The sequence below is a fragment of the Silene latifolia genome, chromosome 7 (genome assembly GCF_048544455.1).
Source record: "Silene latifolia isolate original U9 population chromosome 7, ASM4854445v1, whole genome shotgun sequence".
In the NCBI taxonomy this organism is placed as follows: domain Eukaryota; kingdom Viridiplantae; phylum Streptophyta; class Magnoliopsida; order Caryophyllales; family Caryophyllaceae; genus Silene; species Silene latifolia.
In genome coordinates, this window is record NC_133532.1 from 113,098,433 (window position 1) to 113,170,205 (window position 71,773).

General features: G+C 39.6%; 4 protein-coding genes across 4 annotated transcripts; 3 read left to right on the forward strand and 1 right to left on the reverse strand.

Annotated features, from left to right (window-relative positions):
- Nucleotides 1-3,522: 3,522 nt before the first annotated feature.
- Nucleotides 3,523-12,068, forward strand: LOC141592568 (WD-40 repeat-containing protein MSI4). Its single transcript, XM_074413300.1, has 15 exons — nt 3,523-3,843; nt 5,174-5,237; nt 6,130-6,216; nt 6,400-6,462; nt 7,354-7,419; nt 7,563-7,637; nt 7,739-7,814; nt 8,129-8,324; nt 8,444-8,525; nt 10,028-10,101; nt 10,243-10,354; nt 10,432-10,506; nt 10,697-10,773; nt 11,240-11,339; nt 11,618-12,068. The coding sequence occupies exons 1-15, from the start codon at nt 3,722-3,724 to the stop codon at nt 11,717-11,719; spliced, it is 1,371 nt and encodes a 456-aa protein (XP_074269401.1). The 5' UTR covers nt 3,523-3,721; the 3' UTR covers nt 11,720-12,068.
- Nucleotides 12,069-16,785: 4,717 nt separating this feature from the next.
- Nucleotides 16,786-21,910, forward strand: LOC141592569 (transmembrane 9 superfamily member 7-like). The gene is made up of 7 exons (XM_074413301.1): nt 16,786-17,311; nt 18,652-18,816; nt 18,927-19,036; nt 19,178-19,283; nt 19,367-19,479; nt 20,235-20,376; nt 20,454-21,910. The coding sequence occupies exons 1-7, from the start codon at nt 17,198-17,200 to the stop codon at nt 21,609-21,611; spliced, it is 1,908 nt and encodes a 635-aa protein (XP_074269402.1). The 5' UTR covers nt 16,786-17,197; the 3' UTR covers nt 21,612-21,910.
- Nucleotides 21,911-23,802: 1,892 nt separating this feature from the next.
- Nucleotides 23,803-29,889, forward strand: LOC141592570 (transmembrane 9 superfamily member 7-like). Its single transcript, XM_074413302.1, has 7 exons — nt 23,803-24,133; nt 25,739-25,903; nt 26,015-26,124; nt 26,245-26,350; nt 26,435-26,547; nt 28,258-28,399; nt 28,476-29,889. Exons 1-7 carry the CDS (start codon nt 24,020-24,022, stop codon nt 29,631-29,633), a joined length of 1,908 nt encoding a protein of 635 aa, XP_074269403.1. The 5' UTR covers nt 23,803-24,019; the 3' UTR covers nt 29,634-29,889.
- Nucleotides 29,890-31,163: 1,274 nt separating this feature from the next.
- On the reverse strand, nt 31,164-31,928 carry LOC141590544 (putative mitochondrial protein AtMg00310). The gene has a single exon (XM_074411125.1). It carries the CDS (start codon nt 31,926-31,928, stop codon nt 31,164-31,166), a length of 765 nt encoding a protein of 254 aa, XP_074267226.1.
- Between the last annotated feature and the right edge of the window lie 39,845 nt (nt 31,929-71,773).

The following is a 71,773-nucleotide window of genomic DNA, read 5'->3' on the forward strand; positions in this document are numbered from 1 at the left end:
GTACTCACTCCGACGCTCAAGTCAGTAAACTTAAAGAGATTAAGTTGTGTGTTACTTGGCAAAATATATTGTAGAGAGATAAGGGAGTTTATACCAGATTAATAATGAGTTTTAGGATGAATTGTGGATCGTTTTCTCAATGAGGATTGAGGAGTATTTATAGACTTTCACCTTTTGTCACGTAGTGGCCAAGTGGCTAGCAGGTGGAAAGACTGTTCTACCCTCGGCCGAGGGACCCATGGCAGCCGGTGGCCTGGTTGACTCCATGCCGAGGGGACCGGATGTGAGTACGCTGATATGCCTCCCTACGGCTAGTTGCCCACCGAGACCCAGTGACAAGCCGACAGTCGCGTGTGTCGGTTGCTTAGGGTCATCTAATACGTTGACTTGTCAGGATATCTTTGACCTTGCTCAATATGTTGACTCGGTCAATGGTGCGTGAATATGCCCCATCAATTATTATTATTATTATTATTATTATTATTATTATTATTATTATTATTATTATTATTATTATTATTATTATTATTATTATTATTATTACTATTATTATTATTATTATTATTATTATTATTATTATTATTATTATTATTATTATTATTATTATTATTATTATTAAGTTTTCTTAGTTAATTTAGGCCCTGTTCTTTTGGACTTAAAGTCACTCTCTATAAGTTAAGTTCAAAGAAAATTAAGTTAAGTTCGAAAAGTTCAAAGAAATTAAGTTAAGTTAAGTTCAAAAAATTAAGTTCGAAAAGTTCAAAAAATTAAGTTCGGAAAAATTAAGTTCGTAAAAGTTCAAAGAAAATTAAGTTCGAAAAGTTAAGCGAGAATAATAAGTTTCATAATATTGACGAGTTTTAAAAAATAGATACAATTTTCGTTCAAATCGGTTGTATAAACAATCCGAGATTAATTATTATTCTATATAATTTTTTCAAAAAAAAAACATTTATTTAAAGTCGAATTCTTACCTATCCCCCGAAGGTATGTTAGAGCATTTTAATTACCGACATTCGTCATTGAGAATGAAAGTTGAAATGGCATTTGGTCAATTAAAAAAAAGGGGGAAGGTGTTAAAAGTTATGCCTCAAATGTCACCTAAGTATCAAATGTCCATTATTGTTTCTAATTTCACACTTCATAATTTTATACGGATGCACACTCATGGGATACCTGTTATACAACATGAGAACGTTCTAGGGACAAAAGATTTAGGCATGTTTGATAAGAAGCGGAAAAAAGCTATGTACAAGGTGCGAAATAACATAGTCAAGAACATTTGGCGAGGCAATGGATTTGACGGGGTGAGCTCAAATGAAGATGAAGAAAGTGACGAGGAAGATGATAATATGGAACTAGATGATTAGAAAGAAAAAAAAAAGTAATGTGATTTACTTTTTATTTTTATGTATTAGGTAATGTGTACGAAAATATTAACTTATATAAATAAAGTATTTTATAATCTTTATTTGTGTTTTTAGTTATATTTCTTTATTATTATTATTATTATTAAATATTATTATTATTATTATTATTTTTGAAGGGAATTATTATTATTATTATTATTATTATTATTATTATTATTATTATTATTATTATTATTATTATTATTATTATTATTATTATTATTATTATTATTATTATTAGTAGTAGTAGTAGTAGTAGTAGTAGTAGTAGTAGTAGTAGTAGTGAAATTAAATTAAGTTAATTTAAGTAAGATTATTTTAAGAGTAAATTATCAATTACACCCACGTCAAATGCACATTTTTACATTAACTCCCACGTCAATTTTTTTTTTTAAATTACACCCAAATTAATAACTCAGGTTATAAATTGCACCCAACCCCATTTTCCGGCGAAAAAAATTATGAAATGACAATTTTGCCCCCGAGTCTATTAGTCTGATTTTTGTGACTTTTGAGGTACTTCCCTTATTTCATCTTCTCAACCTAATTTTCCCTCAATTTTCCTCAAATATTTGCCTCAAATATCCGCCATAATCAAGCAATTGAAGAAGATGAAGAACCAATTGAAAACCTAATTGAACAATTCACTAGAGTTCCCTGCTGTACCACTTCTGTTACCTCACATGTCATCCCATGAATGTACGATAGGCGGGTTCAATGTCCCATGTGGCACTATGTTGCTGACTAATGGTGTTGATTTGTGCTAATGTATGGGTCATTCGCCTTTGGTTCGAGAGAAGGAGTTGTCCGGAGCGCCTTAAGAAACAATAAATGATAACAATAAGCAATCAAGTTAGTAATTTTAAGGTTTAAGCAACCTACCTTGGTTAACAATGTCATTCATTAAAGCATTCAACCAACACTCATCCTTCCTGCTTTGCTTCTTTTCTTTTTAATTATGCTTCCTTCAAAGAACTCAGGATCATGTGAGTGAGTGAGTGGGAGTCACAATTCCTGCGTGAGAGAAGAGAAGGATGAAGAGACAATGAAGGAGGAGGAAACACTATCAACTTAATAAAGGAATGAAGGAGAGCAAAGTCGTCCAAATTTTAATATTTTACCCAGAAAATTTGAATATTGACGGAAATTTGGCCGGATTCCGATATTGGGTGCAATTTGTAAACTGAGCTATTAACTTGGGTGTAATTTAATAAAAAAATTTGACGTGGGAGTAAATATAAAAATGTGTATTTGACGTGGGTGTAATTGATAATTTACTCTTATTTTAATTTAGAAAAGTTAAGCTATTATAAGTTAAGTTCAGCAAAGTTCAGCAAAATTCAGCAAAATTAAGTTCAGAAAAGTTCAGCAAATTTAAGTTCAGAAAAATTAAGTTCAGAAAAGTTCAGCAAAAATAAGTTAAGTTCAACAAAATTAAGTTAAGTTCAGAAAAATTAAGTTAAGTTCAGCAACTTTAAGTCCAAAAAAATAGGGCCTTAGTCAAGTTCAACCATTTCAATTTACTTTGTTTTTTTATCTGGTTCATTTCAACTCACTTTAGCTCTATTTAACACCATCTTATTCCGCTAATAATGACCCTCATCGGTAGAGGTGACAATCGGGTTAGTCGGGTCGGGTCAAGTAGGGTCGGGTCATGTCGGGTCGGGTCGGGTTCGGGTCATTGTCCGTTATCGGGACGGTTTGTTTCGGGTCAAATGATCTATTGGGCGGGTTATTATCGGATTCAGTTAATTTATCACATTAATTCAATTTTTAACCATTAAACTTAGTTTTTAACCATTATTTGGTTTGATTACTTCATTATTAAGTCAAATGTATAAATCTAAACACAATATCACTTTTATTTTGATCAATATTAAGCTTAATAATTATCGGGTCATCAATTTAATCGGGTTAGTATTGATTTGGGTCAATATCGGGCCGGGTCTGATTCGGATCACTAACCATTGGGTCATTTCGGGTTGCAAGTCGATTTCGAGTTGCAATATTCTCGGATTTTGTCGGATCGGGTTTGGATCGAGTCACACACTCACACTTGTCAGCTCTACTCATCGGACCTTGTCAAAGGGAGGACCCACTTATCAATTGTGTTGTCAGTTCCTTACAATCACTCCACTTATTTATATAATCCCTCCAACCCAAAAATGCAGCCACAATCGTCGCCCTCACAACTAGTCACTCTCATCGACGACAACTCAGAAGAAACAACACAAGAGAAAGAAACATCAGCAGACAAAAACCAACGACAACCACAACGACAGCGTTTCGACGAAGTATAATATAAGAAGAAGATGAGAGGAAAACAGCAGAAATCAGTTGTAGACGAGAAGTACGCGCAGTGGAAATCACTTGTTCCTGTTCTTTATGATTGGTTGGCTAATCATAACCTTGTTTGGCCTTCTCTCTCTTGCCGGTATTTGTCTTACCTCTTTCTCTCTCCTAGGGTTTACGCTTTTTACTCTTTGTTGCTGTGCATTTTGGGGATTTTGGTTGCGGAGCTTGAGAATTTGTGATTGTAGTGATTTTTATGGAAATGTGTAGTTAATTGATTATGTTTTTGAGTTTTTTTGGTTCGAATTTCGCTAATGCGGTTTGATTTTTGTTGATGGATGTAGTATATGGTTATTTTGAGGAATTACTGCTTGCTGTTGAGCATTTTTCGGAGTTTTGATCGTGGAGTTTGATACAGGTTTCAGATTTTGTGTGAATGTAGTGCTTTTTGATGGAGATGTGTGGTTAATTGACTATGTTTATGAACTGTTTTGGTTCGAGTTTTGCTCATGTGGTTTAATTTTTGGTGATGGAAATGATTCGGTTATTTTGATGATTTTGAGGAATTGACTGCTTGTTGTTGAGCATTTTTTGGAATTTTGATTACGGAGTTTGATACAGGTTTCGGAATTTATGGGAATTTAGTGATTTGATGGGTCATGGAGATGTGTAGTTAATTGATTGAGGTTGTGAGTTGTTTTAGCTTGAATTCTTATAATGTGATTAGGTTCTTGTTGATGGATGTAGTTTGATTCTTTTTAGGGTGAGGTGGCGATGTATTTGTCAGCTTAAAATCCTAGGTTTTTTTTGTTTGTTTGTTTGTTTGTTTGTTTGGTACTCCTTTTAATGTTCATTTGGCTCTGTGTTTGTCCTAATTTCAATTGTGCAGCTAGTCTTTGCTGAAATGTTAATTGTTTGGACTTCTGTAATTTTAGCTCTTTTGATGGAGTTGTATACGTTGGTTGAACTGATTCAGTTAATTATATGTTTGTGAGTTCTTTTAGTTTGAAGTTTGATAACGTGGTTCATTTTTTGTTGATGGATGTAATTGATTCGTTTGAGGATGTATTTGTTAGCTTGAATGCTTGTCTCCTTTCTTTTGGTACTCTTTTTGGAAGTTCAGTTAGTTATTTGTCCAAAATTTGATTACTGTCTATGTAGTTAGTCTCTGCTGAATTAATAATGACGGGCTTCGAAAAAATTAGTCGAGATTCAGTGGTTGGATAGTAGTTAGGAGATCCCATGGTACATGTGTCTGTGACAATAATAATTTGGCACTTAGGAATTAGGATAGTGCGTGAAGTCGTCAACATATAGGAAGAACATGTTTGCTGAGGGACTATATTGCTAAACTACTGTAAAAGTAACACGGATTATATATCTTTGTTGTGTGTAATATACCTGGGATAGAAATATTTTGAAGAAGTTTCATGTTAGATTTTTGACTGTTGTTTGTTGATTGTGTATTGTAGGTGGGGCCCACAGATTGAGCAGGCAACATACAAGAGTCGGCAGCGTCTTTACCTCTCTGAGCAGGCATTCTTCGTTCTCTGTTACAGTTCTTATTTCTGATGTCCCTAGATGTTATGAATCTTATGATACTATGAATTTGTATCATGATAATGAGTATAGTCATTTGGCAGGATTATGTTGAGGAGGTATTTTTGGTGCCACACTTTGTGCTCAAGTACAAGATTGTTTAAAGGAGATATCGATTACTTTCGTCCAAATAACTTGGAAATGTTTTTGATTTGTTAGCTGAGAGAGTTACTTGTCCTATCAAGCTCCATGCTTCATTTTAACGGACTTAGTCTTCTATAAAAAACCGTATGCTATGTTTGCATTTGTTACGTGTTCTCCTTGATTTTTTATGTCTGCATTATATTTGTTAAATTTAACTTCACGTGCATTCGGTGAAGTGGTGATTGTAAAGGTGGTCATTAATTATTTGGTGTTCGCTGACATGAAATAAAATGTCTCAGTAAATTCTATGCACTTCTTATAATGTAAAGTAGTGGTCAACACAACGCACAATTTTCATGATAGATGATCATTCAGATAACCTCCTGTATTTTCAACACGAGGAAAAACTGCTTACGTTTCACATTGAAATCTTGAATGTGTACCTTGTAATGATGGTAGACTTTGCGTCACTTATTTGATGATGTTTCTGTCTACCACAATCCATCATGTGTGATCCTTGTGGTTTTCACATAATCTTTACCCACTTTGATTCCACTCATCTGTTTTATAATCGGCAATTTTGGCTGGCGTATGTTCTAATTTTATGCAATTTTCTCACTCATGTTGACAACGCCTTCTGCAATTTAATTTTTTTTTCATACTGATCTAAGCCCCAACCCAAGTGTTCATGTAGGTGCATGTTGTAGATGTGATAAAATAATTCACATATACATTCTCTATGCAGACTGATGGCAGTGTGCCAAATACACTGGTGATAGCGAACTGTGAAATTGTCAAGCCAAGAGTTGCTGCTGCAGAACATATCTCGCAGGTGATAGCATCACTTCATTTGTTGTTACTTCGAACATACAAAATTAGTAATTGTGTAATCAAGTGCACTTTGATATTTTGCGATGACACCCTCTGGCATTGATTTACTTTTTTTTCTAATTTTAAATTTGTGTTAGACAAAATGTCCTTTATTCATCATAAATTTTTATTTATTTTCCTATAGTTCAATGAAGAAGCACGTTCACCGTTTGTGAAGAAGTACAAGACCATCATACATCCTGGAGAGGTATGAAAGAGAAACCGTTACGAAATATAGAGCACTATAAGTCATACAAATTTATTACTTCGTAGTACTCTATTCCTTCCATAAGATGCTCTCAGTGTAGGTTGCGTATTCTAAACCCTATTCTGTTTACCTTTTGTTGTGTTTATTGTTTTGCTTCTGATTTACTGGTGGACTGGAGAGTTCTCAAACACCAGTGAGTTATCCAGAAATGTATGTTACTCTGATACTTCATTTAGTTGCCGTATTCCGTATCCGATACGTATTTCGCCGGATATGATATGACACTCTGATACTTCATTTTAGACAATATTGAAAATTTCGCACAAAATAGCCGTATCAGATAGTTCAATGCGTATTTTGTCAGATACGAGTAGACGAGTCTGAGTAACATAGCCAGAAATAGTGTGTCAATGTATGTTAACATAAAGTAATTGATCTCCTACCATAGCATATGTAATGTGACCGCCTTTGATGCAGTGAGATAATGCCATAATGCTGTTTGTAGAATTTAAAACACAAATTGAAGGGTCAACACCAGATTTACTACCATGATCACAAGTCATCCATGGTTGAGAGATAAAAAGAGCTTCCTTTAGATTTATTGATCCACAAGTTAATAATGCATATCATAGGATCCGCCAAATTCTGACCTCATTGAAAGAGATGAAATTTGAAAGTGCCAGAATGGTACTGCTGTTTTCAGCGATGAACTCGTTCCCTCTGATAAGGTGGGGAAAGTCGGGAAACAAGGGGATTTAGAGTATAGTAGACAAAAAGGTTATCTCATCGTTATGAGTTGTAACCAATCTCATGATTCTGGCATATTGAACTTTCTAGGAGTCTGCATGGCATTTGATTATATTATTCAGCATTACTGCTTTATGTTTGCAGGTAAACCGAATCAGAGAAATGCCTCAGCATAACCATATAGTTGCTACTCATACTGATAGTCCTGATGTAAGCACACACTACTTTCATTAATAAACTACTTTACTTCATTGTTGGATTTTTTCATCTCTCTCTTTTTTGTGGCTCTGCAGCTCTTATTGGTCCTTTGTTCTGTGAATTACTACAAACTGTAAATTTTCTTTTGTTTTAAGGTTTTGATTTGGGACGTCGAAGCTCAACCAAACCGTCATGCCGTGTTAGGTGCTACACTCTCTCGTCCAGATTTGGTATGTGTCGCTCTGTTATTTTTCCTTTTTCTATTGATTCGAGTATTGTTTTACTTATTCTTATGCTTTTTAGCAAGTTATAAGAGACTGGTATCCTGCAGGTGTTGACTGGACATAAAGAAAATGCCGAGTTTGCTCTTGCAATGTGTCCTAAGGAACCTTATGTCCTTTCTGGAGGTTTGAAATTAGTATTCTTAGTAGATTTAGTTGTGAGAAGCTTCGTTTTGTGTCAAGTATCTGTTTGCTATACTAGCGTCATAGTGATATTGTTGGCTCTGGTAGCAGCTTGCTGCCTATTGAGTATTTGTCATGTACCCTTGTTTGGCTGCTTCAATTGAATAGTGTTGGTCAGGAATCTGGCCTCTTCTGGCTCTCGCTGGCCACTTTCTGAGCAATTTGTTAATTTAACCAAGCATCTTTTCAATCTTTTTTTTTTTACCTTGGTGTCCTCTTTCAGGGCATTGCTTTAATGTTTTCTAGTTTTTCTTCAGGAAAGGACAGGTCTGTTGTATTGTGGAGTATTCAGGATCACATAACAACAACAGCCTCAGACCCATCTGCCAACAAGCCTGCAGGACCAGGAACCACTATAGTCAAACAAAATGGAGAGAGCCCTTCTGTGGCACCTCGAGGTATCTTTGAGGGTCATGATGATACTGTGGAAGATGTGCAATTTTGTCCAAAAAGGTAGTAAATTATTTGTGTTTCTGCTCATGGATATTCCATATAAATTATAATGTAGTCGCCAAAAAATATTCCATATAATGTGGCCATTAGATTTTGACTGTGGTACAATGATTTTGAAGTTCACAGGAGTTCTGCAGTGTTGGAGATGATTCTTGCCTCATATTGTGGGACGCTCGAAGTGGTTCTAAGCCTGTCATTAAGGTACATGTTTGCTACTTGTGACACAGGACAGGTCCTCCCAAGACAATTTTAATTTTATTATTGAATTATTTATAGGTGTTATTACTGGTTTATGTGGCACTTATGCATTGTTTGGAGCTTTGAATACCTACGTAGGGGTCTAGGGGAAGAGAGGATGGAGGGGAGGATGAGGGAGGGAGGGAGGGAGGGAGGGAGGGAGGGAGGGGGAATTGAGGATTGTTGTTTTCTCTCCATATCTTCTCCTATGTTGGAAGGATTACACTTTGGTATATATGACAGAAAATAAATCCCTCCATTTGTCTCTCCTTTATTTCCCTCCAACTCAATGTTATCTCAGCAAGGGAAATTGTTCTCTTCCCTTCCTCCATCCAAACAAAGTGTTAAAGTCATAATTAATCAAAGGGAATCACTTTGTATAATCTCATTTTATTACTAACCACTTTGTAGAATTCTCATTGTAGTGATTGATCGAGGAAGGTTATATTATAATATCAGAGGTGTATGGGAGGATAGGTGCGAGTCTGTGAGAGACCTCTGGATTTGTTGAATAGGTTTGTGTCCCCAAAATGAGGGAGACCAAGGTTTTGAGTTTAATGCTTAGGAACATGTCTAAGAAACTATTCTTGGTGGGTTGTGTTGGTCACTAACTCGTTGCTTCACACATGATTTAGGTATATTGATTTGCTCAGTGTTTTCTTTCAAATGCTTTTTTGCTTTAGACCAATCGCCACCAACTTGCAAATTCTCTTCTTTATTCTTTTGAAACCCATGCTCCTTGAAATTACAATTTCAGTATATGATGGAGATGGTGAGCAGGTGAGTCTTTATTATCAATGAATTCTGACCATAAGTATGAAAATTTAGTGTTACTGTATAGTGTATACAGCAATTTTAATAACCTGCTCTGAACATCAAACCTTGGCAGATTTATCTTTATTTAGTGTTACTGTTAGCCAGATAAAGAAAGCATTAGTTTGATGGTTGAATAGAAGATCTGGAAATTCTGTTATTTTCGTGAAATAGATTAAGGAACACTTGATCATGAATTTGCTGTAACTAATACCAACTTCAATTGTGAATACTATGAGATGAAGTGGATTAACATTGTAGTCATAGCGTGTACCTGGGAATTGAGATTTACATTCATTTGCTAACAGAAGGGTAGTATTCACAAAAGCTGAAAACATCTTGGAAAGAACAATATTTTCTCTTTCGGTCACTCTCTCCTTCGATGAATCACTTCCTGGTATTTTAAGGTAGGTGTGGTACTTCGTACAGAGAGTCCATAGGATAGGAGAACATATCCAAGTCTTAAACATGCTAGACACAAATTTTTGAGACATGGAGACTAGTTAGTATGTGACATGCATCTACAAAAAAAAAACTTTATTTAAACAGTGCACAATTAGTATGTTAGTAATCATCATCGTGTGTTACCATTCTGCACAAACTTATGGAACATGCCCTGAATGACTAGTTGCTAAACTTTTATATATGTACAGGTAGAGAAAGCTCATGATGCTGATCTTCACTGTGTCGACTGGAATCCCTTTGATGAAAATTATATCCTCACAGGGTATGTTCTGTTTTTGTACTGGATTTTTTGAAGAATGAGCCGTTTGCTTCATTCTGCTCATGAGATTTGTGTATTACTTTAAATCTGCCTCACTCATTTGTGGGAGTTGTTTATGTGCTTCTTTGTTTGTTTTGATTTTAGATCTGCTGATAGCTCTATTCGTATGTTTGACCGAAGGAGTCTTTCTTCTGATGGAGTTGGGTCCCCTGTTCACAAATTTGAGGGGCATAAAGCAGCTGTTCTTTGTGTTCAGGTTCTGAAAGTCTTAGAAATTTCAATCAGCCAGATTCTTAAGTTGACTGTTAACGCCTCTAACATCTTTTATTCCAGTGGTCTCCTGACAATCCAAGTGTTTTTGGAAGTGCTGCAGAGGATGGTGTTTTGAATATTTGGGACTATGAAAAGGTAGGGAAGAATTTCAATCAACCATTTCTGTAGAGCCCGTGTTTTTTGAAGTAGTTTTTATGTTTCGGGTCCTTTCATTATAGCATCCTTTTTGGGCTGGAAACGTGATGGAACACTCATAGTCTTTTCTTTTGGTGCTTCAGCATTTGTTTGTGGTAGTATTAAGATTTTCTGTTTCATTGTGTTGAAGGTTGGCAAAAAGAAAGAGCGTGCGGCAAGAACACCTAATGCTCCTCCAGGCCTCTTTTTTCAGCATGCTGGACACAGGTCAGATATTGTCGTTGTGCATTGCTATTCACTGACGGTTTACAATTGTGGATCTCTTTTTCATAGAAGCATAATAGCAAAACTACATTGAGCAGGCTTTTGTTTGGCCACTGTGACTGAAATTTTTTACACTTATTGCTCGCTTGGAGTGGGGGTAATATTACCAAAGAAATAGAGGTCGACGAAAAGGAAAGTAGTTGGGTAAAGACGGTTGTGGTGGGAGAAAAAGAGGGTAGTGGGGACTTTTTCCCTATAATAGGGTAACTATCACCGTTTCTTCCCCTCCTTCCCTCTACTATCTTTTTTTTCTTTTATTCTGAACTCTATGACCCTAGTAATAGTTGACACCGTTAATCTTGAGTCTGCCTGTCATTTAATGATAAGCGGTAAATTTCGTTTGGTTTCGTATTTATTTGATAAAGCTTACGCTATATATTGGTGTCCTGAATGATCTGTCAACGTACAGGGATAAAGTTGTTGATTTTCATTGGAACACATATGATCCATGGACAATTGTTAGTGTTTCGGATGATTGTGATTCAAGTGGCGGTGGTGGAACATTACAGGTATTTAATATTTTTCCTGGTTAATATTTTGCACTTTGCACAGAGTTTTCACTGAAATGGGCAGAAGTGGATTCTGAAATGTTACTTTATTTGAAAGTCTATCAGTTTAGTGGAGGTAAAACGGATGGAAACAATCTGTCTAATACGGAGTAGAAAGTATTGAAACACATGACCGTTGTGAATTTACCACTATCGTACCAAGTTTACATGAAGAATTCAGCAACCCTAAATCCGCCCTTATCTGTACGGTAACTTCCCCTTCTCTTGTCTGCTCACAGATCTGGCGGATGAGTGATCTGATATACCGCCCGGAAGACGAGGTTTTGGCAGAGCTTGAACAATTCAAGTCCCATGTGGCGGCATGTGCCTCCAAATCATGAGCTGCTTTTTCTTGCAAAGGGTTCCCTAAAAAATAGAATTGCTATGTCTGTGAGCAGAATAACATAAATAAGATAGTAGAGTAAGAGTTTGTTGATGGTAGCTATCTAGCGTTTAATGTATTTGGGGGTCATTTAGATCCCTTACAGTCCTTCCTTACCCCCGATTTCCTTGTTTTTAGGGGGTGGGAAGAGCGTTCCGTGGAATGTGTATTATGACAAAAGTCGTGAAACGGAATGAATATGTTACCAAGATTGTAATATTGTAGAATAGGCCGGAACTGTATCTTTTAGCACTGGTATGCTCAAATCGACATTTTAGGGAGTAATGGGTTGTGTCTTGACAATATTCTATCCACGCCTTTTGCTTTTTGCATTCTAAGTTCAGTTTCAGCATACTTATCTTTCACCAAGATGGGTCAGAACCCAAAGAGTAGTCGTCGTTAAGGTATTGCGGTAATCTTGATTCTTGAATGAAGGAAAATGAGGGAAAAAAATGTGGGGTAAATCATAAATGGCTGTATTGCGGTAATCTTGATTCTTGAATGAAAGAAAATGAGGAAAAAAAATGTGGGGTAAATCATAAATGGCTGCCTTGATGTATAATGAAGAGTTTAAGACTAGTAGAATAAATTGTTTAAAACGATAACGATGTGTGTGGATATCTTCACTTTGCAAGTCGTTTTCTGAGTCGGTCCTATTTGGTAAACCGCGGATTAATTTCAGCATAAGCAGGTTGCAAAAGTAGATTATAAATGACAGATTTTATCAGAAGGTTTGACTAGCATATTATAATTAGCAGAATTAATTTGAGTGTTTGGTAATTGGCAGATTATGATTAGTAGATTATTAGTTTTCTTTGTAAAATGGTGAAAATTATCCTATTTTACAATATGCTAACCAATATGCTTGGTAAGCAGCAGCATATTGTAAAACAACATATTGACCCAAAATATGTTGTTTTAATATGCTGTTTACCAAATACTAAAGTTAGCATATTGATTGATCAAACACTAGTTGAGATCCCGTGCTAAAGCACGGTATTTGAGAGCTAAAGAACGATATTTGTGAGTTTTGCTTATATAGTGGTCATTTAAGATATTTGTATAAATGAGCTGTACTTATTATAAGTTCTAATGTACGTTATAATGTTAGAGATATATTTAAAAAAAAGTGTAATATTTAAAACTTTTAGATTAAATTATTTTTGTGCAAGCTTTTTTTTATTATTACATATAATGAAAATCGATTATTATTCAAAAACATACTCTAATATAGGGTCACTACTAATAGGGGGATATGATCATTGAGTTAAAAACAAAATGTAAGTAAATCGCATATTAACTTTATAAACGGAAACAAATTATAAATAATACGACACATCTAAACGAACGATTCATAAACAATTAAAACTACTATTTTCTCCATATTCATAAATAAGTATAAGCTACCATCTCAATATATTTTGTACGACATGTTTATGCTACCATCTCTGATTCATCAAAAGATCTTAACTATGGAGAGGTTGTTAGGGGTATATTGAAAGATTTTATTAAGTAGTATAATTAGGAATGTATTTTGACAAAGATATGTAAAATTTTATTGAGTAGTATAATTAGGAATCATTTTGCTGTATAATTAGGAATAGTTTTGTTGTATATTTTTATTACAAAGATATGTAAAATTTTGATATTTTTAGTGCATATTTTAATTGATATTGTTATACTTATTTGCTGCATATACATTCCTCTATGATATATTACTCAATTTAGGATTATTTGACAGCGTACTAATGTTATAGATTTTAGTGGACTTGTATATGTTATAGATTATTTGACAGCGTATACTAAGCCCAGCATAGTAATATGTAAAAAAAGGCTCACTTATAGGTATGAGCATTTGAGCAGGAAAAAGTTGGTGTTTTCTTATTCTTTTAGTTTTAGGGGGGTGCTATAACCCTTGAATATGCTAAAAATTGACCAATATGTCGTTTACCAAACAACGTCGTAAGCCTGTTAAGAGTTTAACTTCTGTGAGAAAATTCAATAATTCAAGAAATGTTGGCCATATTAGCAAGGTCTTAAATTACAACGTAATTCTTGTTCCCTTTTTTTGGTATGTACTCTAGAATTTGTGTTAAATCAAATTATGATGAAATGATGTCGATGACACTATCCTTTCTATTCTTCTCCTCATTCACGGAAATCATACCATTTACTGAAATCATACCATTTGTGAGGAGTATTTTATTCCTTGGAATCTTGCCATTTCTAATTATCTGCTCTTTATGGTTGTGTTTTATCCATTGGTTACTTCGTCTAGACTTTTTCATGTTATGTTCATCTTTCATTTCATCATCCTTCCTTGTGTTACTGTTCGTATGATTGTGATTGTTTCAATCGTTTTTAGACGGGCTAAAAAGAGGTCTGTACGGCTATAAATTGACTATGGTGCTTGTCAATTGTCAACATAACAATGGTTATAGGCTTTATGTTCAATTGACGATCCTTGATAGATTTATAGACACAGTTGCTAACACTAAACGATGTCCTGCAAATATACAATCGTTGCAACTTTTGTGTCATACTTCCTAAATCCTAATGCGATCGTCTGGTGCAACCACCTTTATGGCTAACGTTGAGTATGGCATTAAAATGTTAGCTTATTTGGACAAGTTTAAGATCTCTTGCTTTAAATGAGATCTTGCGAAAGTGCTCGAAGTTATCAATGGCATAAAGTCCGACAAAAAAAAAATAGATTTTTTTAAAATTAATCATAAATATCTCTTTTTAAAATTAAGCATGTTCTCGCATGTTATAGATGATATTCTTGTTATTTGTAATGACTTTCAGTCGGTCATTTGGTCTCATACTATCGGCTTAATAATTGTGTGGCGCATTCTTTAGCTCATATTAAGCCTAGAGTTGTTGGTAGAGCGGTGTGGTTAGATGTTTTACCACCGATTGTTTGATAATTCGTTATTAATATAAGGGAAATAATAAATACAACGCAATGAATTGTAGTTAAGAAACTATAAAAGGAAATAAATACTTAATATATGCATTTATTGCTTGTTGCTAGATTCAACCAATTAGCATAATGTTAGGGGAATATTACTATAAATATCGAGCCAATGTAATCATTCGAGATACGAACGAACAATATCAATAATACGACAATTACTTATATGCAATTCTCCCCCTCAATTTCTAATACATAATCAAGCTAATTGGTTTCTCAAGTCATTTGAGTTGTTGAAAATTAATTTCTACCAATTTGACACAAAAGTCACCACCCACCTTAACAATGACCCCTCAAGCCGTGCTCTATGCCTCTCAGATCAACCAAACCATTCATTTGCACTCCTAATTGGTTGTCCTTGTCATAAAGACTATACCATTTTTTAAGTTGGCGCAAGTTTCTCCCTTAAATCTGTGACCGAGTTACAACTAAAATTTTGTAAAACAAATTAAAATCAAGGAAGATTGTCCTCAAATATCACCTAAAACAATCTTTTTTTTTTACCAATTTGGCACGAACCAAAACTTCTTTTTATCAATTTGTCGTAAGCACTGTTTATTTACCAAGTCGACACGAAAAATAAATTTGGCCTTTTACCAATAACTATAATATGGTTATTTGGCCACTAAAAATTGACAAATTTTCGTATAACATAAACTAATTTTACAATGACTTAGCCTTAGACGTATTAATAATTTCTTTTTTGAAAGAAAAGATCAATTCATTAATAAATAGTCATACGACATCTATAACATGTGTCAAATTTGATTGGATACAACTCGACTAGAATCAAACAAAATAAAATCTCGTTCAAAGGAAGATCTGTAAACTTGAATTGCTCCAAAGCATATCGATCATATCGCCGCAAACAACTTTTGACAAGAGGATCATAGAATCTTGAGCCTTGACGAGAGACGATTTCATCCGACCAAATTGAGTGCAACAAACAAATCGACAACATATGTAATACCATATAACGATCCATTACGAAACTGATCTTCTGCATCTTCAGCATATGAGGAACGACCAAGGCGGTCTTATCTATATTTCCAATAGAACTAAAACCTAGAAAGATAAGGACTGAAAAAACTCCGAAAATAGAAATGGGCAAACAGATCTCACCAAAAGGGAGACTTTTATAAGTTTATTGATTAATTCATAAAGTTTCATACTAATAATTGATAAATAAAGTTATTTAGGGGGTTTACCATCGGTCAGTAGTCGATGGAAGCCCCAAATTTAATTGATGGAGGCTAGAGTTTTTTTTAGAGAGAAGAGAGGAAGAGGGAAAGGTTAGTTATCAACTTTTGGCTTTTTTTAAGAACGCAAATTCGTATTAATAATTTCTAATTAGCCTTAAACAAAGCTTATGTAAAACAGATTCCACCAACATAAATCATAACTTACAAATTGTTAAATGATAACTGTACTTAAACTAAAAGAATTTGTTTGCGATATACCCCCCTCCCCCCAATCAATTATTTACCATTAATTAAAACAAGTTTACAAATGGAAAAAAAACGTAAACAAACAAATGAATAAAACGGAGCAGTTTTTTTTTGGTGTTGCTCATTCGTGGACGAAAATGACCATTTTACTCCTCTTATTTCAGCTCCCCAATTTTCCATTTTCATGTTCAATTCCACCGCCTCCCTCTCCTACTTCTTCCACAACCTTGCCACAGCCCTTCCGGCCTCAGCTAGCCGCCAACCACCGCCTCCTTCCTTCGCTTCCCTTGACCGACGATGCCCACCACATTAATGCCTGAAAATAGTAAAATTACTAAAATAAATACAAAATATTTAAAAAAAAAAAAAGAAAAAGAAAATTAAAAATTCTTAAACATGTAGAGTAACGTAATTCTGTACTATTCGTTGTGGCTTATTGCGATTTGGTTGTGTTATGTTCATGTAGAACTATTGTGGACTGAGTTGGTTTCGCGGTTGTACTGCGAGTTTAATTACTTGATCGATACAAGCCCTAATTTAATCTCTCCCTAATTTAGTTAGTGTAAACAAACCCTAATATAATTAACAAAATTAAGAAATAGAATTATTACCTGATCGATACGAGAATTAGCATTCATTATTTTTGCGAGGGAGAGAATTAAGCAAATAGTATACCATGAAAAAATAATGAAAAAAAATCCATAAAAAAAAATAAAACCGCGGATAAATGAGCAACTACGGTGAAAATAAAACGGAGTAGTGGAAGTGTGGAACTACGTAAAACCGCATCAGGCAATTATTTGTGAATAATTTTGAGCAAGAGGGCCTCGAACTTCGGTAAAAGGAGTTCTCCTGTAGTAATTTACCCAGACACAATCCTCAAAATCGCCATTAAAGAGCATTAAGAATCCACCATTTTATACCTTCAAAAAAAAGAATCCACCATTTTAATCCCTACCTTCTTCATTTTCTCCAAATTTTCTCTTTCTTGAACAACACCACCAGATCGAAGATGGGTTCGAAAACCCCTTCGATCAGCTCTCTTCTCTTCACTTTCTTCATCTTCTTCGTCTCCCATGTTCATTCCTTCTACCTCCCTGGCGTTGCTCCTCGCGATTTTCAACGGGTTATCTCTCTCTCTTTCTATCTATTAATTACTTTATTAATCTTGTTTCTTATTTATCTTTGATTGATTGATGTTAGGGTTTTACGATCTGAGTTCACTGGTTACTTGTTTCCCCTCTTTTTGTTTCGATCTGGATTGATGCGTGTGTTTATGTTTCAATCTGTCAGCTATGCGGTGTGATTTTCTAGGGATTTGGTTGGTTAATTTGTTTAGGATGCTTCTAATGTAGATTTACTGCTTATTGTATCATATCGCCATTCTTGTCACTCTTGTGATTACTGGTCTTGTGGGAGTGAAGCGTATCGTCATTCTTGTCTTTAGATTAGCAAGTTTGCGAATGTGGGATCTATGACGGCCAAACAACCAAATTGGGAAAAAAAAAGGCGAGTGGTCTTTGCCAAATTGGTTAAAGATTGTGAACAAAAATATGCCCATCTTATCTAATTTACCATTGCTTGAACTAGATTTGATGAAACTACTTCTGCCCAAGTGAACCAAATGAATAATGTAACCACATTATAGGTACAATATGCGCTTTAGGATGGGTCGAGTCAATTTGGGTTCATATCTGTTTTGGGTGAATTAATATGGGTCAGTAGGTATGAGTTATTTTGGTTCAAATCAGATTCACTATGTGTCATTTATCTCTTCATTTTGGGTCGAATAATTAGGAACGGGTATATGTATATCAAGTCCAGGAAAGTCCCTTTAATCTCTTGAAGTTTTGGGTCGAATTATTACGATCTGAGTCTCTAGAATTCGTTGATTGTTTACTTAATTACTTCAAGTTTTGGGTGAAAGTTGAGTTGTCTAGTTCGAATCTCAAGTCAGATTTTTCGAACTGAACTATTTGATTTCAAGGGTAGTTTTGTCAAATCAAGTTCGAATTATAGAAAGGTAAATAAAGTAAAATGCTTTTGACCAATTTGTCAATACCCTTTGTTTTTGTATTTTTTTTACCAATTTGTCACAAGTGACTTTCTTTTACCAACTTGGCAAACACCCTCCTCCTATGCACAAATCTAGTTGTTTGGTCGGTCTGTGGCCATATGACTGGAACTGTATAAAAATAGTAGTTGGCGGCATTTCGCTTTTGCATGTAATGATAGGTCACATTTAGTCATTTAGTGTCATTAGGTTGCGATTGGCAGATCAGTACATTTTCGCCTGATTATGTGAGTAGATTTTGCAATTGTGATTTGGCATATTAGATCATTAATAGGCCTTTAGCTAATTCATTATCAATTCATGCAAATTACATTGTTACGACACTCATGTTTTTCCCCAATTGGTGTGAAAATGTAATATACTGATATGTAAGTTGTCCGAAATTCGTGTAGGGAGATTCTCTTCAAGTGAAGGTCAACAAGTTGTCTTCTACAAAGACCCAGCTTCCTTATGACTACTATTTTTTGAAGTACTGCAAGCCTCAGAAAATCCTCAATAGCGCTGAGAATCTGGGAGAAGTTCTTCGTGGTGACCGTATTGAGAATTCTGTGTACACTGTGAGATTAAATTCTAATCTCATCTTTTGTTTTACTTTGGATATACGTTCTATTTCGGAGACCTTTTTGTTCCCTTTCACTTTAGTCACGTGTCTCTTTTTGTGCAACAGTTCAAGATGAGGGAGGAAGTAAGTTGCCAGGTGGGATGCAGACAAAAACTTGATGCTGAGTCTGCCAAGAATTTTAAGGAGAAGATTGATGATGAGTATAGAGTTAACATGTAAGTATGGTGATCTGGGTGCTTTTTTTGCGTGTGTGTGTGTTTACTTTTCCAAAAGTGATTTTCTGCCAGGACCGACTTCGTCTGGAGAACATGTCATGATTTTTCACTGTTCCATAATATCCGATGATGCTGTAACAGGATTCTGGACAACCTTCCTGTTGCAGTCTTAAGACAAAGGAGGGATGGTCAAACGAAGGTCTATGAGCACGGCTTCCGTGTAGGGTTCAAGGGAAAGTACTCTGGAGTGAGTAGCGTGTCAGTTTATTTATTTACTTATAGCATGCATCTTTTTACTGGTCTGATTATTACTTGCACTTCATGTTACAGACTCAAGAGGAGAAGTACTTTATTCATAATCATCTAGTTTTCAAAGTCATGTACCACAAAGACCCAGAGACCGACTTTGCACGTATTGTTGGCTTCGAGGTTACACCTAACAGGTCTGCTTTCTCTGTTTTTTTGAAACATCATATATTGCTTTTGGTTTGTTTTTTCTCTTTTCCATGCATTACACTTTCATGATATGAGATCATTTCTGTTTTAACAGTAGAATTTGAATTCATTTTTGTTTAACTTATTTATACAATAACGAATTTGTTCATTAGTTATTCTGCTGAATGAAGTTTTCAGCATTTGGCTGAAGTTCTATGCATATTACGAGGTTTGAATTATGTATTAGAAGCAATTTATATCACACAGTTCATATTTGTATTGAAATTTCAGAAATATGGTTCTCTCGTTAATGTTATGCTAAGGATTAGTACTGTCCCTCAAAAAAAAAAAGAATTAGTACTGTGCTACTGTCCCCATTTGGCGATTTACGTCTACAGAACTGCAAATGCTTTCTGACCAACAATAGACTTACACCTTATGAGTACAATCAACTTATGTGCTTTGATAATTGATTCCACTAGGACAAAATATAGCTTAGTTATAAATTGGCCTACAGAGTACATGATTAGATATTGAGGAACTCCCATGCTAGATTTCTAAATGCAGTATGATTTTGTGAAGACTTTGGTTCAGCTCAGCTTTACTGGTAGCACAACTTCTTGTTGTATATCTTACTGGGAATTTATGTCTTTTATAATTGTCTATACTTTTTGTATACCTTACAGTGCCAATGCATCTAGTATTGGATATGTAAACTTGTCCCTTTAAAAGATGTTAAATGTTTCACTTGTTCCTGCTACAGCATTGCTCATGAATACAAGGATTGGAAGGACGAAGACACTCAATTATTAACATGCTCCAAGAACATTATTCAGAGTGGAACTCCACCGCAAGAGGTCGACGCTGATAAAGAGATTGTTTTCACATATGATGTGAAATTTGAGGTACATTTTAGCTCAATGTATCTCTCTCTGTCTTCTAAGGAGTATTTATTTCTCTAAAAAAACTGTTGTCTTTGTAGGAAAGTGACATCAAATGGGCATCTAGATGGGATACATACCTTCTGATGAATGATGATCAAATCCACTGGTTCTCCATTATTAACTCTTTGATGATCGTGCTCTTCCTCTCTGGAATGGTTGCCATGATCATGATGCGAACACTTTATCGGGATATATCCAACTACAACCAGTTAGACACTCAAGATGAGGCTCAAGAGGAGACAGGCTGGAAATTGGTTCATGGGGATGTTTTTAGGCCACCTCTAAACTCCAGCTTGTTGTGTGTTTATGTTGGAACCGGCGTTCAAATACTCGCAATGACTCTGGTTACTATGATATTTGCCCTGCTTGGTTTCCTATCCCCATCTAACCGTGGGGGGCTTATGACTGCTATGGTTCTCTTGTGGGTCTTTATGGGTTTGTTTGCCGGTTATTCCTCAGCTCGTTTGTACAAAATGTTCAAGGGCACAGAGTGGAAGAAGAACACATTGAAAACAGCCTTCATGTTCCCAGGAATTCTTTTCAGCCTTTTCTTTGTGTTGAACGCCCTAATCTGGGGAGAGAAATCTTCGGGTGCCGTGCCTTTTGGGACTATGTTGGCTCTAATGCTTCTATGGTTTGGCATATCCGTCCCTTTGGTTTTCGTTGGCAGTTACTTGGGATTCAAAAAGGCACCCATTGAAGACCCGGTTAAAACAAACAAAATCCCGAGGCAAATCCCGGAGCAAGCTTGGTATATGACGCCCATATTCTCGATTCTTATTGGAGGCATTCTTCCATTTGGGGCCGTCTTTATTGAGCTTTTCTTCATCTTGACATCCATTTGGCTAAATCAGTTCTACTACATCTTTGGTTTCCTTTTCATAGTCTTTGTAATCCTGATTATCACGTGCGCTGAGATAACCATAGTGCTTTGCTACTTCCAGTTGTGCAGTGAAGATTATTATTGGTGGTGGAGGTCCTATTTGACAGCAGGCTCCTCGGCCCTTTACCTCTTCCTGTACTCCATATTTTATTTCTTCACAAAGCTGGAAATTACAAAGTTGGTCTCAGGCATCCTTTACTTCGGGTATATGCTAATCGGGTCATATGCCTTCTTTGTGCTTACGGGCACAATTGGGTTCTATGCCTGTTTGTGGTTTGTGAGAAAGATCTACTCTTCTGTCAAGATTGACTAGAGTTGTCAGTGTTTTAGGTTTTACAGATAAATTGGCAGAAACTCGGAAAGATGCTGGACTTGTGTGCTCTTCAGCTTAAGCATACGTATTGGAAGCTTGTTCGGCCCGTGCAGAAAGGATATCATTTTGGTAGTGTAGGTTATGGTTTGTACCAAGTCGTTTTCAGAATTTCGACAACTTCGGCATTGTGATTTGATTACAATTTTAGTATACCCCTGCTGCAATATCTTCTTTGGATCAGCTAAAACAGTTTCCCATCTTTGCTAACAATTTTATGAGTTCTTAACTTTTCTTGTGAATTGCTCTCGTGGTTAATGTGTTACTAGTATAGGCTCCGTGCAACATTACATGGTGTTTATAGAATCTTACCTTTTTATATACAGTACTATATTTATAGAGGGTAAATTGACAATTCATTATTTTTTAATGTTTTTCATCAGTGTATTTTTATTTGAGAGAAAAAAAAAACAATTTAAGTAATACTCATAACATGAAATGTGTATTTTAATGAAAAAAAGTTTTTATAAATTTAATAATATTGTTTTATAACTTTTTTAATAATATATTTTTAGCTACAACTTATCTTATCGAAAACGAAATTTTTATCATCAAAAAACCTAGAAGCAAATCTTAAATTAAATAGGGAACTATATGAAATAGGAAAGAAAATAAGAGATTATATTAACGGGGGGAAATATTTTGGCGGGAAAACTTTGAGTTTTTCTTATTCATTTAGGAGGCGTTTGGTTCGGGAAAAGGAAAGAGAATGAATAAACACCAACCACCCCCTTATTAAACTTAACCACCACCACCAATGACTAGGGTCTAGGACCGCCTCGCCTATCACCTTCAACAACCGTCGGGCGCCAGCGCATTGTTATTCTTGCCGGAAATTCCCCTGCCTCATCAAAATACTCAACCCGCCCCGCATTTCAAACCCTTACCATAAACACCACCAAAAGCCTCGAAAAACTCTCTCCCATCACCGACGTTCACTCCCTCACCACCGATATGGTGTTTTTAGGGGTGGGGGAGTATACTACGGTTGTAGGGGAGCGGTTTTCGAGGTTTTGGGCGGAGTCTATGACAGAGGTTTTGACTGATAGTGAGGGGTTGTGGGGGCATGAGTGGCGTCGATGTAGGTGGGCTGAAAATGTCTCCGGTGTGTCACCTTTCGCACGGTGGTGGTAACGATAGTTAAAAGGTGGTAAGGGGGGGGGGGGGTGCTGGTGGTTGTAGGGCTTGCGGTGGTGGTGGTGTTGGATTTAGAGACAGTGGCGACATGGTGGTTGTGCTGGTGGTGGTGGCGACAAGTGTGGTGGTGGTTGTAAGTGATGGTGGCAGTGGTGGTGATGATAAGTGAGGTGGTTGAGGGAACAAGGGGTAATGAAATCTCATTCATTAGGGGGGTGAGGGGTAAGGAGGTGGAGTTATATGGGGTAAGAGAGGGGTAAACGGAATGATTGAAAAAGGCAAACAAACATCAATAAAGGGAATCATTTACTTTAATTCCCTTTTCTTTCTTGAATACCTCTAACCAAACGCCCCCTTAGTATATAGGGGATGCTGGTGATGTTTAATATTGTCATCTTCGTTTCATTATCATGATCGCATCATACCTCCTTTTGAAACTCAATCCCGTGTTGGTTCTCACGACCTGATTTTGATTATCCTACTAGGAATTCGGTTGACGTTGCTACAAAGTTGTCTAATACTCCGTAATCTTCTAAACTTTGGTAAATGATTAACTGAGGCCCGGCTAAATGGTTTTGAGACACTCCACATTTATCTAATTTCTACTCGATCTAGCACTAAATTTACCTGCCTCAAGGTACTCTTCATGTTCCGCCTATGCCATAGGCAGTCAGTAGCGCCATATACTTACGAAGTTAACGTCCAAACCAATACGGTTCTCACCCTTAAGAAAATAAGGGATAAATTGTTAGGTCATCCATGTTGGAAGTTTCAATTTAGAGTGCTGAAAATTCAGGAATGAAAATGCTATAAAATCAAAAAAAATGGAAAATAGAAGAAATGCAACTTTTGAAGAACTTCCATTGCAATTTCGGTGATACTAAATTTTTACCTCTAGACTCAAATCAAACACTTATGCCAAATTCACTTGGGAATTGGGATCGTATTTAAATTAAAATCTGTTGATCAACCAAACGACTCATAAGTCATTAGTGATTTAGTGTAAAATGATTAAACAAAATTTAGGGGAAAAGTCGTAAAACTTTGGTAAAGAGTTAAAGACGAGTAGTGGAGTATTAGTTACTCTTCCATTCCATTTACCCTCCAAAATCCGCCATTAAAGCATCATCAAAATCCCACCATTTTCATCCTTTAACTACTTTCTTCATCTTCTCCATTTTATCTCTTTCCTGAGCAACAACAACAGATCGAAGATGGGTTCCAAAACCCCTTCGATCATATATCTTCTCTTCACTTTCTTCGTCTTCTTCATCTCTCATGTTCATTCCTTCTACCTTCCCGGCGTTGCTCCTCGCGATTTTCAACGGGTTACTTTTCTCCCTTTATCTTGATTACTTTTAATTACTTGATTAATCTTTGTTCTTGATTGATTGATTGTTCTTAGGGTTTTATGATCTGACCTCACTAATTACTTGTTTTACCCCCTTTTGTTTCGATCTGGTTGTTCATCATTTCAATTTGTGTGTTTATGTTTCAATCTATTGTATTTCGTCTTTTTGTCATCTTCAATTTGGTGTGATATTGTAGGGATTCGATTAATTTGTTCTGGATAATTCTACTGTAGATTTACTGGTTTTTACTTATATACTGATTCTAATCTGAATTTGTGTTATTTTTTGGGTGTTAATCGCTTTGTCTTTCGTGTGTTAGCTATGCAATTGTGTGGTTTGTGACTGGATTTGTATCCAAAAATCGTACTCCCTCCGATTCATTTGATTATTTACGTTTGATTGAAATAGCAATAACCGCTTTTTCGCCTGTTAATGTGAGAAGATTTTGCAATTGTGGTTTCGCATGTTAAATCCTTTTTTGATTACTGGAGATGAAGAGAGTGATATATTTTATTGATGTACATTCAGGCTCAAAATATCAAAAGTTAGTCTCATTTGACTTTGTAAAGTACTCCCTCTGAAACTCTGAAAGCTTACACAAACGCGTTTTGGGAGATTCACGGAAAGCTTCCAATTTCTATTTTAGGAAACTTATTTTAGCCAAGATAGCTTCCAATTTCTATTTTAGGCTTGTGCTACCCACCCGACCCACCTCACCCAACAAACCCCAGAAGTCAACACCCGTAGGCCGTAACTAGACCCACCCCCCACCAAAATTACAGATCTGCATACATCAACACTAGTGTTGGATCTACGCGACAGAGGGCCGGTGGAGGATGGGGTGTGAAGGGTGTCTCATGTGAAGTCATGTTGCTGGTGGTGGGTGGGAGTCGTACCTGTCGCGGTAGTGGCTGTCAGCTGTCAGCTGTCTCATGTAGCGTTCAGTAACTACTTCAGTTGCTGGTGGTGGATGGGTGTCATGCATGTCGAGGTGGTGGATGGGTGTCTCATATGTGGTGCATGCCACCTGTGGTGGGCTGGTGTAGTTTGTGAGCTGGTTGTTGCCAACTGGGTAAGTGGTGGAGACAGATGGTGGATCAGATGGTGGAAGTGTAGTGTCTGGTGTGTTGGAACTTTGGGATTTGATGATGGGTGGGTGGGTGGGCGGGTGAGTGATGTTGGATGCAAGGCTGTGAGAGTAGATGAATGAAGGTTGTGGGGAAAGGGTTATACTTGAGTCATGTAGCTTTTTTAAATCTTCGTCCTCGAAAGTGGAAGCTTTCAGAGACTCAGAGGGATGTCACTGAATTAGTTTGTGAAGATTGTTGAGTTGCATTAATATTATCTTGCGTTATGATAAATCTAGCTTCCTATTAGATAATAAACTTGTATTGACTTCGCTGGCGCCTTGTTCAGGATCAGTCAGATAAAGTTCTGTTGTTGGACGTGTAGATTTTGATTTTTTGACATGTTACTATTGAATCATCAACCCCGTGCAAATTACATTGTGTGAAACATCGTTTTCCCAAATAGTCTGAAAGTTTGATATACTAACATGCAAGCTGAACGTAATTCATGTAGGGAGATCCTCTCCAAGTGAAGGTCAACAAGTTGTCTTCTACAAAGACCCAGCTTCCTTATGACTACTACTTTTTGAGTTACTGCAAGCCTCAGAAAATCCTCAACAGCGCAGAGAACTTGGGAGAAGTTCTTCGTGGCGATCGTATTGAGAATTCTGTGTACACTGTGAGATTAAATTTCTAATCTCATCTTTTTGTATGCTTTGGGTTTCCGTTCTGTCTTGGAGACCGTTTTTCTCCCTTTCGTGTTAATAGTGTGTGCTCTTTTGTGTAACAGTTCAAAATGAGGGAAGAAGCGAGTTGCCAGATTGGATGCAAACACAAACTTGATGCTGAGGCTGCCAAGAATTTTAAGGAAAAGATCGATGATGAGTATAGAGTTAACATGTAAGTATGGTGGTTAATTGGTATTTTTTTTTTGTTTTCAGCAACTGATTTTCTGCTACGATTGAACTCATTTGGACTTCTGCCATTTCTCTGGACAACATTTTTATGATGGTGTAACAGGATTCTGGACAACCTTCCTGTTGCAGTCATAAGACAAAGGAGGGATGGTCAAACAAAGGTCTATGAGCATGGCTTCCGTGTAGGATTCAAGGGAAAGTACTCTGGGGTGAGCTGCGTGACAGTTCATTTCTCTGCATATAGCACACAAATCTATATCGACTGATTCATATTACCAAACTTGATACTGCAGACTAATGATGAGAAGTACTTTATTCATAATCATTTAATCTTCAAAGTCATGTACCACAAAGACCCAGAGACCGACTTTGCCCGTATTGTTGGCTTCGAGGTTACACCTCACAGGTTTGCTTCCTCTCTTTTTTTTGGGTACCTCGTATTGCTTTTGGTTTGTCCTTTCTCTTAAGGCATCTATACGTTGTATCGGATGTGATATTTTATTTTATTTTCTTTCTTGAGCGTAATTAGTTTAGTTGTTTTTTTGTTTAACATAACAATGTGATATTTTTTTTTTGTTTGACTGATGAGGAAGGAACTAGTGTGGTTAGCTTTTGAGTCAACATTTTCATATGATTTTGAGTGTTACATAGGAGTTATTGTTGCCGGATCATCTCCAGATTGTCTCTTGAGGACATGGCACCGTCTTTCTTGCATTTTTTAAGGGAGCAGATGATTATGGTGCTGTTTGGCCAAGCTTTAAAAGTGTTTTTGTAACTGAAAAAGTAGTAGCTTGGCCAAACACCCTAAATTAGGAGTTTTAAAACTACTTTTAAAAAGTTAAAAACTGGTTAATGACCCCCAAAAGTAGAAGTAGATATTTTCTACTTCTACTTCTACTTTTCACATAAACAGCCAAAAAAGCAAAACAAAAGTTGTATGAAAGTAGTTAGGTCAAACATATACATTTTATATAAACCGCTTTTACAAAAGTATGGCCAAACAACCAAAACTTTTCCAAAAAGTAGATTGTAAATAAACTCCTTCGAAAAAGGAAAAACTATTTTACCCAAGCAAGGCCAAGCAGCACCTATATCTTATTTGATTAGTCACATGAATTAGTAGGTGAGAATGTGATATACGTATCACTGTCCGTCACATTGTTGCTGAATGACGTGTGAATATCTCTGTGGATAGACAAGCCTCCCAGTCTTTTGCTGGATAGGAAAGGGAGATAAACAAATGGAGGGCAAGAGTAATAGCGTAACACTCAAACGCTTATGTGATATCTCTAATAGCGTAGTCATTTGAATTATTTTTTACTTATCCGTACTCGATGAAATTTGTTCAATTTTATTTTTTGGCTGATTGAACTTTTTAGCATGTGGCTGAACTTCTGCGCATCTTTCCAAGCTTTGAAATAATGCAGTAGAAGCAATTTTTTCGTAATGGACTTGAAATTTCAGAATTTTAGGGTTCTCTTGTTATTGCTGTGCTAAGTGCTAACAAGTAGTACTGTCTCCATCTGTGATTTACTCTCTGTGGATGCTTTCTGACCAACAAGCGACTGACACTTTATGAGTAACTTGTGGTTTTATTTGTCTTAAAACTAAAAGGAAGGTATTTGGTAAAGGAATTTCTGCTTAAGAAATCTGTAACAAGTATGCAATCCCGTTTGCTCGAACTTTATTTCTGTCCTTCAGGTGGAATTTTGGGTGCAATTATTGTTTCACAGATGATGTGGATAATTAATTATTATCTGAGTATGTGTTCCTTAGACTCACCAATTCTGCTAAGCCTGCCTTTATTGGCCCTACATAGTACGGACTACGGAGTATTTGATTGGAGACTGAGGAACTGCATTACTAACCTAAACGCAGTATGCTGTCATACCAAGTTCTTGCTATATAATATACTCAGTGGGCATTTAATCAGAATATCTTGTCCCTTAAGCTCGAAATTTTTCCTTGACCCTACATAAAGTGAGATGTCAAAATGGCTCTTGGGTTTTTGTCTCTTATATTTTCTGCGTACTTTACCGAGACAATGCGTCTGGTACTGGATATGTAAACTTGTCCCTTTAAATGACGTTATATGTCTAACTGGTTCCTGCTACAGCATTGCTCATGAGTACAAGGATTGGAAGGACCAAGACACTCAATTGATAACATGCTCCAAGAACATTATTCAAAGTGGAACTCCACCTCAAGAGGTCAACGCTGATAAAGAGATTGTTTTCACATATGATGTGAAATTTGAGGTACATTCTAAGCACAGAGTATCTCTCTATGTCTTCTACGGAGTGTTTTTTTTTAAACTTAATTTTGTATTTGTAGGAAAGTGACATCAAATGGGCATCTAGATGGGATACATACCTTCTAATGAATGATGATCAAATCCATTGGTTTTCCATTATTAACTCTTTGATGATCGTTCTCTTCCTCTCTGGAATGGTTGCCATGATCATGATGCGAACACTATACCGGGATATATCCAACTACAACCAGCTAGACACTCAAGATGAGGCTCAGGAAGAGACAGGCTGGAAATTAGTTCACGGGGATGTCTTTAGGCCACCTCTTAACTCCAGCTTGTTGTGTGTCTATGTTGGAACCGGTGTTCAAATACTCGCGATGACTCTGGTTACTATGATATTTGCGCTGCTTGGTTTCCTATCCCCGTCTAACCGTGGCGGGCTAATGACTGCTATGGTTCTCTTGTGGGTCTTTATGGGTTTGTTTGCCGGTTATTCCTCAGCTCGTTTGTACAAAATGTTCAAGGGCACCGAGTGGAAGAAGAACACATTGAAAACAGCATTCATGTTCCCAGGAATACTTTTCACCCTTTTCTTTGTGTTGAATGCCCTAATCTGGGGAGAAAAATCTTCGGGTGCCGTGCCGTTTGGGACTATGTTGGCTCTAATGCTACTATGGTTTGGCATATCAGTGCCATTGGTTTTCGTAGGCAGTTACTTGGGATATAAGAAGCCTCCCATTGAAGACCCGGTTAAAACAAACAAAATCCCGAGGCAAATCCCGGAGCAAGCTTGGTACATGACGCCCATATTCTCGATTCTTATTGGAGGCATTCTTCCATTTGGGGCCGTCTTTATTGAGCTTTTCTTCATCCTGACATCCATTTGGCTAAATCAGTTCTACTACATCTTTGGATTCCTGTTTATAGTCTTTGTAATCCTGATCATCACGTGTGCTGAGATAACCATAGTGCTTTGCTACTTCCAGTTGTGCAGTGAAGATTACTATTGGTGGTGGAGGTCGTATTTGACAGCGGGCTCCTCAGCCCTCTACCTCTTTTTGTACTCCATTTTCTATTTCTTCACGAAGCTGGAAATTACAAAGCTGGTTTCAGGCATCCTCTACTTTGGGTATATGTTAATCGGGTCATATGCCTTCTTTGTGCTCACTGGTACAATTGGCTTCTATGCTTGCTTGTGGTTTGTGAGAAAGATCTACTCTTCTGTCAAGATTGACTAAACTTGTAGCTGCGATTGCTAGTATTTGAAATCTACAGATAAATTTGGCAAGCTCAAATTTGCAGAAGAATCTTGAAAAGATGCTCGACTTGTAGCTGTCTGTTCTTCAACTCAAGCGTAAGTATGAAATTGTTCGGTCCGTGCTGAAGACATCATTTTGGTAAATGTAGGTTATGGTTTGTACTAATACGTTTTCTTAATTTCGACTACTTGGGCATTGTGATTTGATTACAGTTTAATATATCTCTTCAACGACATCTTCTTTAGATCAGTTAGAACAGTTTTTCATCTTTTGCTACCATTTTTCTGACTTCTGATTGATTGCTTGGCTTGTAGATTGGTTATCTGGCTATGTTTGTGATGTTTAATTTTTTTTTTATTTTTTTCCTTTTTTTTGACAATTGGTAAGAGTAAGTTTACATGTTAATGGCTCTTTGTGCTAACTTATGAGCCATTTTATTAAATTTCCTAGGAATAAAACAAAATAAAATACAATGAAACATACAACATAAATTAAGGATCTCTCTCAGCAGAACTCGCGTATTCAGGCCAATCTTCGAGTTGTCCAGGATTTGAACGAGCATTTGTAGACGGTCAGAGAAAATAGTAACATGGTAGATATTTTCTTTTAGTGCCCATTTAAGAGCTTCCAGGATAGCTGCAGCTTCCGTTTGATCCGCTGACAAAGAGAAGAGTCCACCCTTGTTCCCAAATTGTTCGTACCACCCAAGTCCTGCACTTTTATCATCCCTCCAAGCAGCATCCACATGAATGATAGTTTGGATACAATTATAGTTAATACCAATAAGCTTACACTTGTATCCTTGTCTAAGATTTAAAAGATCACAATCGAGATCATCATCCTAGACTATGCTGGGCAAAGACTTTGGTAGGTGGTTGTTGGCCGTCACGACTTTAGAGAAAAAGTCTTCATAAATGCCAATGACACCTTTCAACGAAAAAGAACGCTCCCCCAATGCCACTATATTCCTAGCACGCCAAGTAGACCAGATCGTACAAAGGAAAGAAGTGATAACGTCATGAGGATCACTCATTTTCAGCAAGAGAGAAAGCAAATTGATAATCCAGTCTTGAAGACTTAGATCGTGGCTTTGTCTAGAGTAAATACCCAAATGACTACCCCTCCATAATCTTGAAGCAAAAGTACAATCCCTGAATAAATGCTCCAACGATTCTACCTCCATACAATCACAAAGAAAAGATACATCGACACTGTCCAAGCTCCTTTTTTGAAATTCTTTACTAGCTAAGGAATTGGTAAAATTTTTCCAAAGAAGGGTAATCCAAACCTTCGGACTAGGCAAATGCCACAGATGTTTTTTTCATGAAGCTTTTGCACGAGGGAGAGATCCTAGAGAGATTTTTAGCGGAAGCCATACGATTCCAGTACGGCAACCAAGCTTCATAGTAACCTTTTTTCACCGAATATTCTCCCTTACGATCTTTATTCCAGTAAACCCAATCAGTATTAGAATTGCAGCTAATTGGAATGGCTAAAATAGTTGGAATATCATTCTCCACAAAAAAAATTATAAATCACGTCAATATTCCAAGATCCATCACCATTGATCAGATTTTTAACTTTAAGATTCAGTAGAGAAGGATTAGTATCTAATAGATTATCGCTCCTAGGAAAAGATTTCACTCCATTCATCCAATTGAAGTTCCAAACTGAATACTCAGAAGAGCTCCCAGCCTGCCAAGCCAAGTCTCTTGCAAAAAGTGAGATGCCCCAAAGAACACCCTTTCCGATCCACGTTGAGTTCGCTCTTTTGTGGGAAAATGTAGCCCCACAATTTTCCGAGATGAGTTTATATTTTGAACCAATAGTACGTGTTAAAAGAGAATTTTCCTTTCGAAGGATATTCCACCCAACTTTCGCGAGGAGGGCTTGATTAAAGCACGAGACATTACGAACACCAATACCAAGTCCTTTGGGTTGACTCAAGAAAAGTTTGCTACACCAGTGGATGCCTCCAGATTTCCTATTACCCTTCCACCAAAATTGTGACAATAAGGAATCAATCTTCCTCGTCACACTTACCGGAATTTTAAAAACCGATAGAAAGTAGGTTGAAAGTGATGAAAGTATAGAAGAAATAAGCGTGAGACGTCCGGCTGGAGAGAGGAGAATACCATTCCAAGAAGAGACTCTCTTTTGAATATTGTCGATGAAACAATTGAAAATATCCTTTTTTTGATTTTCCACAATCTGGAATACCAATTTCTGTAGTAGTACCCAGATAAGTACCCATAGTCGCCGTTGGGGACACATTAAAGAGTGTGAAACATTTTTTTGGCAAAAGACAAACTGGACCCAGGCTTACAATAATAGCCGATTTTTTTGTCATTGATTACCTGGTATGAAGCCTTACAATATCTATTAATAATACTTTTAAGATTTGAACAAGTCTGCGGGCTACCTTCCATAAAAAATATAGAGTCATCAGCAAATAGGAGATGAGAGACCGCTTCAGCCCGTCGACTAATTTTACTACCATTGATATTACCAATTTTTGTCTCATATATAATGTTTTGAGACAAAACTTCCGAGCACAACACAAAAATATATGGGGATAACGGATCTCATTATCGTAATCCACATTGTGGCTTAATCTTTTTTGTAGGACCACCATTAATGAGTAACTCATAAGAAACAGAAGAAATACATTTCAAAATAAGATCAATAAGACGCTCCGGAATCCTCATTTTTGAAAGAGTAGCTCTAATGAAATTCCAATTCAACCGATCATAAGACTTACTCATATCGGTTTTGAAAGTCATTTTATTCTTCTTTCCAAATTTTGAAGAGCTAAACTTGTGGAAGATTTCATTAGCAATAAGGATATTATCAGCAATACTCCTTCCGGATATGAAGGCATTTTGGACATCGCCAACAAGTTTGTTCATAATCTTACTAAGTCTATTTGTAATACATTTGGTAATAATTTTCATCATAACATTGCACAAACTTATAGGTCTAAAATTCTCATCAGTTTCCGGACAATTACCTTTCGGGATAAGGGTTACAAATGTTTTATTCATTTCTTGGAGGATGTGATCCTTATTAAGTACGCTTAGAGCAGCCGGAATAACATCATGTTTGATAAAATGCCAGCACCGCTGGTAAAAGATAGCAGGAATACCGTCTGGCCCCGAATATTTCAAGGGGCCCAACTGAAAGACCGCTTTACGAACTTCTTTAGATGTGAAAGGTTTATCTAAATAATTAACATCATCCTCATTAAGGTGACATTCCATAATACCGAATAGGCTTGATTCCCGGGTTAAGAAATCATCATAATCTTCAGACTCTTGATTCACCTTATATAGAATCTCATAATAATTAATAAAAAGATCTTCATTTTCGCTTGCTTCAAAAGTCCAATCATCCTCAAGGTTCTTAATACCATAAATGAAATTTCTTCCCGATCTTCCTTTAACACAGTTGAAAAAGTATTTAGAACAAGTATCCCCATCAATAACCCATCTTATTTTAGCACGCTGTCTCCAATAAATAGCAGAATTTTTCGTGAATTCTAAAATTTTTGATTGGTTGGCCGCAAAATCCTTAGTATGTCCATGTTGAATAACGTTCTCCTGATCTTATTTTAGAACATCATCAAAGTCGGACCATTTAGACAACCATTCACATCTCTTTTGAATAGACCAGTCCTTCATGATTTTATGAGCACGAGACAATTTACGCATTAACCGATATGAAGACGAACCATTAATAGACTCCTTCCAGCAACCTTGGACTAAAGTAATACAATCTTCATACTGGTTCCAAGCCTCCAGTTTATAAGGCTTACTACGATTAGACGTAGTCATGTCGCTAAGAAAAATAATAGGGACGTGATTAGAAATTGGATCGGGTAGTGTTGAACGCCAGCGTCCGGAAACAATGTATTCCAATCCCATGAACCATAAGCTCTATCTAATCTTTCAAAGCCTAAGCTACCAGCTTCTTCTCTTTTATTACACCACGTAAATTTGGGTCCCTTATATGGAATATCCATGAGATTAAGTGAATTTTTCCATTTACAAGAAGGAGTCCCCCTAATTTTTCCTTTTTTACCACCCCATTTGTCCTCGTAATATTCCACTTGGTTAAAATCACCGATAAGCAAGTATGGTTTATCAAGCATAAGAAGATGTTCTCCCAACTTCTCCCAAACCTTGCTACGAAGATGAGTAACTGGTTCACCGTAGACAAGACAGAGGTACCAAAAGCTACCTTTACATTGCATGACTTTGATGAGAATGAAGTTTGAACAGGCAAAAATACACTCAAAATGAGCATCAGACCTAAAACCAAACCAAAGGCCTCCTTTGGCATCAATATCATCAACTTTATTCTCTTAGTCATTATCATTGCTTTTTACTCTCTGTTTGAAACTTTATTGGTGAGCGTGGCCTGATTTGATTATCGTTTTATGAATGAGCATGAGTTGGAAATAATTTTCCACTTAATGGAGACCACAATACTATTATACACCTTTAAAACTTGAATTTCAGGCTAAAGTCATAATGCAACATATCCATCTTTATAAAGTAGATCGTTTAGAATTCTATGTCCAAAATTTGATGATATGTCCTTTTTCAAAATTATACTTGTTAACCGCAATTTCAAATTTCATAAGATACCACATTATTAACCATACAATACAATATCATGAATTATTTTAGAAAACTAACATATAATACATACAAACCAATTGATATACGATTTAACATGCCCTGGGTTACACGATTATTCTTGTGGGATAATACTACAACGTCCACTTTTGGCACAAAAAAAGAAAATACTAATGGAGTTTTATGTCAATAAGACAATCAAACACTGCTAAAAAATATGGGTAATGTGACAGACAACTCCTGACGGAAAAAACCCGTCAAATTATAAAAAAAACTCACGGACTTCTGACGGAACAAATTTCCAAAGGATTATCCGTCAGATAAAATTGGTGCGTTGAACTTGTGTAACGAATTTCTGACGGAATATGAGTCTGTATACCATAAAATTGCATACTGTAATAAATAAGAAAGAGGAACGAAGATAATGTGGAACACAAGATTTATAATTTTATTGCTGAAAGATTGTGGGATACAACTTCGGGACTCTCTTGATTCCATTCTAGGAGTTAGGGTTTTGACTGCTACTACGGGGGTCTTATCGACTTAAACCCGTAGGGAGATGATGAGGTCTTTTATGTGACTTATTCCATTTACCTACAATTTGGTAGTAGGATGATGAAGTCGTTTGAGACTTACTCCATATGCTCTCCTAACCCTAAACACAAGGTGTATATTTATAGTCTAGTAACTTGAAGGGCAAAGTAGAAATATCCTATAATGCCCTAAGATATTATCACAATATTTAATGATAGTTATCTCTAAATAAAAAAGTTACCAAATATAAAATACATACCAAAATATAAAATTCCGGTGTCTACAAATACCCCCTCAAGACTAGTTGTAGAGATTTGATGTCAGTTGCAACTTGGTCCCGAACCTCTTCTACTGAATTTGATCATTGAGAATGGAGATGAAGAGCGAAAATTGTCCCACCAGGCGTGCCATACCATAAAATTTCATACCTACAATAAACATTAAAGAGGAAAGAAGACAATATGAAAAACAAAATTATTTTTATTGCTGAAAGATTGTGGGATACACCTTTCAGGACTCTCTTGATTCCATCCCAGGAGCTAGGGTTTTGACAGTTACTATATGGGTGTTATCGACATAATCCCGTACGGAGATGATGGGGTCTTTTAATCTTTTATGTGACTTATTCCATTTACCTACAATTTGGTACTAGGACGATGAATTCGTTTGAGACTTAATCCATCTGCTCTCAAATAACCCTAAACACTATGTGTATATTTATAGTCTAGTAGTTTAGAGGGAAAGGTAGAAATATCCTATAGCATCCTAAGATATTATCACAATATTTAATGATAATTATCGCTAAATAAAAAAGATACCAAATAAAGAAATTTTGGTGTTTACACAGTCATAAAAGAGGTTTTACTGAGGGAATATTTTTCAGATAGGTCTACCCTAGTGATGGGAAATATGTCACTGATATCTAAGGCTTTCTGACGGAAATTTCATCAGAAAAGTCAATAAATAGGTGACTTTACCGACTGATTTTTCCGTCAGAAAGCAATAGAAGTGCGGATTTTTGACGAAAATTCCGTCATAAGTGTTGACGAATATTGACTTTTCTGACGAAATTTCTGTCCAATTTTTTTTTAACATACGGGTCGAACATGCGGGTTATGGGTCAGGTTCTTTCGGGTTCTGGTAAATAGCGGGTGGAGCCTATACGGATTTCAGGTAAAAAAACGGGTTGATCAACGACTTTTTCTTGCATTTTTAAAAACATTGTTTATTATATAATTTCTATGGAGTATCATACACTCCCTCATAACTAAACCAAAGGTTATACTTGCTTTTGGATAGTCTTCGAGGCGATACTTTAACCGTATTTTTCGTCATTCTACCTGACCTTTTTTGAAAAAAAAATTTAAGATTTTTTCGTAAGAAATCTGTATATATAAGTTTATTCAAAGTTCCATACTTTTAGCGGTATTTATGGTCAAAGTTTTGAAGTTTGACCTCCAAAACGTGAAGTATAAGTTTTATCTCCGCATACTCATCTTAATTGTCACTAGTCTCACCACCATTACCATCATCATCGTTATATCCACTAACTCTCAATGTACAAACTAAAGGTGAGGCTCAAATAAGGTGACAGTGATGATGTGGCACATAGTTTACGATGATGAGGTGGCACACAATTCGAGGTGGCAGAGATGATGTGTCACGCAACTCGAGGCCAGTAGGTGGCATGTGATTTGAGGTCATGAGGTGGCAATGTTGACGTAACTGGCATGCAGTTCAACGCGATAAGGTGGCATGCAGTTCGAGGTGATGACGTCGTAGCGATGACGTGGCATATAAACATGTTTTTTTTTCAGTTTTAAAATTGAATACCTATTTGACATTGTGCATTAAAGGAATATGTTTTGCCTTGATCCGCTACGGGTCGATTAATCTGTTCTGAGTCAAAATTAGTTCAGGTATCTTTCGTGCTCGGGTTGAAAAAGTGGGTTATTTTCGGCTTGGATTTGGGTCGATTTTTGGGCGGGGCCAGGTTTTAACAGGTCTTCCTAAGGTGGATTATATGATAACTATTCCTTAAAACATAAGGTGGAACATGAGATGGAACACCAAATGTAATCAATCATGTGATTAAGGTGGGTTATGTGCCGGCTAACAGCCTGGCCTGGCTCATGGGCCAGTCATGAACCGGTCCGCTGGCCCCGTCGGCGAGTCCGGTAGATGTGGTAGGCCGATCCTAATTCTTTATCTCTTCAACTTAGCTCAATTGGCTAAAAAAGTAAAATAATTGTAAGGCTAGTCTATCCCACCCTTTCATAGGCCGATCTCGGGCCATACTTTAGAGATACTACCCCCACCTAACTAGGCTCGCTCCCTCACATTGGCTTGTCTGGGCTAGAGTGACCAGACTCGGCTTGTGTATAGTCAAGATTAGAGCTGACAAGTCTGTCCCGACCCAAACTCGAGCAAACCCGACCCGACAAAACCCAAGAATATCGCAACTCGAAACCGATCCTGTAATACCTTGGTTTTCTTGGCCACAACTTACTCGGTCGAGTAGGCCATACTCTACCGAGTGGGTCGTCGAGTGCTTTTAGTCAGGCTACTGTTTTGGGTGCACTCGACCGAGTTGTGAGGAACTCGGCCGAGTAGGGCGTACTCAAATGAGTACCCTGTGCATCACTTAGTAATCTACCGGTCCGACGTTATTTTCCGCGGTTTGATTAGAATGATAAGGGAGTTATATATTTTGATGAACACTTCACTAATAAGTTTTCTAAAACTAAAAACATTACTAATCTTCTCCCTAATCATCCTAATCAAATACTAGCATCTTTTGGGTGGATTGTTTAGCGTTTGTGGTCCATAGTTCCGTGATTACCTTTTTAGTAAGTGCTTGTTATCCCTAATCAGTTTTTAATCACTTTTATTTAGAATTAATTAAACCCTAATCTGAGTAATTAAGGGGTCGAAAATGGTTTAATTAGGGATTTATCTTGATGCTAGAATTGTTGGGTATGATTGTTAGGTGACGATTTCGTGGAGGAGCAGTTCTAGCTTGCGTGATTGTTGTCTTTTGGAATTTGCGAATAAGGTAGGGTTTCCCTACTCAGTTATTTATTGATTGATTATAACTTGATTGGAAATGTGTGATTATGATTGATGCGGATTATTGTATTCGGTATTATTACATTGTTGGTTTTGATTGTGAAGCCATTGTCGGGAGATGGTCTTCACCCCCATGTTCGCCCCTTCTGGTTCCCGCCATAATGGGGATGTGCAAATTAATGATCTGGGATCGCTCGTTGCGATGAGCAAGGCTTAGGTGGCAAGGCTGCGGTCTCGCACTGGCCGTGTGGGTACCTGCTTCGATGGGTTACCTGGCAGATCTAGGCTACGACTCAGATAATGTACTCGGAGGTTAGAGATTTTGTTGATATTGGATGGTTTATTGTTGTCATTGTGGTTATGCTTTATTATGCAGTTAATTGACCCATTTATGTTGTTGCAAAACCTGCGGTGATCAATTGGGGGGTGGTGAGCAGATATCTAGCAGGTTTGGTTGCTTGAGCTCTCTTGCGGGGTGGAAGGGATGTCACCGAGTCTAGTTTTATCATAGCTTCCGCTAAACGCTAGTGGACTTTACTTTTATGACAGTTGGTTGTATTCAATTTCATTTGAGGTTTTGGAATTTGTAACTCTAACTTATTATACTTTATATATTCCGTTTCATTATGGGATATGTGATGCTCATTACCTCGGGTAATCATGATGGTAGCACTTCCGTTAGCTAAGGTAGGCGTTGGTAAGACACTTTGGTAGATGTGGGTGCTACAAAGTGGTATCAGAGGGACGATTTTGGAACCTAAAACCAATGAACAAAATTAACATAAGGTGTCTAAATAAAATGAACCCGGGTAGGAGTTGTTTGGAGCTACCGCAAAGGTTTGGGAGACGTCCTAAGACCGCAAATTAGGCCCTTACAACTTCGAGCCGGTCACTAAGGGGTGTGCCGGGGGGGATCGTTATATGTGTGTGTATGTTTCTTTGTAAGTATGTTGGATGGAAGAAGTTGTGATGTGAATGAGATGGATATGGAGTAATAGATATGTTTAATTACATTATCATGTTAAAGTCATAAAAATAGATAAAAAGAACATGAAAGGAGAGGATTAATTGCACCCTCATACTTACATGCTAGGTTGCTTGATGAGAAATCGACAAAGTGTAAACTTATGAGTCAGAAAACTCGATTTAAAACCATTTTTGTAAAATATGGAGTGTTGCTTTGCTTTATTGGTGGTGTAGTTTGTCGAATTGGTAAGTCAGGTGATTTAATGCACGATGACGGTACCAAACAATGTGTAAGGCTCGTATTTTCAATCGATAGGTCGAAAATACGTGTCGTTTGTTGACTCGGGAAGTTGAGGTCTAGAATTTTAAGGGAGAAAAGAAGCGTACCTTCAAATGGTGGCATTTGAGGGGTATTTATAGAGGATTGTGTGGTTGTGTGCGTTTTAGGCGACGTGGCCACATAGGTTGCTTGAAGAGGCACGAGCATGTCCGCGGGTCTTCGAGTTGTCTTGTCACTGTCACACATTTGGATTTGTGGTTTGTTTTGTCCTAGGTTTTATAGGACATGATTGTTGTACTTGACCATCAAGTATACCGTGTATACTTAGCATGAAAGCATTGTGGGGTTTTTTTTTTTTGTGTTGGACTCGGTTTGACCCGTTGTTGGAGTCGAGATTTGAATTTTGAGTCGGTTTTTGGTCCGGTGTCGGTTTTGACTCTAGTTAGTGTCATTGCGACCCCGTCGTCATGCATAAAACACTCCGGGTATTTTTGAAATGTTTTGAAAATGTTTTTTTTTTTTTCAAAATCGTTTTTAAGTTTTCTGACGCGTAGTTATATAAACCGTCGATCAAACATAGCGATTCTAAGCATGTTGTAGTCCGATAATCATCGGGTGTTTATTGGGGATTCAACGGATACTGGGCATCTATAGAGCCCCCACTTTGACTGAGGCTTAGACATGGCGAAAGTCATTGTACAACCCATGTCAATCGAAGATTACAACCTGGAGACCGAAGCGATATCGAGGTGGCCCAAAAGGATTTGGGCTAAGGACCTGCCGTCGGGAAGGGCGACGTCGAGGCGACTCGGGGTTTCGAGTCAACGACCGGCCGTTGGGAACAATTTAGAGTCTATCAACTGCCAACGCGAGTCGTTTAACGTCCGTTAGACCACGTATAAAGGCTCGCCAACCATATGAGTCATACCTGAGGCATCTTTGGGATATGTCCTTAGATTGCTTCTTGTTCGTGTGTAGAGGCTCGTTATCCATTGAAGGTATGTAGAGACTCGTCAGCCGTTGAAGGGTGCGTAGAGACTCACCAGCCATTGAAGGGTGCGTAGAGACTCGTCAGACATTGAAGGATGCGTAGAGACTCGCCAGCCGTTGAAGGGTGCGTAGAGACTCGCCAGCCTTCGAAGGGTGCATAGCGACTTGCCAGCCATTGAGGGTGCGTAGAGACTCGCCAGCCATAGAAGGTGCGTATATACTCTCCAGTCGTTGAAGGTCGCGTAATCGACTGTGAAAAATGGTCTGATTTATCGGGCCTATTTCAAGAGGTTGTTTGTCTAACTGACCCAATGGGGAGCGACGTCGATGTTGCCGGGGGTGGAAGGTGCTTTGCTTTGTTTGACGCCTGGTCATTGCCGCTTATGTAGGCAGTTTTGTCAGTTTGCTGAAAGATGACTCCGTGTGGAGGTTTTCAGGGGTTCTTCTGGGGGAATTTTGGTGTTTATAAGGGATGTTTACGGCGCTGGGAAGAGATAGGCCCTTTGTAACCCAGACCTGGCTCTTGCGGAGACGGCCTCTATTACTGCCATTTGCAATTTTGAATTTTGAAGAGAAGTAATGGTTTTTATTGTCGTCGTTTGAAAATAGCGAATTTGACTTTTGTTATTTTGCGTTTGAAAAATTTCATTGCGATAATAACGAGTTTTACTTTCGCCATTTGCTATTTTTTTTTTGAAAATAACAGTTTTTAATCCCGTTATCTTGCAATTTTGTGAGAAATAGCGAGTTTGAATTTCGCTATTTGCTATTTTTGTTCTAGGATAACGGTTTTTAATTCCGTTACCCTGCAATTTTGTGAGAAATAACAAGTTTGAATTTCGCTGTTTGCTATTTTTGTTTGAAGATAACGGTTTTTAATTCCGTCACCCTGCGATTTTGTGAGATATAGCGAGTTTGAATTTCGCTTTTTGCTATTTGTGTGGAAAATGACGGTTTTTAATTCCGCCGCTTGAAATTTGTGAAAATAGCGAATTTCGAATTTCACCATTTTGTATTTGTGATGACAATGACGACTTTTAATTCCACCGTTTGAAGATTTGTGAAAATAGCGAATTTTGTGTTAAAATGGACCGAAGCCCAATATTTCGCTGAAATTGCTGGGAACACCCCAAAGAGGCGCGAGCCTTTGTGCGATGTAAGAGGCCTCCTTTTTTTTTTCTCTAAAAGACGCGAGAGGAGCTTGCTCTTCATTTCGTTCGTCTTCTTCGACAAAATCACCTAAAAGCTCTCAAAATCGCCATTGTTGATTTTGCTTGCTGCTCGGATTTGTACTACAAACACTATGTCATCTCATGGTATGTAAATCCTCTTGATTCCATTTGAATTTTTTTACCTTTTTGTTGATTGAATTAGGACGAAACCCTAACCCGTTTGAAATCGATTTGGGTGTTTTTGATTTGCCCATTTTCGAGTGAAATTGATGCTTGTATTAGGTTAGAGACATGTGTAGGAGTATAGGGGTGCTTTTAGTTTACATTTTGGTCCCCGTTCCTGCTCCCTTGGCGCGAAAAACGCAAATGAGACAAGAAACTGTCTCATCTTGCAATTTTGTGCTTGTTTGCTTGAATTGTGTGCCCCACTAGGTTGCATTTTAGTCGGGGAAGGCCGCCTTTGCTATATTAAACCCTCGTTGGGTGCTAGGGGCAAAATTCCAAATTTTGCCCTTATCAGACGGTCTTATGCTGTCGAAATAAGCGCCTGTTTGGAGTCAAACGGTGCCACCTTGCTTGGAATAGACCTTAACAGTTAGTTTAGGTCGTCTTGGGGTATGGCCGAGTCACGTTGCATTATTGTGGCCATAGTTTGAATTTTTGGTTTGTTTGCGCCCTTGCTGTTGTTTGATTTCGTTTTGTATTCGCAGATGTTTTTTTGTTTTCAGGGCTTTATCTGTTTGTGCCGTCGTAATGCCAAAATTTCGCCTGACGTTATTTTTGTTTTTCAGGTGAGTGTTCGGGGGGGCTGATAGGCCTGCTGGATTCGAGGCTGAGGCCTTGGAGGAGGATGTCTCGAGGACCTTGGAGTCTTTAGCCAGGTTCAGACTAGTCAGCAGTTCAGGGAGCGTGCTAGAGGTAGTGGTGGAGAACGCTTTCGAGTAGAAGCCTGCTGCTGAGGCTGCTAGAGCCGAAGGGGTTGTAGAGGCTCGAGAGGAGCCCGATGTGGTTGTTGGTGTTGGAGGGACTCGGGCGGAGTCTGTGGCTGGCACTTCCGGGATGAGGGTCACTACAAGAAAGAGAGGTCCGCGGGTCTCTTGGCAGGAGCTCGAGGGAGTCGTGCAGGTTGTGGAGAGGGATCCTCGTGGTACCTTGCAGTCTCGCGGTGCGAATAGGCGGAGAGTGGAGACAGAGGCAGATGACGCTTTTATCCGCGACTGGGAGGTTAGGCGGGTTCAGGCTCTGCAGGAGCTTAACTTGCGGGATGCGCCTGCTTGTGCTATGGGTTTTGACGGCAGCCAGTTGTTGTTGCGGCTCGACACTCACATATCCTACCGTGCACACAAGGGTCTGGTGAGTTTGTTGCTTTATTGAGCTTTTGTTATTTTACCGTTTCAGACCTGAATAGGTGTTCTGACCTTGTTTGATTTTCAATTTCAGGAGATTGCTACCATGAGGACATTCTCAGGCTTCTCGACTTGCGTGGGTTTCTATGACGTCCTGCGAGTAGGTTCAAGGGCGTTGATAGAGAGGTCGGCCATGGGCCCGCTAGTTGCTCTTTGGCGCGAGATTCCTGGGGCTTCGATTAGGTCGAACCTGTGCTTGATCTGTTCCATGTTGGATCGCTATTGGGACACGACGTCGTCATTCCACATATAGTTTGGGGAGATAGGCATCACCTTAGAGGATTTTGCCATGGTGTCAGGTCTTTCCTGTGGCGATACGCCAGTTCAGATTCCGGAGACACCGAGAGAGTGTCTTATGCCGTGATCACGGGCTTGATCGACAATTTTTTGCCCGCGTTGACCGATATCACCCCTTTCTTTATGGCAAACTCGTACGTGAGGGACTACTTCAAGGTGAGGGTGACCGGTTTTATTCCAGAGCCGTTGGCGAGCCTTGAGGCAGAGGTTGAGGCTGACGCACAGGAGGCGCGGTTGTGGTTGTGGTACTTCTTGGGTACCACGTACTTTGGTGACAAGGGCGAGAGCTTGTCAACCAAGGTGCTTCCTTTGCTTGCTGAGTTGGACGCCCTAGGTCAGTACGACTGGGTGACGCCTGCTCTGGCCCGGTTTGCTCGTTACTTTCACGCCGCCGTTCGCCCGGAGTTGATGAAGGATGGGAGCTCTCCTGCTTTAGTTGGTCCCGACCTCATCTTGGAGGTACGAGCGTTTTTGCTGGTTGTTTGATTTTTGATTTTGTTTTTCTTTTATGTTGTGTTTCGGTGTTTTTTGAAAATTGGCTATTTTGTTGTTGATGCGTTATTTTGTTGCAGGCTTGGTTCTTTTCTTACCTACCCTTTTTACGTTCGAAGGCGGTGGGTGATGTGCCTCTAGTTTACTTAATTGTGAAGGGCTGGATAGTGGCTCGGAATAAGTCTACCAAGTCGACTTACTTGGACTCCAAGCGTCAGGTAAACGCCCTTCAGCTTGGCGATGTGAGTTTTCATTTCTTCTCTCTTTTGTTTTGTAAAAAGAGGTAGAGATAGGATGACTAGGTAGCTAGAAAGCCCCCATTTAGTTGACTAGCTCTCTCGTGGATCCAGTTTGTCGGGTGGTCCTGGGAGCACTACACAGGTGTGTCGGTCTTTTTCAGAGAGCGCTTGTGGCCCCGTAGTTGTCAGCGCTTGTACCTAGAGATGGCGACCGACCCTGTTTGGTACCTTGGCGAGCGTTTGGCTCGCCAGTGTTTCAGTGAGACTTTCGTGTTGCCTGTCGACTCGCCTAGGGTGTTGTTCCAAGAGTCGATGCCTGGCGAGGTTGCGGAGCACCTTCATGGTCGTGGAGGTGACGACATGTTGTTTCAGGGGGCCAACCATGACATCTTTCGTTTGTCCAGGCTTGCTTGGTACCCGATTGAGGTATGTTTCCATCGGCTCGTGTTCATTGTTGTTCTTTTCTCTCTGTTTTTTTTCGATAGAAGGGTTTGTTACCTTTGACACGGCTTCCCGTTGTAGGGTGTTGACGACCTCATGAGGACCCAACCCCCAGCTTTCACGGCATAGACCACCTTCCTGGGGCCGATTGGTGAGGAGTTGCAGTTGTGTCTGCCAGAGCCTGGGGTTTCTGAGATGATCGATGCTGGCATAGAGTGGAGGTTGAGGGTTTTAAGGATGAGCTTCTAGATTGAGCCCTCCTTCTTGTTTGTATTTTGTTTTGCTCTGTGTGTTGCTTTTTTGCTGAATGGTTGTGTGTTGTTGTGTAGGTGTCGACCGTTAGTCAACAGGCTCTGTGGCAGATGGCTAACTAGTGGAGGGCGCTTGCTGGTGACCTGGCTGCGAGGGAGTCTCGGCTGGTGCAAGTGCCTTTTGTTGGTTAAATTTGTGTCTTTTTGTGTTGCATTTCATGGTCAGTTCTTATCGATCTATGTTGCGTTTTACAGAGTACTGCGGATCCGACGGAGCTTGCTCGGGTCCGTGGTGAGTTTGATGAGGCGAGATCGACAATCTAGGCACTGGAGCTCGGACTCACCGCTCGTCAGCAGGAGTTGAGGTGACGCGAGGAAGAGTTGCGAAGCCGGGATGCTGAGATTGCCTCTCTCGGGGCTCAGATGGCCGAGGTGGAGGAGTTTCGTGTTACGATGGAGCAGGAGACGCTGGAGAGTTCTCCCGAGAGGACGCCAGATTAGGAGAGGGTGTCTGCTTTGCCTGCGACGCTTAGCGGGACCGAGGCTGGCCCGCCGTGAGGCGTCAAGTAGTTTTGTAGTTGCTTGCCCGTGTTTTGGACTTTGGTTTGTATTTGGATATTTTGCTTGAGGCGGTTTGTATATATGTGTTTTTGGTTTGTAGTTTGTTTTGCTTGGCTTTTTTGTGTTGTGTTTCGGAGAATGGCGGTCAACGGTTGATTCCTCATTTGCTTCGGCAGTTGTTCCTGCATCGTTAGCGTAGAAAACATGCAACAAGTAGCACATACGCGTACACGTAAACATGCAAAGTATTTGTTGAAAACAAAAATAACCACGATGACTCGAAGTTAAAATTGAAATTGCTTGTTTGAAAATGAAGTACGAAAATTCCGCGACAAGTTGTCGCGTTTGGATTTTTCAAACAGAATTGTTTTGAAATTTCTAGAAATTGATTAATTCGTGTTTGAATTAAATCGCTTCGAATTTTGCCAAAATTGGTTTGCAATTCAAAAATTTAAAAAACTCAAACCGCCGTGGATGAATTTCAAAAAGATTTTGTGAGTGTGCTGATTTTGATTTTTACGAGATCAAGACTCAAATTTGCAAAAGTGATTTGAGAAAAAATGATGTCATATATCAATTTTGCGGAAATGCGAAAAAATATTGAAAGTTTCGACTGACATGGAAACGATCGGTTGCGGATCGGGGCGATTAGCTCTCCCCCCTTAAAAAAAGATGAGAAAAACCCGTATGTTTAAAGCTGCGTCATGAAAACCGTGTCGGATTTCGTAAGACGTGAATCCAAGAAAATGTGAGTGTGAGAAAACACAAAAATTTTTGGGTAGGCCTAAAGAGGCTCGAGCCTAAAGGCGAGAAAAGCGAGGTGTCAGAAAGAAGCACAACTTGACAAGGACAAGTCAAGGTGTGGATTTTTAGAAGTAGCCTAAAGAGGCGTGAGCCCCTGGGCGATGTAAGGGTCCTCCCCCTTTTTTCGGAAAAAGGCGCTGTTTGTTTTGTATAAATATGGATGTTTGTGCTTCATTGTTTCATCATCCGAAACGCAATAAAACATCTATACGAAAACCTTTCTTCTTCTTCCACAAAATAATTCATGGATACTTTCGAAAATAGGTTGCGACATTGGTGTCGAGATTTATCGCCTCCCAAGAAGTATTAAATCATTGTAATGGGAGTTGGTCAATTGTTGGTGCTTCGTCAAGTCAAGGTGCAATCCTCGTTCCTTGATGCTTTCTCTCATTTTTGGGATTCGAAACATCATGTTTTCGTCTTCCCGAAAGGTGAAATTTGTCCTCTTGCCGAAGAAGTGGGTGCTATTGAAGGGTAACCGAGTTGTACTCCGGCGGTTCCTCCTACTCGGTTTTGCTATAAAGAGAAGTTTCGTTCCATGCTAGGTTTCTCGACGAGCCAAGTGAACTTCCTCCTTTCTCCTCATGGCGTTGATATGTTGGTCTCTTATCAACATCTTCTCAAACCGCTTGGATGTCACTATTTCGGAGGTGGCTAGGACAAGGGCTCATGCCTTTTGCCTAGTGCATGCTTACCTCCTTGTTGATGCTTTGAAAAAGTAGGGGTCAAGATGGTATGGTAGCATGACCCTTGTTCATGTTGTCGAGGAAATGGAGCACGGGTGGGATCCACCGTGGTTAGTGCTCGGTGAGATTGTCCAAGCTTTGGACAAGAAGGGTTCTTGTGGACAAGTCCCTTCGTTTGGATATCCTAGGATTCTCCAAGTATAGCTTATGGAGAGGCTAAGGTATGTTGAGCCTCCGATTGATGCTTCTTCTTACTCCTTTCGTCATCTTACCATGAGGAAGAAATTGTATGCGGATAGCTTTGCATCCACCGAGGCCTATTGGTCCTCGAAAATGGTGGAATAGGGCGGTCCTCATATCCGTTGGGTGGTGCCGTGGTGGCACTTAAGGTCCTTTACGGGGTTTCCCGCCCCGACCGCTTCTTCTTGCTCTTTGATGGTTGTGGGCTTGAAGGTTGCCTCCTTCATTTATACGAAAACGGTCATGAGGCAAATGGGCCATCAACAAAAGGTGCCCGCTCAAGATACTCTCGTCCAAGAGAGTGTTTTCCAAAACTCCGAGATTGTGGAGGCTTTCGAGAGGTGATGGGCCACTAGGCCGATTTGAGAGGTACCAAATCCCGCTTCAACGACATGGGTGACTCCCACTTATGTCAAATGGTCAAGAGCCTCAACCTTGGAAGAAAGGTCGAAGTTTCGCAAGGACGAAGTCATCGACCTCAAGTATAGGGAGGCGGCCAAGGCAAATCGTGCGTATTTTGAAGCCTTTGGCGACTATGCGAGCCCGAATGTGATTAGGCCACCGAAGAAGAGAAGCTTGGGTCCCAAGGAGGCGGTGAGCTGCGTGTCGGCTCGCTTGGGCCGAGCATTGGGTCGTGTAAGAGCCCGGGTGCCGTTGCCGTTGTGGATCCGTCCCGAGGAGGAAGCCGATGCTAGGCGGGCTAGCAAGAAGAACAAGGGGAAGATGTACCCCGAATGAAAAGGTATGGGTAGAATAGAAGAGTGAAGACCTCCATTACCGCTTTATTATTATGTTGTATTAGCATTTGTGCGTTTTTATTATGTTGTATTTGCTATGTATTGAGCGTTTGTGTGTGTAAGTTTTATTATGTATGATGTCTTAGTCGACACCCTAGCTTGGCAAGTCGTGGACTTGTTTAGCTTTATTGTTATCAAGTTTGTAATCCTTCCCATTATTAATTAAATAAGAGGATTTCTTGTGCTAAAAAACATTGTGAACGTTTGTTGTTTCTTCCATCCATATTGTAAAGGTAATTCGGTTTGAACTGTCCTAAACATTGCACATGTAAAGGGGATTTTTGTGGGAAGGGAGAAAGGCCTTTTTTGTTCTCTTTTTCGTTTTTTTTTTTTGTTTTTTTAGGAAAGGGAATGCTTCCTTTTTTTTGAAGTTTGTATGGGTTGTTTTTTTTGTGTGGGGATGGTGATGTGGCCGATGTCGTCACTCATCCAATCAAACACATTTATAATACTCAACAAACAACTAGTTAGTGGTAAGTCGAGGTCGATCCATGGGACGGTGTGCTTTGGGTTCTAAGTCTATCTATTTCAATTTATGCAAGTGTCACAATTGATGGGGTTTGTAGTTGTGTCTAGACTAATGCAAGCAATAAAGTAGAACGAGCAATAAAAGGAAAGATGTAAACAATTGATTAAAAGCTCTAGGATATCATGGGGTCATAGGGGATTCATGGTTTTGATCATACAAACATGTTTACAATTATAAGCAAGCAATTAATGTTGTGGAGGAACCGAGTTGGGTTATGTCTTACGGTTCATAGGAAGGGTTGGGTCCCGGAGCCGAATCGATTAGATTGTACAACACCTACAAGTCGACTTACTTTCCTCCTATTCAACTTCTATGCATGGTCTAACAAGACTCGAGTTGGGTTATATCTTACAAGTCAAGTTGAGTAGATAAGAGATGGTTGTAAATGCAAGGATTCATAGGCTTAGCATTTCATCAAACATAACATGTGCATAAAGTTGACATCACAACAAGCAAGCAATTTAATCATGTGAACATATTAGATTAAGCATGAATCAATCCCATGTTGGTTTTCCCTTAATTACCCACTAATCCTAGCTAAAGAAGCTACTCACTCATTATCATGGGAAAACATGTCATTAATGGTGTCAATCATCACAACAAGTATAAACATGATAATAGAATGAAGGAATGAACAATAAAGATTAAAGAGTAAAGGAATTATACCAAACTTGAGATGATCCAAATAATAAAGCAAAGAATAATAGAAGAAACTTGATGATTGATGGAAGGTTGTCAATCTCCCAATAATAACCCAATAATCTTCAATTACCCAATAATAAACTTGAATGATAAACTTGAACAATAATTATGGAGAGATTAATGTGTAATTTGTGGAAAGATTAAAGAGTAATCTATTCTAATCTACTCCTAATCTAATCTAAGGGAGGATTTTTCTCCTAAAAACCACACACTTGATTAATTACAAAGATGGGGTATTTATAGTGGAAATTAGGTGGATGCATTTAGGGTTAACTAAGGGCTAAACTAGTAATTACACTTTTTAAATGGAACAAGGAGGAGCCGGTATTTCTCGAAGGAAGGGCTTCTTTCTTTGTAGCTTGGAGAAGACGAAATTATGCTGTGAAGAAATCCGTGCGTATTGGGGTCGGGACGGGCGGATTCTGTTGATGGAAGACGAGCGGATTCGACGGAATCCGGGCGGATTCTGGCGGGGCAATCCGAGCGTCTTTGTGGAAATCCGCTCGGATTGTGTTGCGAGGAGACGGGCGGATTGGGGACAATCCGCTCGGATTGTTCTTCAGCAATGATACTTCTTCTTTTCTTCCCTTTTGCTCACTTCCGTTTTATTCTTGTGGGATTGATCTTTAGTCCTTGCTTCCTCTTCATACTAGTCCATCTAGTATCGTCAAGTAGCTTCCAAATATGCACGAAAGACGGGAGTTTCCGCCTTATTATCTCCTTTTCTACAAAACATATGAAATGCGATAGAAAAGCAAATAGGAAGGTTTTGACGGATAAAATGGCCATAGAATGTTATAACAGTATGCAAAATAGGCTCAATTAGGGGACTAAATGTGCGCAAATAATGTTCACATCAAATGGTTGTATCTTTATTGTGTAAGAAAGGACTGCCTACGCATTCACCTGAAGAGGTGAATTCAAACCATGCTCGTAGTTCAAATGTTTTGTTTGGGTTGGGGTGTGAATTTTTGTTTGGGTGTTGTGGTTGTATCCTTCTTGCGTAAGAAAGGACTGCCTACGTATTCACCTTAAGAGGTGAAATCAAACCATGCTCGTAGTTCAGGTGTTTTGTTGATTGTGCAAATGTATAGGTGTTGGAATATGTGTCCTCCGACAATAATGCGATCACAACTGTTGATCATAATGATTACATGTTTAAGTCTCATTTTATAGAATACAATTGGGAAGTAATATTTTACTGTCAACTGGTCCACACATATCGGTAATGATTGGCTGACTAGAGTTTGACATTATGTCGTGAGACGTGGTGACTTGATTGATCCCCTTAGGTCATACCTAAAGGGTAACACTCTTAATTGATCATTTAATTGATCGTATGACGATACGGGTCAATTAAATTACTTAAAATTGACGGACGATTTTGGAAGTAATATTTACGTGTCTCATTGTAGTTTGATTAAATAAGATACGGTCTAAGTAATCGAATTGTTTTATTACTTAGATGAAATTATTGTTTAAGGAAACAATTGCATTTGAATGAATAAATTAATTATAAATACAAGATATTGTGATTTATAATTGATAAAATTATTTTGGTACAAGTAATTATGAATTACTAAGTCGATTTTGTATATGACGTATTTTTATTAATACGTTGATTTTTAATATGTTAAAAATACATAACAATTTTATGTGACATATGACATGTGACAAATTGACAAAAATAAAATGGAGTCCATTTTATCTATTTTGGCCGAAATAATGGGGTTGTATTAGCAATATATTATGCTAATTGAGTTAGTGGAAAACATGATCATGGTTGCCTAATTCTAGCCATGCAAGCCTACTTGTTCTTGTGAAGGCAATCTCATGCATGCATTAGCTCTCTCTTTTTCCCCTCTTCCACCCGGTTTTGAGAAGAAAACCACCTTGGGTTTTCTTCTTATTTTTACCAAATATACACTATGATATTCACTAGTGTGTATTATAAATCATTCATCTAATATATTGAGTTTTAGAGAGATAAAAAATTCTTCCCTCTTCTCCTTCTCTTAACCGGTTTTAAGAGACCAAATCAAATATTTTTGGGTCAATTTTTATACTAAATTAATATTGTTCTAGTATTCATAATATTAATTTGATTAAGAGTTTGCCTTGGGTGCTATTCCTTGGGAGGGATTCTACACTTGAATCCTAGTTCATCCATTAAGGAGAGCTCAAGAACAAGAGAGTAGGAGAACTCTCTTGTGCCCTTAAGATCCGAAAATACCATTGTAAGAATAAAGATTTCTTCCTTTTTATTTATTGTTTGCATGCATAAGATCACATTTTAATTTTATGACTAAATTAAAATAAAACATATATGAATATGTTGAGTATATAGATCTAGATTTCTAACAATAGGGCCCTTAATAGGTCAAAGGCTGCTGGAACCATAGCAAGGTGCCGTAACTTAGACTCGATTAAACATGCAATTTCAAATCAGAAATTTTGAGGAATTGACTTGAAGGGAGATTGCGGTCACTAGTTGTGAAACTAGGGAAAGGTCGTTGGTTACTGGTGCTAAGGTTCAAGGGTAGTATTTCTTGAGTTGGTCTAGGTTGTTTGGGTTTGTGAAGTCTTCCCCGTCTAGGTCACTCAATCTCACTGCGCCCCCGAAAGGATTTTCTTGACCAGGTATAGCCCGACTCAATTGGGTTTGACTTTTTTTGTTGAATGCCCGTTGTATACTTCGTTGGTATAGCTGAACGTTGTGCAAGGAGTTGAGTCTCCGTTCATCTAGGAGGGTGAGTTGCTCGAATCTTCGACGGGTCCATTCCGCCTCAGGGACCTGAATTTCTAGCAGGATACAAAGAGATGGGACTTCCAACTCCACTGGTTGTACTGCCTCCATAACGTATGCTAGGTAAAAGGGTGTTGCTCCTATTGGTGTTTGAATGGAGGTTCGGTATCCCCATAGTGCGAAAGGCAGTTTGCTCGGCCAATCGCGGTAGTTATCCTGCATCTTTTTGATGATGGTGACGAGTGTTTTGTTTGCTGCCTCTACCACTCCGCTGGTTTGGGGACGATTGGGGGATGAACGGTGTCGCTTGATTTTGTATTTGCCTAACAAGTCTTCCGTTTCAGCTCGAAAGTGGGAGCCTTGGTCGGTAATGATTTCATGGGATACCCCATTGTTTTAGCTGAAATTCTCACTAAGATAATGTCCTGCCAGGAATATAATTGCAGGGCAATATAACTCAAAACAAGTAACCTGACTAGTGTGACAAATAGAATAAAGAAGAAATAAGAAAATGAGACACAAGGATTTATACGTGGAAAAACCCTGGGAATAAGGCAAAAAACCACGGGCACCAAGCCAGGAGGGATTATCACTATGATTTTAGGCACCTTGACAGGGAATATGTATGTCAGGCGAAGGATAAAGTATGGCTGCCTAATAATAATGCTAAATATTATGTTGATTACAAGTATGAGAGTAAAAGCACGAGCGAATGAGTGAGTGAGCCCGTGTCTCTCTTCTTTTCTTCTTGTTTGCTATTTATAGTATCCTTGCAACGGATCCTGGAGGTTAGTTTAGGGTTTTATGGTAAATAGGCCTCGTGCCCTATTTACACGGGGGTGGTTTGTTCACTAAACATTTGGATGCGTCTATTTCTGCTGAGTTGACCATATCAAAACCGTTGTAAACATTGTTGAATGAGTCTTCCGCGCAAATAGGAACTACTTTGGAGAGCTTTTGTTATTGCCTGATGCCTTCAGGATATGCTTTATCATGTGGCTTGGTGAGATAGCTTCTCAGGCTTGGCTTAATGAATGCCTAACCTGTCTTTCCCTCCTGGTTGGTGCCTGCTCAGGCGTTCTAATGCTTTGAGTGGAATGTCTTCCGTTCAGGCTTAGCTTTGGGTATTGCCTGATTCATATCTGATCAGGTAGGGTAATTCTGGGCCCAACAATTGCCCCTTATCTTCTTATTCTCAATGGACCTGGCCAGGGATAAGGAGATAAAAATTCATGTCAGGCAAAAAATGTATAGGAATGTTTTACCGGAAAAGAGTTTGAGTTTTGTTTTGTCCATATTTTGGGCAGGGCTGGAAATACGACCAGGGTAGAATAGTATGGGGGTTAACTAATATCATCCTATTTTGATGTTACCGCGATCGTACCTAGGTAGGGTTGATTGTAATATAAGTAGAAACGAATGTAAATGTAATAAACAATATAAGAAAACATGACACAATGATTTATACGTGGAAAACCCTTTAATGGAAAAAAACCACAAGCAACAAGCCAGGGGAGGATTTCACTATGTAATTGGGAGAATATAAGAGTAATAATGATAATGCTTGTAATATAATATCTAAGTATTGTTTAGCTTGTAGTAGGTATTCTTGTGTAGGATGTGTTGTGTATTTTAGAGTATGCCTTGTTTTTTCAAATGATCTTCAAATGCTCCTTATATAGCCAAGCTGAACGGCTGCCAAATCTTGTACTTAATGCTGAATATTCCTCCTTAATTGTTGTCTTGATTGCTTCTTAATTACGCATTAATGCCTATTAATGCTCCTTCTTTATGACCAAATCTTCCTCTTAATTACCATATTTATGTGGTAGAAATATTATATAATTAATCATGACTTGGTCAAATGTTGACCTTACATTTGACCGTTGTCCTTTCCTGCCTGGTGCCAGGCTCGAGCTACCCTGGCGATCCTGTCCTGATTGTCAGGCCAGGGTTGAACTTGATCTTGAAGATAATGCGGGAGTCTAGGCTCATCGGCTGGTGCTAAACTTGGACTACCCTGACGGACCTACCCTGATCATCAGGCCAGGGTAGAATTCTATCCTGTTAGTAGTGCGAAATTCCAGGCCCAACAATTGCCCCTTATCTCCTTATTATCGCTGGGCAAGGCCAGTAATAAGGAGATAACCTTCTCTTTTCATCTTTAGACGACTTCTTCTGGACGATTCAGCGTGATTCATTATTAAGAAAACGGCTAGTTGCAGTAAGTCCCATTCTTTACCATCTATAAATAACTTCTTCACTTTATGCTTTATTTTTCACCAAAACTTGATCAATTCCTCTAAAATTCTGCCAATCTTTCTTCGATCTTTATCTTCAACCTTCGTCTTTTTTCCCAGAAATTACCATAAAATCTAACTATGGCTGCAAAAATAAAATCAACCAGGGTTGTTGCTCCTGACACACCTTTCATCCCAAACCCTGAAAATATTTCTGAAAATAAGCCTGAATTTTCTGAAAATCAACCCATCATTCTTGGAGATGCACCCCTGATCTAGCTGTTGATAAGGTCACCATCTTTGTTGATCCTAACGTATGGATTCCTGAAAATTCTCCCATTGAGGCGGATTGGCTATATATTTATCAGGACCAACTTGGTTGGGCTTGACCTGGCGTATCTCAATTATGATGCATGCGTTGGTGGTAAGTACCCTGCAACTTTTGCTTGTCCTGCACATATTCTGTTTGTTCAAAGAAAAGCAGGAAATATTTAACAGGATATACCTTCTTTGCAGTTGACGATTAGCTGTCCAATAGTTATTATCCCTCTGAAAGGGTAACTTCTTTCATGGCAATTTTTCTTATGGAGAGGTCGTGGCCATTCTGCTGCAGGGTGGAATGCTTTCTTCGTTATTTGTAGACTGGAGGCTTCTCAAGGTTCCTAAGCATGTTAAGGCTGCTTGGGCTTCAACTTCTAGCAGTAAGGCTTTCTTTTCTCAGAATTGTCAATTTCGGCATAACGGACTTGAATGCTAAGCTTGCCAAAGTCGAGGAGGAGGGTTCACAGGCGATGGACCTGTCTCCAGTACTGGGACTAATCCTGATAAGCTATTTGATCTAATTGATGTCCCTGCCATTCCTGCTCGCTATATTCAACATGTTACCCCAATACGTCGATTCGATCATGTAGCATGCGTACGATTGACTTCAACTTGTCTTTGTTCCCACCATATGAATCAATAATGTTTGCTTCTTAATTAAGTGTATTCGCGGAGTATGTGTGAGTCAATGTTCATTTGTTGTGACAAGGTAGGATAAGACAAGGATTATATTGGAAAGGTATCTTGAGCGGATAGAGGTTGATATGTTTCGTGAGAAAGAGGAATTATGGTGCTCGGTCAAGCGAGGAATAATTTCTGACCGGTGTTAGTATCTAGCCCTTACAAGAGGGATGTCTTTCGCAGAAATGTCAAACAATGGTATCTTGTCCAACCAAGGAGAATGGCCTTGGTAAAATCATTAATTATTCTGTACATTTGCCCAGGGGGAATGTCCTTGTAAAGACAATTTGATACTTTGGTGGTCCTGGTCAGGAAGGTTATCCTTGATAGGATAGATATAGATTTTGCTACCTTTGCCCAGAGGGTAAAGGTTTTATTAATGATATAAAGTTCGTCTTTTAGGATTGCTTTGTTCAATCCTGTCATTCTTTTCAAACCTGTTAACCTGTTAAACATGTTTTCTTCAAGCCTGTTAACCTGTTTTCTTCAAACCTGTTAACCTATTTTTTCAGTATTTGCTCTTGTCTTGCGATTAAAGCCAATGTAAGCCATTCAACCACATATAGCTTTTACCATAGCGGTTGAAGGAGTGGGAAAACCGGCCTGTCAGGAGGGCTTATGTCCCCTGCCTGACTGGAGGGCTTGGTACTCGGCCTGTCGAGAGGGCATTTAGGCTCATGGTGGGGATAAAACACCCTTGCGCCGTCTTGCTGCGTCTAGCAGGTTGTAGATGTGTGCAGCAAATTAGTCAGGTCAAGTAATTATTTCATGCCTGATTGGTCCTGCTATTTACCGTATCCGGTGATGGTTACCAACTTCATTAGGCACAACGGGGTGCAAAAAATTTAAAAAGTACATAAATAAGAAGTCTAATGTACAGTAGAGTAGCCCTCAATCATGAAGATTTGATTCATGCAATAATAATTCATGAATAATTTTTTAAGGATTCAAGTAAAACAAATTTGGTTAGAACATCCAGCATGTGAAACGCAAACAAGTAGGCAAGAAAATAATGCACATTGTCACGTAAAATGTTCAGGAAAGGAATGACATAGCACACATTCAGATGAATAATTTGGAGTTTTTACCTAGAACATGCAGAGCATAAATTACCATAAGTATGATTTTGCTTTTAGGTGGATGACATTCCAAGATATTGGAATCATGTCTCCTTGCAGTGTTTGTAGCATGTAAGGTTCTTCAATCTGTTGGGGTCAGGCTGATACTTGCTTCAAAGATATTCAAACCATATCTATGGATTTGAGCAGGGATGACTTCTTCACAACCATAAAACAATGAATAAGGAGTTTGGCCAGGCTGGAAATTATTATTATTATTATTTTTTTTAACGACCACCTTTTCATTTAATTCAGCTTGACCATTTGCTTTAGGTTAGCCATGCCCCACTTTACAATGGTTAGGGTGTAGAGATTGAATGTAACAACTTAGACGGTTGATGAATAGTCGGCGCATGCTTATGGCGAGGCTTCACATTTCATCTTTGTAGTCCGGCAGTCAACCCTCAGGGTTGGCCAATAATAATCAGTCTTGAAAACTTTGCCCTGCTTCAAGCGGTACGAGAAATCTCAAGTATGGTCCGACCTGAAATTTGCCTGAAGAGACTCCAAAGTGGCATTTCACATTTCATGCTATAATTCCAAGATTGATTTTATCTGTTCTGGGCTGGCTTTAATCCCTTTTTTTGTCACCGTGTATCCAAGGAATTTGCCTGAAGAGACTCCAAAGTGGCATTTGGAGGGGTTGAGCTTCATATTGAATTCTTCAAGGATTTTGAAGGCTACTTCTAGGTCCTTTACATGATCTTCAACCCTCTTTGATTTAACCACCATGTCATCAATGTAGACCTCCATTATGTCACCTATTTGATCTTTGAACATCATGTTGACCAGCGTTGGTAGGTTGCCCCTGCATTTTTCAGGCCAAAGGGCATTGCTGTGTAACAATATATGCCCCTTTCCGTGATGAATGCAGTGTTTTCCTGGTCAGCTGGGTGCATCTTGATCTGGTTGAACCCACTTGAAGAATCCATAAACGTTAGTAATTGCTTGGCGAGAGACTTACCTGCCTTGGAAAGTTTTAATGATTCAGTATAACATTCCTGGGCAGACTTTTGTTCACCTTTGATGGTTGTTATTCCCCATTCCGTTGGTATTTTGACACATTGGTGATAGGTTGAAGGTCCAACGTCTGCCTAGGATGGCATTGTTGGATGACAGGCAATCCAAGACTCCAAATCTCTCATATGATGAGACTCCTTCAGCGTATGTTGGCAGGTAGATTTCTCCTAGAGTGTTCTTAATTTCACCACTGAATCCTACCAGGACATTTGATTTCTTTATGATCTGGCTCTCATCAATCTTCATTGCTTTTAGGACGTCAAGCATAATTAGGTTGACTGAGCTGCCACCATCTACTAAAATTCTCAGGACACGTGCGGTTCCTATTTGCATGGTAATGACCAGGCCATCATGATGGACATCAGAGATTCCCTGCATGTCAGTATCATCAAAAGTAATCTGAGGTAAATTTATTTGCAGCTGAGCTAGTCAGGCCACAGATTTCAGATCCTCCGTTGATGAACTTGACTTCATAGATGGGTGGTGCTGGAGACAGGTCACGTTGTGGTATTTCCTGATCCTTTATTATTCCATTATCTTCCCTGTTCTTTGATGGCATCAGATCTTTCAGGTAGCCTTTCTTTAACAGATAAGCCACTTGCCTGCATAGTCCCGGGCATTCTTTTGTTGTGTGTCCTATGTCCATGTGGAACTCACACCATCTTGTTGTGTCTTTCCTTGAGTTAGGATTGTCTGTTTTCTTTGGCCACTTGACAATGTCTCCCATGTTGTCAAGCCTTTTGATCAATCCTGCAGTGTCAACAAAGAAGTTATATTATTGAATAGGGGGATAAGTATAGGAGTTACCTCGTTGCTCATGAGCATAGTTGACTTTTAATCTGTCAGGCCTGGTATAAGGGGATGGCCTGAAACTGCTTCCTCTGTGATTTGAACTTTTCCTGTTAGATCTGTCATATCCTGAATTATTATCAGTGGTGTCAGCCTTGAAACTTTTGTCTTCCTCCAATCTGATGTAGCCAATAGCCTTTGCCTGGACATCTTCAAAAGTCAGGCAAGGTTTCATAGTTAGATCATCATAGAAGTCGCTGTCCAATGGTAGCCCCTACCTGAAAGCTTCCACGGCTGTTCCAACATCACATCCGGGGATTGATACTTTTTCTTTTTTTGAATCAGGTCTGGAACACTATGATTGTCTCGCCAGACTTTTGCTTGATTCTGTATTGGTCACTGGATCTCTTTTCGAGTTCCCTGCTGCTGGCAAATTGATGGTTGAACGAGTTTATCAAATTTGAATGACTCTCGTAATCCAATGGTATTTAGACGGATCCACAAACCATAGATCTTGAGTAAGGGGTGAGGGTACGTGTTAGGAAGCCCATAAGGACACTTAACCCCGCCCGTCGATAACGGCCTCTACTAAGTCAAGTGTCGGATTTCAAACAAGGTCATAGCTACTACGATATATGATATGCAAACATCGTTTTCAAAACCCTAACATGTGAAGTTTCTATGTCGATTTAGATGCAACTAAACTAACTTTGTCAAAGTTGTAATTTAGCATGTGGGTTGATTGATCTAACAACATACAAAACAAAGCAAACAAGGCTTGATGGGAATGGGGGAGCCGTTGGGATCTACCCTATTACAACCCAGGCATTTCATGCCGACGCAACGAGAAATTAAAGATACAACTCGATCTAAATACAATTGCTATATACGACACCATACACAACACATGGCCATTCGGCCTAGGAAAACGTGCACAAAGGGGTGGCCCACGGCTTACATGACTCACGGCCTTGGGTCACTCCTCGTAATGCGTGCTTTCACTTAATCTTATCGAATTAGACATAGGGTCACATACCAAAGCATGCATTAGCATAAATCGGGCCATGTTGCTTTAAACAACATGCGATTTACTACGCTCTTACATGCATTGGGGCACAACCATCTAACCAAACAAGACTAAGGTTTTTGAAGAAGTTTTGACTCGATAAAAGAAAGCTAACTTGAAAATTACAACTCGACGAACAAACGATAAATTACAAGCGACAAAACAATAAAGAACAAACGATGTAAAACAAACGAAACAAGAAATACCAAAGGACACGGCCAAGCCATGGCCACTCTAGACACGGATACCCTAGGTCCTAGGTCAGGTTCATTAGTTAGATCAATTGATTGCGAAACAAGTTCGAAAGCGAATTAGAAAACAAGTTAGGAATGACATTGATCGATTGAAAAGATGTCTTGCAAATGTGTATTCTACACGGCCTAAAGGGGTCAAATTAGGTCAAGAAGTTACGATATTAACGCTAGTCATCGAGTGTTAATAGGAAGGTGCTAATCACGCACTCCTATGCTAGCGACAAATCGAGTAAAAAGAGAGATGCGTTCAATTAGGTTATAGAATTGTTAGTTGATTTTTAAAGCTATGTCGATGCACCCTAACGTGTCTAATTAGGTTATTAAATTGATCTAATGTCATATAATTAAGTCATATGTTAACAATCAGAGGTCATACTAACATGTAAATGGTCCAGGGGTAGGTCGAATCACACGAAACAAGAGAGGGGTCAAAAGCGAAGAGCGAAGTCAGAATTCGTTTTATTAATGTCCTACCTTGAACACGAGGATATGTAAATGAGACGGGGGTGTACGACCGACTGATGTAGCGGTTTCTTTCCCATCTCAAGTCAACGCGGGTGTTCATGGTGGTACTTTAACTCATACTCGGACTAAACTAGTTTCATAGTTAATAAGAACAATCGATAAACAAAAACGATAAACAAACAAAAACGAACTATAAAAAAACAAACATAAAAAACGAAATAAAAGGGAGAAAGAGGAGGATTTGATGCACCCTCAACCTACATGTATCGTTGACACCGTCTTGGGTCGTAATCGATGGTAGATTTTATCTCGAGAGGCCGTCGTCGACGAAGAAACAAAGCAAACAACACGTTTTTTGCAAATCTGGACAGCAACTTTCAAACTGCGATTTCTCTCTCGTTTCACGGTGAAAATTCGATTTAAAAGATGTTTTGAAAACTAGAAAGAGAGGAAAACAGAGATCTTAAAACAATCCCTGCTCGTTTTGAATTATTGGGCACGAAAAACGAGCACAAACAGAACTGGACAGACAGGAAAAGCCGCGAAAACAGAGTGTATAACACTCTGTTTTTCGAGGGAATTCGTGTACTCTCAAGGGAAATTTGGCTCGTAAATATTTGTCTAATGTGTAGATGGATGCTGTGTGGTTAATTAGGAACAAGAAACTCGAATTTTGATGGAGGTTTGAGGGTTGAACGAAGGGTTCCAAAGAGGACACACAAACTGATTCTCAGTTTTGTATGTCGGTTTTGTCGAGGGTTTTTGAGAGGCAATTAGGGTTTGTTTCTGGAGTTTAAAGCTTGTAAGTGACAGTACTATGTATGGAGAACTTAGAGGAATGAAAGTATGGTGAAGGGGGGGGGGGGGGGGGGGTATTTATAAGGAGTTAAGGTAGGGTAAAAAGGGGGAGAGGCAGACAGGCTCATTCACGCATAGCTGCTGTCCAGCAGCTTTTGTGAGGGTTTGAGAGGGGTTTTCTTGGTGGTTAAGCTAAGGTAATATGGGTAGGATGCTAGGGTATGGGTTAGGGTTAATGGGTACGGGTTTTGGTGGTATTTGGAGCGGGTTTTGGGCTCGGGATTTGTGCTGCAAAACAGGGGGGCTGCTCGTGTTTTTGTGCGGGCTGTTGGGGGTGATTTGGGGCATGATTTGGGCCGTGGTTATGGGGTTCGAACTGGGGTTGGATGGGTAGAAACTTAGGTTGGTTAGTGTACTCGAGATTCGTGCCAACTCGTAAAGAAAACGGGCCCAAAAACCGAGTTATAATCGAGCTCTAAAACACGTGTTTAAAACGGGTTCTTTTCGATTTTTAAATCGATTTTTCAAAAATTAACACATTAAAATAAATGATTTTTCAAATCAAATATACTCATAAAATGATTTTTCAAATCAATTATTTATTTTATTTTCAATAAAATAAATTTTAGAAAATAAATTCAAAATAAAGCAATAAAATGAATTTATCTTAAAAAAAACTTTAATTTAAATATCATTTAAATTAATAAAATACTCCGTCGACAACGCTCATTCTACATCGTAAAACGAACCCAAATAATGACAATGACAACTAATAAATACACATGTGTCCTATCATCATCGGGCGTTTGTCGGGTTCTCTATAAATTCCAATATCGACGGATACGGGTATCTACAGAGCCCCCACTTTGACTGAGGCTTGGACAAGGCGAAAGTCAAAGTATACCCCAGGTCCCTCTCGACCTGAGGATTCTGCGGGTCGTTTATAGTCCATTAGACTTGCGTATATAAGCTCGCCAGCCATAAGAAGAGATCATACCTGAAACTTCGCTGGAGATTGACTCTTGCTTTTGTTGTATCGAATTGTCATCATTGGTCGTCGACCCATAAACTGCATATATGGTGGATTGAGCCTTATCCTTAGGCGCCTACGTATCCGTTTCTGACAGAATCAAACCCGCGTCGTAGTTCGGCAACTGCTGACACATGCCCAAAGTTTATCATCTGTGGCGTTTGTCCAAAATTCATCATCTGCTGACATTTGCCCAAAATTTATCATCTGCTGGCGCTTGTCCGAATGGGACGGGACTTTCCAAGGAGGTTGCCGCCACTTTCATCATTTGCTTTCAGCTACGGAATTCTTCCCTTTCATACTCTTCTATTGAATTGAATTCTGAGTGGATGTCATCCTTTTCATCTTGATAATGGTCTCTGAATCTAACGGCTTCAGAGCCCCCAGTTTGCAATGGCTCTAAAGTCGAAGACTTTAGAGCCCCCAATTGAAGCATATCCTGCTATATTTGAAACATAGAAAATGTACGAGCAATAATCATCACATAAGCACATTTGGATCATCAATCTTGAAATTGGATCATTTGAAATACTGGGTCATCGACCCGAAGATTGAATTTGAAAATTTTGAATAATTGGGCCATCGACCCGAAGGTATGTTGGGCCATCGACCCTTCGAGATTGAATTTGGAATTTTGAATGATTGGGCCATCGACCCGAAGATTGAATTTGAAAATTTTGAATAATTGGGCCATCGACCCGAAGTTTCTACTACTTGGATCATCTATCCACAATTCGCAAAAAGTTTTTGGAATTTTGAAATTTTGAAATTTTTTTGCAATCAGACCTTGATGGGTGAGCATGAAACATGACACGGACACTCTGTATGACTTGCAAACAACGTGGGCGTAGCCCGCTACCGTAAAATAAAAAAAGAAAATAAAACCGTAAGTGTGCACGAGTTTAAATTCAAATAGTGACTTGCTGGGGGTAGAAATGTAAATTGGCCATTCTGGTGCCAAAAGATGCGATGAATGAGCGAAAACCCGACGCATCGTGCTAAAGACTGGTGTGAACTGGGGCGGGCCTAAGAGGCGCGCGACCCGAGGCCCACACGGCCAAAAAAACGTTACCCTAGGGGATTCACCCTAGGAGTTTCCTTTCCTTGTACTTTCTATATATATGGAAGAGTTGCACTGCAAAATTTATTCTGCTTTTCCAAACTGGTGCAAATAACATAAATCATTATGAATAATCTAGTGAGTGCTATGCGAGCATGGGAGACAGACTTCACTGTCGCAGAGAGGCAATAATTAAAGACCGCTCAACTGGCGCAATTACTTCCCTTACGCCAGATCCGCCTTCAACCTACGTTGTTGGAACACTGCCTTAGCTATTGGGATCCTTGTAACCATGTCTTTGCTTTTCCTAAGGGGGAGATCTGCCCTTTACCCGAAGAGTTTTCTGCCCTGGGAGGATGGGATGCTGAGGCCATACCGGCTATACCAAAATTTCATTCGGGGTGGCGTGGAACATATCTAGACTGTCTTGGCCTTTCTAGGACGGAGTCTGAGGAGATAGTTACTGGTGACGAAGTCAACCTTCTTGCTATTCATCGGAAATTTTGCATCTTGCGAAACAGTACTTCACTGCCAACGTACTGCAGTAGGGCATTTGGATTGATCATATTACATCTTTATGTCTTCGAAAGTAGGATGAACAAGACAACTTGCGTAGGACAAGCGAAGCTTTTGTCTATTGTGTCTCAGATGGAGACGGGACATAACCCTTCCTGGATTATTCTCGCTGAAACCATCAGGGGTTTAGATGCTAAGAAAATGAACCTTGGTGCTGATTGGTCGGGATGTTCCCGTCTATTGCAGGTAACAAAATCTATCCTCTTGATTTCGCGCTCTTGATTTTTTTTTTACCACAATTCTTGTGTTATTGCCACGACTTATCTATAATTTGCCACGATTTTGTTGCATTCTGCCACGATTTTGCTGTATTCTGCCACGATTTTGCTGTATTCTGCCACGATTTTGGTTCTGTTGTTTTTTTTTTTTTTTTTTTTTTTTTTTTTTTTTTTTTTTTTTTTTTTTCTTTTTTTTTTTCACGTTTTTTTTTCTTTCTTCTTTCCTTCTTTTTTTTTTGGCAGGTGTGGCTTTGTGAGAGATTTTGGCTCTTTGCCCCGCCGCGTGAGCCAAACTCGTACCTCGCCCGTATGCTGACTATGCGTGCTATGCGGTATGAAGACGAGCATCAAAATGATCTTGCTTATTGGCGGAACAAGATGACAGAAGGAGGAGGTCGCCCTCTTTGCTGGTTTATGCCTTGGCTTCGCCTCAAATCTTTTACTATCCTTCCGGAAGATGATAAGACCAGACGTTTGCAATTAATGGGTTTGGAACGGTCTATTTACATTTACCCCGACCGCGTTCTGCGTCAGATGGGCCGTAGACAAGTAATTCCCAAGTGCGAGGCTGTTCTGGGACGAGCAAGAGAGCTACATCCCTCTATATGTGATGACTGGCTCGAAAGATGGCACCAAAGGCGTCTTTGGTACGTATCTGCGCGCCCTCAGACTACCTGGGTATCCCCGTCCTACACTAAGTGGCTTAAAGAGAAGACTGATTCAGGCAAGGATTTGTGTCGGAAGGATGAGCTTGTCGACATCAAATATTATGACAAAGGCAGAAACAGTCGCGACTTCTTCGCTAATGATCTTTCGTCTGCATCTGGACCTGAAGCTAAGACTGAGAAAACTTCTAAGACTGACTCACAGGTGTCACGTGTGTGGAAACGGTTGGGTTCAAAGGGGCACTTGGGCTCAGCCTTGGAAGGAAGACTTGGCCCTCGCTTGAGTGTAAAGGATAGGCTGGGCCCTCGGGAGGAAATGATGATCCCTCCTAAGAAAGGCGCTAGACAGAACGCAACTACCCCTCCTCCGCAGGAGCCTCGGCCAAGTGACCCAAAAGGCAAAGGGAAAAGGAAGATGTAGGAGCCTTCGACTCCAATCTATTATTTAATACTACTACTTATCATTTGTTGCTTGCTGTTTTTTTTTTCTTTGAAGGTTGTAATGGGCATCGCCCGATTTTAATAAGTCTTACTATTTATTAAAATTCCCAGTTTCTGCATAAAATTTCATTTTATTAAAGGAAGGGTCGGTTGTACTCTTATAAAGAGCTGCCTACGTATCTGTTGTCAACAGAATCAAACCGAGCTCGTAGTTCCACAAAACAAATGCGCTGCAAACATCAGTTTATAACGCACAAAAAGCAGCGAAGCAAAAGTGCCGTGGCCTAGACTCGCTCACGAGCACTGCAATTCAAAATTTTATTTCACGACATTGAGAATGAGTTCTAAGGATAGTATTTCTTCAGTTGATCCAGATTCGTCGGATTTGCAAAGTCGTTTCCATCTAGATCTGTTAGTCTGACTGCGCCTCCCGATAAAACTTTCTTTACCAGGTAAGGAACGGCCCAGTTCGGCTTGAATTTTCCCCTCGGGTCGATTGGTAGTAAGGCGCGAACAGACTTTAGGACCAAATCCCCATCCTTTATTCCTCGAGGTTTCACCTTCTTGTTAAATGCCCTTTGTATCCTTTTCTGATAGAGTTGAACATGGTGTAGCGCATTTAACCGTCGCTCGTCGAGCATGACCAAGGAATCATACGGCTTGCGGCCCGATCGACCTTCAGGGACCCGACTTTCTAACAGGATCCTTAAAGAAGGTACCTCTAATTCGATGGGCTGAACTGCTTCCATCCCATATGTCAAATAGAACGGAGTTGATCCGATGGGTCATGCGAATAGACGTCCTGTATCCCCATAGTGCGAACGGTATCTTCTCTGGCCATTCGCGATAATTGTCGGTCATTTTCCTGAGAATCACAGTGATTGTCTTGTTGGCGGCTTCCACCGCGCCATTTGTTTGAGGTCGATAAGGTGACGACTTGTGGTGCTTGATTTTATACTTTTCAAGTATCACAAATAGTTTCACTGAAGTGAGTGCCATGGTCGCTAATGAACTCATGCGGCACCCCATATCTGCAAATGATTTCATTCTGAATGAACTTTGGTACCTGCTTCGCTTGTAGTACTTTGTATGATTTCACTTCTACCCACTTCGTGAAGTAATCAATGGCGACTAGCATGAAATAATGCCCACCTGTTCCAGATGGGTTGACCTTTCCAATAATGTCGATTCCCCATGTTGAGAAAGGCCACGGTGATGTCAAAGTATACAACGGTGATGGTGGCACGTGTTGTATGTTCGCAAAGATTTGGCAATTATGGCAATGTCTGACATATTCGCGACAATCTGTCTCCATCGTGGTCCAATATTACCCTAATCTCATGATTTTACGCACTAGCATATGGGCGTTCATGTGTGGGCCACACTCCCCGTCATGGACTTCTTCCATGACTCTTTTTGCAGTTGGTGAGTCTATGCATCGTAGAAGGATATTTTGCGCGGTCTTCTTGTACAATTGTCCATCATTGGTTCTAACGAACTGAGCGGCTAGCATTCGAATAGCGCGCTTTCCGCGGCTATCCACGTCGGGTGGATACTCTCCTGATTCTTTAAATTTCAGAATAGCATGATACCAAGGTTCAGCCTCGGTTTCTTCTGTGTCTCCGATTACATTAACGTAAGCAGGTGATGATCTTCGTTCGACACATATTGGCATAGTATCCATATGATCAGGTATGTTGATCAGAGCAGCTAGCTTTGATAGTGCATCAAAGAACCTGTTTTCATCTCTGGGAGGTGCACGTATTTGACATCGGCGAACAACTTTTCTAGTTCTTCTATTTTCGCTTGGTACGGAGCCAGGCTATCACTTCGGGTTTTCCACGTCCCGGCCACCTGATTGATCACTAGTGACGAGTCCCCATGTACTACAAGCTTTTTGATGCCTAACTCGAGAGCACTGTGCAAACCGAGTAGGCACGCTTCGTATTCGGCCGCGTTATTAGTGACATTAAAGTCCAACTTGATCGAAATGGGAACATGTTCACCTTCTGGTGAAATGAGTAGCACTCCTATCCCGTATCCCCTGCAGTTCGATGCTCCATCGAAATAGAGGTCCCACGTATCGTTGTCTATGTGAACGATATCTTCGTCAGGAAACGACCACGTATCTACAACCTCGGTTTCTTCTATCGGGTTATCCGCCAGAAATGTCCGCAACCGCCCTTCCCTTTATCACTTTTAGCGGTACATATTTCAGATCAAACTCGGAAAGCATTAAAGTCCATCTTGACACCCTGCCGTTTAGAACTGGTTTTTCAAACAAGTATTTGATTGGGTCCATCTTCGAGTGGATGCAGACACTATGACTGAGCATGTAGTGTCGTAACTTCTTTGTCGCCCACACTAAAGCCAAACATGTCTTCTCGAGCTGAGTATACTTGATTTCATACTCCAAGAACTTTTTACTAATGTAGTAAATTGCTCTTTCCTCTTTATCGACTATCTGTGCCAGCATTGCCCCCATTGCAGTATCCGTAACTGTAAGATACAACAAAAGTGGTAACCCAGCCGTTGGCGGGCTGAGCACGGGAGGGGAAGATAGTATTTCTTTGATCTTATCGAACGCGGCTTGGCAGTGATCATCCCATACTACGTGTTCTCCGACTTTCAACTTCTTAAAAATTGGCTCGCATATCATAGTTAGCCTTGCCACGAACCGGCTTATATACTGGATTCTTCCTAGGAAACCTCGAATTTCCTTTTCGGTTTTCGGGTGAGGCATTTCCATTATAGCCTTTATTTTTGATGGGTCCACCTCGATGCCACGGTGGCTAACGATGTGACCCAACAGTTTTGCTTGGATGTGACTCGAATGCGCATTTTTGGGGATTCAACCTCATGTTATACTTGCGCAATCGTTCAAAGAATTTGCGTAGTGTACCAAGGTGGCCATCACGCTCCTTTGACTTGACAATCATGTCGTCGACATAAACCTCGACTTCCTTATGCATCATATCATGTAACAACGTTGTCGCGGTCCTTTGGTACGTAGCCCCGCGTTTATCAACCCAAAAGGCATTCTTGTAGCAAGAGGTTCCCCATTGCGTTCTGAACGCAGTCTTATGCATGTCTTCTTTCGCCATCTTGATCTGATTATAGCCGGCGTATCCATCCATAAAGGATAGTAACGCGTGATTTGCCGTGTTGTCAACCAAGATGTCTATGTGAGGTAATGGGAAATCGTCCTTCGGACTTGCCTTGTTTAGATCCCGGAAGTCGACACAAACCCGAACTTTGCCATCTTTCTTTGGCACCGGTACGACGTTAGCTACCCAGTCTGAGTATTCTGACACCTTGATGAACCCAGCTTTGAGTTGCTTGTCGATTTCTTCCTTGACTTTCAAAGACCAATCTGTGTGCATTTTGCGTAGCTTCGCTGATGGCGCTTATACCCTGGCTTGATTGGGATCATGTGCTCCGCAATTTCTCTATCAATGCCTGGCATGTCTTTGTAGGACCACGCAAAAACGTCTTTGAACTCATGTAGCAACCCAATGAACCCTTGTCTCTCGGTGGGACTTAAAGTAGTTCCTATTTTAAGCTCCTGTGGTTCTAAGGTTGTACCTACATTGATGGTTTCGGTATCTTCGATGATCGAGGTTTTCTGTTCGTACTCTTCCAACCCTTTTATCAACTGTAGAGGTGGTTCCATTTCTTCTTCTTCTTCTTCGACCAACTGTTCATCCTCGACCTCAGTCTCAATGTCATTACTAAAACAATCATTTTTAAAGTTTGAATTGCAATGTAAGTGGGACAAGTCGTAAGCAAACTGGTTCATATTATTATTGATTTGAAACTGCGCGAAATGCGCTAACATTTGAGCCAACTGGTCGGAGCTCAGTGGCGAGATAGGGGTATTCGGGACAGGCCCCGGAATACCACCATTAGGAAAGGGTGCATAGGAAGGGAAAGCTAGGGGAGGGGTATTTTCAACACCTGACTCCTTAGACTCAATCTTAGGACCTAACTCAGACTCAGACTCAAACTCAGACTCAGACTCAGACTCAGAATTGGTAACATCATCTGGCTTGAATATCTCTCCTTCTCCCGTTGTCAACTTGAAAAGAAGTCCCTTGTTGTCAGTCCACTTGATTGTTTTCCGCCATCCCGTGTTGGTCCTAAGAGGATCTACATCGGTGATGAGGGTAGATGGGTCGAACCGCTCGCTTCTCAGGATCATGCTTACCAAATCTTCGTTTGGTATTGGTGATTTCTTCTCTTCACCGAAAAGAAGACCCATAGCTTTCTCGTCATTTATTGGATCCGGTTTAGTCCCTACTGGCACCACAGTCAGAATATCTTCGGGGATGTAGTAGCAGTCTTGGAATACTTCGATTCCTGGGACCATAAGGTTCTTCTTTGGGTCAAAGATAGGTTCGGGGAAGTCCATGCAGGGAAGTTCTTCCCCAGCTCTCACGAAGTGACCGTTTAAGGTTAGGTGATACGGTCCCATTTTAATATCTCGATCTTCGATCGTTCTTCCCCTCTTTTCCAGCAGATCTTTCCCAGTGGGCTCATATCCAAGCCCGAAGGTTACTCCTTTGGCTACTGGCGGTTTCAACTCGAACGTACCCTCCTTTCTAGGGTATAAAGAGAAACCGAAGTACTTCCCAGTCTTGAGAACCACTTCGCAGGAATGACTTCCTGTGTATAGATCCATATTCTCTGCTTCGGAGTTCAGCTCAATCATGTTGACAATCTCGAAACCACATGCGTCATTGGCGGCTTCGACCCTTACTTCAGAAGTAATGTCTCCTCCTGCCACAGTAATTGGCGTGGCGTCGATAGTGATGGTTTCACCGTTGAGTGGGACCTTGATCTTTCGATGCAGCGTTGATGTTACGGCCCTTGTAGCGTGGATCCAAGGCCTTCCCAACAACAAGTTAAAGGATGAGCAAATGTCAATTACTTGGCAACTTATTTTCTTTTCCACTTGCCCCGTCTGTACTACTAGATCGACAAGTCCACTTACTCGACGCACAGTGCCATCGAATGCCCGAACTATCATGTAGTGGGAATGAAGTCATTCTTCTCCAGGCCCAGAATATGCGCCGTTTTCAAAGGGAGTACGTTGACAGCCGATCCGTCGTCAACCAAAGTCATAGGGATATGCTTGTTGAGACACACGGTAGCAACATATAGGGCCAGGTTATGTCGGGGCCCAAACGGTGGTAGATCTTGGTCGGAAAATGTCACGGCGTTGGTAATCTGTGGCCGATTCTGGGCGATGTGAGTGACCATGTCAGCAGTAGTAGTATTTGACGACACGGTCATGTTCATCAAGGCTTGCAACAAAGCCTGACGATGTTCAAAAGAGCTCAAGATAAGTTGCCAGATAGACACGTCGGCCTTAGTCTTTTGGAGTTGCTTGATGAGGGAAGCCTCGGAGGTCGACCCTTCACCAAGAACTTCGACCACTACCGGCTCTTTGGGAGGTGTCTTGCTCGGGATATCCTTAGCTTTCTCCACGCGGTATGGGCGCCCTGATCTCGTCAGATGGTTTGACTCTAGGGCATGTTGCCTCACTTTCAAGATTTCTTCTTGGGTGTGAGGGATTGTCGCACCTTTGACGAGGTAAACATCATCTTCGTCATCAGCCCAAACACCATTGATTTCATTGCCGCTCCGGAGTATGTAAGGAGTGCAATCGACAACAAAATCCCCGAATGTAATCTCGTTTCTCAAGCTTGGTAGGAATTCGGAGCAATCCACGAATATTCTTCCGATGAAAACCCATTTTAGACGACATGGGCGAATCAAGTGAGAGTAATCAACACTATCTTCGGTAGAGACAAAGTTAGTGTGGTCCCCAAAGGGGTTGGTGACGTTGTTGGGCTTTATGGCCGGGATTGGGAGCGTTCCGTTCTCAATCATGTCTTGAATTTCGTGCTTTAGTCTAAAGCACCTCTCAGTATCGTGTCCCTTCCCTTGATGAAAGGCACAGTAGGCATTCGGTTTGTACCATTTGCCTTGTTGTTCAGCAGGTGGATCCGGAGTTGGACCAATAGGCTTCAGCTTTCCTTGGGCCATGAGCCTTTGGAGAACGTAGGCGTAAGTGCACCCGATATCGGTGAATACCCTTGGAGCTTGGCGCGGAGGCCTTTTTGATTGTCCATCTAAGAGATTGACAGTTTCAACAAAGTGGGCCGCTGCTGGTGCTTTTGCTTTAGATGACGAGGCCCTTGGTATCCTTTTGGCTTCTCAGCTTCAGGCCATTCGGACATCATCCTCTACCTTTATCCCGATTCTTATCAATTCTTTGAAAGAACCAAAATTCTGGTATTTCAGAGCATTACGGTAAACGGGTCGTAAATTCTTCACGAACTTATCTACCATTTCAACTTCATCAGGCTTCTTAGCTAGTTTCACGCTTTCAGCGCGCCATCTTGCGAGGAATTCAGTAAAGCCCTCTTTTTCCTTCTGTGTCATTACTTCCAAAGTCCTTATGTTGGTTTGAATCTCGACATTATCAGCATAGTGCTTGCAGAACTCCACCGTGATATCTTCGAAAGTAGGGAAGTTCTTAAGGTCTAGATTGTAGAACCACGCCTTTGGGTGTTCATCCAGGGATTGAGCGAAAATTTCAGAGAGCATGTCAGCAGGCACTCCATTCAGAGCTAAGTACCCCTTATAAGCCTTAACATGGTGGACTGGATCTTCTGTGCCCTTAAAATTTGGGATATCAGTGAGTACCATGTTCGCGGGCAACTTATCCTGAATTGGGGCATAGGCCCTAGCATTTTCGTAATGGATGTTCTTCCCCTGGGAGAGCTTCAGACGGTCTTCAATGAATTTGAACCGTTTCTCCAGATCAGTCAGAGGTGGGGTAGATGGAGAGGAATCTTCACCCAGCTTAGATTCGATCGCATCCATTCTGGTCGTCATGAGGTTCACGGCCTCAGTGAGTTTTTTAACAGCATTTTCCATTGCTTGAAGTCGGGTTTTTGGCGGCCTTTCTACAAGAAAACCCCGAACTGAGTCAATATTCAAATGCAAGAGCCCCTGCACACTTAAGGACATGACACCAACTTGACTCAAGCAAAGACTCGACTTAAGACTGACTAACCAAAAGGTTCAACTCACGGTTGGATTTAGACCTCGATTCATTTTAGACTCGACAAAACAACATGGCTCAAGCTGTCGTAGCTCGATTATAAACTCGACTCGGTGTGACTAAACCCGTGATTGGACCAACATAGCCCATAGGTTTAAGTGAAACGCCCTAAATGGCCTAGCTTGGACGTTTCTGTGGACTATCCTAGACCAATTGGTCGACCCACATGACTCGAAGCCCAAGAGGTGAGCTTGGGTGACCCAACAAGGTCGTGTTCTAGACTCTTAGAACGAAACACGCCTGGCCAAACACGGCCAGGACCCGGACACGACTCGACGCATTTCATGCTTGGTTAAGGTTCGAGAAATATGTTGGATTGATTTTGAAAAACGAAGGATTGATTTGAAAATGAGACTTGAAATGGGCAGCATGCCGACTATAAAAGCTCATTTTGGGCCGA

Bases quoted from the DNA above. Each gene is read 5' to 3' on its own strand.
- LOC141592568 (XM_074413300.1), top strand. From the start codon at position 3,722: ATGAGAGGAAAACAGCAGAAATCAGTTGTAGACGAGAAGTACGCGCAG. The intron at 3,844-5,173 runs GTATTTGTCTTA...TGTGTATTGTAG, and splicing joins TGGCCTTCTCTCTCTTGCCG to GTGGGGCCCACAGATTGAGC. The intron at 10,507-10,696 runs GTAGGGAAGAAT...ATTGTGTTGAAG, and splicing joins ATATTTGGGACTATGAAAAG to GTTGGCAAAAAGAAAGAGCG.
- LOC141592570 (XM_074413302.1), top strand. From the start codon at position 24,020: ATGGGTTCCAAAACCCCTTCGATCATATATCTTCTCTTCACTTTCTTC. The intron at 26,125-26,244 runs GTAAGTATGGTG...ATGGTGTAACAG, and splicing joins GATGAGTATAGAGTTAACAT to GATTCTGGACAACCTTCCTG. The intron at 26,548-28,257 runs GTTTGCTTCCTC...TTCCTGCTACAG, and splicing joins TTCGAGGTTACACCTCACAG to CATTGCTCATGAGTACAAGG.
- LOC141592569 (XM_074413301.1), top strand. From the start codon at position 17,198: ATGGGTTCGAAAACCCCTTCGATCAGCTCTCTTCTCTTCACTTTCTTC. The intron at 17,312-18,651 runs GTTATCTCTCTC...AAATTCGTGTAG, and splicing joins CTCCTCGCGATTTTCAACGG to GGAGATTCTCTTCAAGTGAA. The intron at 19,284-19,366 runs GTGAGTAGCGTG...TTCATGTTACAG, and splicing joins TCAAGGGAAAGTACTCTGGA to ACTCAAGAGGAGAAGTACTT.
- LOC141590544 (XM_074411125.1), bottom strand. From the start codon at position 31,928: ATGTGTCCCCAACGGCGACTATGGGTACTTATCTGGGTACTACTACAG.